Source organism: Eucalyptus grandis, chromosome 3 (genome assembly GCF_016545825.1).
Source record: "Eucalyptus grandis isolate ANBG69807.140 chromosome 3, ASM1654582v1, whole genome shotgun sequence".
In the NCBI taxonomy this organism is placed as follows: domain Eukaryota; kingdom Viridiplantae; phylum Streptophyta; class Magnoliopsida; order Myrtales; family Myrtaceae; genus Eucalyptus; species Eucalyptus grandis.
In genome coordinates this window covers 27,374,244-27,446,332 of record NC_052614.1, presented here as the reverse complement: position 1 = coordinate 27,446,332, position 72,089 = coordinate 27,374,244, and the positions used below count along the sequence as shown (strand labels likewise).

The window sequence follows — 72,089 nt, the reverse complement described above, 5'->3', positions numbered from 1 at the left end:
CTGGTTGTTTAGTATCACCGTCTTCAGAAATTGTGGCCTCATCTGCAATCTCTTACTCTGTTACCTCTAAGGTCTTTGAAGACTCCGTTTGAAACTCCACCTCACTTCTGACACCATGATATGTTTACTCTGCTAGTTGAGTGTCAAGACTCCTCTTTTGAAGCATTGCAGTCTCGTCGAAGATCACATCTCTGCTGATTAGAAAACTGGGTGATCTGAGATTAGTGCACCATAGCTGGTAGCCTTTCACCCCTTGTGCATAACCCATAAATATGCACTTCTTCACCCTCGGCTCAAGCTTACTATTTCTCGCATGAGCATATGCAGAACATCCGAATATTTGTAATTCGAAGTAATCAACAGGTTTCCCCGACCATACTTCTTCAGGAGTCTTCCACTCGATAGCAGAAGATGGAGATCGATTAACCAGGTAGCACGCCATATTTATTGCTTCGGCCCAAAATTCCTTGCCTAATCCTGCATGCGAAAGCATGCACCGAGCTCGCTCGAGTAGAGTTCTGTTCTTCCGTTCTGCTACGCCTGTCTCACAATCACTTCCTTTTGGCAAAACTCGGTAAAGTCCTTACCACAGAACTCTATGCCATTATCAATTCTCAGGCACTTGAATTGTTTACTTGACTGCTTCTTAATCAATGCCTTAAAATTCTTGAACCGATCAAATACCTTAGATTTGTGCTTCAGGAAGTACACCCATACCTTCCTTGAGTAATCGTCGATGAATGTTAGCATATATCTGGCACCTCCTTTCGATGGAACTGGAGACGGTTCCCAAACATCTAAATGAATGTATTCGACTGGTTGCTTGGTCGAATGTAGAGCTGTACCAAATTTAACATGACGCTTCTTCCCGAAAATGCAGTGCTCACACAAGTTTAGCTTTCCTGTCTTCTAACCTTTCAGCAACCCTTTCTCACTCAGCATTGTCATACCTGCCTCACTCATGTGTCCCAATCGCATATGCCATAACTGAGTCAAATTTGAGTCTGACTCACCTGATGAAACTGCAGCAACTCCAGTCACGGTTTCTCCCAGTAAATGATAGAGAGAATTCGCCTTTTTCCCTTTCATCACTGTCAGGGCACCTCGAGAGATCTCCAGCACTCCACCTTCAGCTGTGTATTTGCACCCGAGATCATCGAGTGTACCCAGAGAAATAAGGCTCTTCTTGAGCTTTGGTACGTGTCTTACGTCTGTCAATGTCCGTTCTACGCCATCATGCATTCGGATCCAAACTGTTCCTATCCCCACAACCTCGCAGGCTGCATTATTCCCAAAAAGAACTCTACCACCATCTGCAATCTAGTAGGTAGTTAACCAGTTCTTGTGAGGAGTCATATGATAGGAACATCCAGAATCTAGCACTTATTCGTCTTCTGACGAACTCGTAGATACACATAGGATAGCCTCGGCATCACTGGTACTCTCCTCGGCAACATTCATCACACTGCTTGTGGCATTTTGCCAAACACCTTTATTTTTTAGCTTTGGACAATTTCTCCTTATGTGCCCCTCCTCGTGACATTCGAAGCACTTCACGCAACCGTTTGATTTTCTATGTCGTGACTTCGACCTGCTTTTGCTTTGGCTTCTGTTGCTAGGCCTTCGATGTTGGTCTCTACCTCAAATCACCAGTCCACGCGCTACATCTTGCGCTAGACTGTCATCACGCAACTTTCTCTGCCACTCCTTTGAGAACATGGCAGATTTTACCTCCTCTAAGGTAATTGTAGTACGCCCTTGTAACAAGGAGTCGGTAAAGTGCTCCCATGACTCCGGTAGAGACGCCAACAACATCATGCCTTGTTCTTCATCATCTAAAATCTTGCCAACATTCTTCAAGTCCATCATGAGTTTATTAAACTCATCTAGGTGGGATCTAATGGACGTACCTTCAGTGTATTGAAACTAGAACATTCTCTTTAGCATATATAAGCGATTGTTCAAGCCTTTCTTTACATAGAGGGCCTGGAGTTTGGCCCATAACACTACGGCATCCTCCTCCTCGGCCACCTCTATTAGCACTTCATCCGATAAGTTCAACATGATGATGCTCATGGCCTTCTCCATTAGCTCGTCCTTTTCAGCATCTCGCATTGTTTCAGGCAACTGAGCCTTGCCCTCCAATGCCTTGGCTAATCCTTGAGTTGTTAATAGCGCCTTCATCTTGACGCTCCACAACCCGAAGTTGTTCCTCCCATTAAATTTCTCAATTTCTACTTTTGCTCCAGACATAATTGCAAAGTCTTAGCTCTGATACCAATTGTTGTAAATCAGCATCGCAGCAGAAGCGGATCGTAAATTTTGCAATTATGTCGAGAGCTATAGAAATTGATCGAAATAAAACGAGGAACAAGAAAAGAAGAGGACACCAGAAATTTACGTGGTTCGGTCCGAATGTCGGAACCTACGTCCACGGGGAGAGCCAACAAATCAATTCACTATAAATCGGAGAATTACAGGATTACAATCACACATGCACTCAAGTGTTTCTCAGTCCTACTTTATACCTGATACTCACAGTGTTTAATAACTCAACTCACTGAACTCAACTCTGCACAAATCTCTTTGAGCTCACGTCTCTCGCTCTCGGTCTCTCTAGCTCTTTTCCTTTCACTCTCTTTGCCGAGCTCTATACTTTCGCTCTCTCTTGAGCTTCAGACGTCTTCACCTTTTATCGGTTGAAGGGGAAGAAACAAAACAAAATAAAGTTTACTCCACAATTGTCAGAACGGTGCCGATCTTCAAAGCATGCGCCTCCATGCAATTAATGATAGCATGTGAGCGAATGACCAGCATGCACTGACACACGTAGAATAGCTTCTGCCTTCCCTCTTTCTTTATCAATAAAAAACAAGAGAATCCCACAAAAGAGAAACCGTGAAAGAGGGAATTCGGCGCCTACAAGTGCTGACCAACTTGTTTACTACGAGCATGCATGCACATGGCCATGTGCATGCATTTAATGACGTAGAAGAATTGGACGATCAACCCTTCGGCCTCATTTCATGCTGACAAAGAAGAATCCCATGGATTGTCCCTCTTCATTTCCAACGCGAAGCACAGATCATGGGCAGGATCCCTTTGGCTCCTATCGTGCGCCATTTTTCATCAAATGCTCCGCGCACGTTCTTTCTCGTTTCGGCATGAAAATGTTTTGCACGTATCGGGTATCGTATATGGATTCAAACTTGAGACATAATTTAACAAGATGGTTGGGGCAATCACCCACAGCTTTGTGAATGTAGGTCCATCCTCGGAGAAATGGATGTTGCTCTCTCAATTGTACAAACTATCTTAAGTGTTCTACAATAGTCCAAGACATGGTTTCTCATGGCACAACGTTATAGAATGCCATAAGATTGTATGGATTATTTATACAAAGGCGACTGGGACTATCTAATGCTTGTGGTCGCAACGATGCTGAGATGGATGCGACCGTTGGAAGTCAGAGTTGATGACTTTGAATATCAAGCAACTACATGAGAGTTTTCATGTTTTTACAGCTTAGAATAATCATATGAATTCAAATAAATGTGTGTGGATTGAAGTGTTGTCCAAGCCAAATAGAGAGATTGATAGGGAGATCAGATCAAATGTGATCGTCTTCAAAGATGTGTCGCTTACAAGTTGTGCTGGTCAAATGCACTGTCTTCTTACTAATACTTTGATAAGTACATTGATCAAATTTGCCACTACTATTTTCTCTCCTTTTTGATTTTCCCACCCCTCTTTCTTCTGTTTTGCTATGTTATGTATATGTCGTGTATGCATTCGAAATTATCAAAAGAATAGTTGAGTCTAGATTTCCAAGAAAGGTCGTGGAAACCCAATAATGGATGAGAAAAGTAAGATCATTTGCAGTTTCATGACTAATCTTTAACTTTTTTCTGTTTGACGAGGGCTGGGAAAGAAGTGTTACTCTTTTTCACTTCACACGGTAGCCATCCATGGAGATTATATTTTGAGCGTCCGTCTTGGAAAGCTCCATGTGAACTCTAAGAACTTAGTTATGAACGTCTATGTATTTTTTTGTTTAATATACTAACTTTTCTCATCATTAATTAAAAATATCTTAAGTGTTGGTAAATTTAAGGCGTAATAAAAAAAGATAAGGTAAATGAAAATCGGTAAAAAATAACAGAAGTTTGTAATTAAAAAAATAGACTTGATAAGCAACTCAAATAAGAGTTGGTAACCCAAACTACTTGATAACTTAAATAGAGAAAAGTTACCACGTCACTCTAATTAAATATGGTAGTTTAAAAAAAAAAAGTCAGTAATTCTAAGACGTTGCTAAGAAGTGCAAATAGAAATTTGTAAGCAATAAGAAAAGTTAGAAATAAAGAACTAAATAAATTGTTAGTAAGTTACTTACATGAATGTTGATAATACTAAGTAGTAATATTACGGGAGACAAGTTGGTGAATCACGTTAACTAAGGCTGGTAATTTTTAAATAGAATTGGTAAATGCAATAAAATTAGGGGATAAGTTCTGCAGAAGTCCTAAAACTTGTCACAAAAATGCAATTGAGTCCTAAAACTTGCAAAAAGTACAATTGAATACTAAAACTTGTCAAATTGTTTCAATCGAGTCCTAAAGTTAACATTGTTAGCCCTTTTAACGGAAAATGCTTGACGTGGCCTTTTAAATAATTTTTCTTTTTTTTTTAGATGGCTTTTTAAATTATTTTTTATTCATTTAAAAAAATAGATTTAAAAACTAAAAAGAAAAAAAACTTATTTTTTAAAATTATTAAAAAAAAAAAAAAAGAAGAAGATAAAGCAGCTCCTCCCTTATTGCCGCCGCCACCGTCGCCACTAATCGTCGAAGGGGCCGGCGACCATCGCCAGCCTTAGGCTGAGTGGCCGACCCTCACTAGCCCCAGGCGAGGCCTTGCCAGCCCCAAGCGAGACCTTGCCAAGCTCGGGCGAGGGTGCCCAGATCTTGGCACGCCAGCCCTCGCGGGGGGCCAGCAGCCATCACCTAGCCTAGGCGAGTCGTCGCCGGCCTTGAGCGACGCCTCGTTAACCCTCGCTCGGGGCCGTAAGGCTCGCTAGATCTCGATGAGGCAGGGCCAGCAACCCTCGCCAAGCTTGGGCGAGGGCCAGCCACCCGCGCCTAGGGCCGGCCCCTCCCGAGGCTATCCATTTTTTTTTTTTGAATTGTTTTCTTTTTAAATAAAATTTCACTTTCTTTTTTTTTTAATTTTTAAATCTAATTTAAATAAAAATTTAAAAAGCCACATGGAAAATAAAAATTAATTTTAAATGCCACGTCCGTTAAAAAGTCGATGGCGTTAACTTTAGCCATTTTTTTTTTTTTTTGTTGAACTGTTTTCTTTTAAATAAAATTTCACTTTTCTTTTTTAATTTTTAAATCTAATTTAAATAAAAAAATTAAAAAGCCACATGGAAAATAAAAAAATTAATTTTAAATACCACATCAGCATTTTCTGTTAAAAAAAAAACGAAAAACGAAACGGCGTTAACTTTAGGACTCAATTGAAACAATTTGACAAGTTTTAGGACTCAATTGCACTTTTTGCAAGTTTTATGATTCAATTGTATTTTCGTGACAAGTTTTAGGACTTCTACAATACTTATCCTAAAATCTTAATGCCAATCAAGTACATGTTCTTCTTTTAGATTCTCTTTTTCATCCTATGAAATGTAGATTGAGATCCAAACGAAGATCTAACCATTTTAAATAGCCAAAATCATCTTTACCAACCTATCTATATCAACCTTTATTATATTTCTTTGAAGATTTTATAAGCCATACTTCAAATTTGACATACAGCACCACAATTTTCTTTTTGTTTTGGAATTAGGATTGAGTATTAATTGACAATCTCTTTTTCCAGCATTCAAGGGAAATATTATTACTAGGTCCGATACACAATACATAGAGACCAAACAAAGTCTTCCCTTGATCAATTAATTTCAGGTTATAATTGCACAAGGTGAAACTGGCTGGCTAACAATCCTCAAAGATTGGACCAAAAAAAAAAAAAAAAAAATCCTCAAGGAAGATCGCTGAAAGAATAAAGCTAAAAGTTTAGAGAAATCTAAGCTTATCAAACTATAAGCACCATAGAAACAATATAAAAAGTTGACCATAAATAAAGTCACACTATCATTATTTAGTGTTCAACCTACGAGAGGATATGAGTCTTAAAACTGGCATAAAGAGTTATATCAATTCATAGTCTAATAGAATGTAACATTAACATTTGCATTCTATATATATTTGGCAAATATTACTGAATAAACTAATTCTTAAATGTTTATAAGTATGTATTTCTTTTTCGTTAAATTAATTTTGTCTAACCGCAATGCGTTGCAGATTGTGCTGATGTTGGCATTACAAGAGGGTAAGTCCATTTATAAAGCTTGAATAGTTCAGACGCTTGGATGAAGTTTTGCTATCATCAAAATACTATAGGTTGTTTCCTACAATTGTGATCTAGCTTCTCCGGCCGCTGAGAATGTCCTCGCGCGAAAACACATCTATGCGTGGGCGAATACAACTCCCATCTAAAGATGTGCCAGCGTGCACAGTCCCTAATCGTTGGCACAAATCACCCACCACTAGAAAGACAAACAGTAGCAACCACAGCCTCAATCGATACTCAGCCCACCCACACGCGCAATTTCATAGATGATCTGACTGTGCCAATCCAGTTTCACGCGACAACGACCTCACCTTGATTTGTGTCCCTTTGTGCCACTACTTAGTCTCTAATCTGACCATAGTCAGAGTTACTCCGTATCAATGCCACGTCAGCTCCACATGGTCCCATATCAGTGACTGGTCCAAAATACACTCGGTCAACGAGCTGCGCTAATCAGTGGACTAAACTGGCCAGAGGAATTCATGGACGGGGTTGAATCCACCGTCTCTCTTCCGTTTTAGTCCAATTTCTAATATATTTTGGCCTTTGGGTTTCGAGGTTAGTTTTGCGTATTGTTTCTTGGCTACCTTGTATACGTGTTTACATTGGGGAAAATCAGGGACAGATTCAGAACATTTTTATTAGTGGGAAAACCTAATAGAAAATAAAAAGTAAATGCAATGTATTGATTCAAATAGTAAATATAATAGTTCTGTGCTGGAAATAGAATGATGAATAAAATTTCAATAGATTTTGCTTATAGTTTGCCCTTAAACCTTCATGAGTTATGTATATATATTTACTGCAGTACTCAATCACGGAGGAAAAATAATGAAAAAATGCGGAAAATAAATAATTAAAGTGATTTCTCATTAAACTTGTGAAGGTACTATTGAAAATTATTTTAAGAAGTGACGTTATATAGATAATGTACAAGATAGTGGAGGCAATTTTCCCCCAAATTTGCCGTGGTGATCCGTTCTCGGAGAAAATGGATGTTGCTCAGTCAATGATACGAACCTTCACAAGTGGTCCAACTATAGTCCAAAAAGTGTGGGTACACACACACATATATATACAGATTAAATGCGATCGTCTACGAAGATGCATCGCTTGCAAGTGATACTGGTTAAATGCGTTGTCCTGTTTTCTTGTCTTCCCTTTTACGAAGAACACATGAAACAGAGGAGAAACGCCTAGATTTGTGGTAAATGGTTAATGGTTAATATTGTGTATAAGTAGAGAAAGGATCGGCAAGTATTGGCACAAGGAATAGAAAGATTTATATGAGTATTTTGGGTACACGTGATAATGGAGGAGCTCTCACTTACTGGTTGTGCATCCAAGCCATATATTGTTTACCGACTATGACAAGGCCACCGCCTAAGATTTTCTAATATTTTATACTACTTAACAGTTAAGTTACAAAACTTTCTCCTCATGTCCATAATTTCCAGCATGTTCTATGACTTTGTCTTTTCTTCTGAACCGATTTTATCAGCACCGTTTCAACTTAAACTTCTCTTTGCCAGCTGTAGTTGATGAAGGGTAGTTAGTTATTTTGGCTGCTTGTCGCTCAAGTTCTCTAGAGTATAGCAGCTATAGATTTCTCTGGAAAAATTGGTGAAACTTCAACATATAAAAGTTTTTCTGATATAGGTTAAATTAATTGAGATTGTAATTAATCATTTTATAGGATTAGTCTAATAAGATGAGATATAAAGATTATCAATTAGTTTAATATAGGGCTGATCATTATAGACCATATAAAACTTGACATGTGATAAGTGGGTCTTTGGCTTCAAACTCTATAAATAGTACTCAAATCTCTTTTTTAACTCTGATGCACAAATATCCTCACATAAGGAGTGTTTACCGAATGCTGAGGGTAAGGGGTAGTTTCATTAAGCTAGTGATAGAAAATGCAATAGAGGAGAAAAGCTTGAGTTTTGGATCGTCATTGTTCCACATAAAGAACCATGGATTTCGAATCATGTTTACAAATTTCTTTTCTTGATTATATATGTTCTAGATTCTTGCTATGGAGATCTTGGTACCGTTTTCGCAGTTTACACATCAGTCCGCGATGAGGATCCTCATTCATTTCGCCGGTAACCAATTTTATGTTCTTCTCATCTTGACAAAAAGTCACAAGTAACCCTAGGTGCAAATGCATTGAATCAAACAAAGCAAATAAAAGAATGACAAAAATGCCAAGAGAAGACATATTCAACCAAGAATCTTCCCCTCCTCTCAACGCAACTTAAATAATAATCAACATAAGAAGCCTCGAGCCTTATCACCGTTTTCTTAAAACACGAAACTTCGACACACTCCCAGGGAAAAAATCAGCTTAGCCAATGACCCATGCCGAGCTCATTTTCATCCCATCGCCTGGCATGGGCCATCTCGTATCGATGGTCGAGATGGCCAAGCTTCTTGTTGACCGCGACCCACGCCTCTCTATCACTGTCGTCATCATGAAGCTTCTGTTCGACTCCGATGCCGATTCATACACGACCTCGCTTGCCACCACCGGGGCTGCTGCCAGAATCCGCTTTGTTCATCTCCCACGTGGGAACACCAACACCTTGATCTCTTCGGGCAATTTCCGCACCCACTTCATCGAAAGCAACAAGCCCCACATCAAGCAGGTTGTTGCCGAGCTCGCTGACTCGGCCAGCTCTACCAGACAACTTGCGGGGTTCGTTCTTGACATGTTCTGCACCACCATGATTGACCTGGCAGACGAGTTCGGAGTACCGTCCTATATCTTCTTCACATCGAGTGCCGCTTGCCTCGGCATGATGCTGCACCTCCAATCGCTCCAAGATGAGCACCACATGGACATAACTGAATTCAACGATGCAGCCGGGGAACTGGACTTCCCAAGTTTCACCAACCCTTTGCCGGCCAAGGTCTTACCCTCCGTGGTTCTTATGAAGGAGGCGGTCCGACCGTTCCTGGAGCACACCAGGAGGATGAGAGCGACCAAGGGCATTGTTGTAAACACGTTCGAGGAGCTTGAACCGCATGCAATAAGGTCCTTGGCGGGCCTAGGGGCGCCCGTGGTTTATCCGGTGGGGCCAATACTAAATCTGAAGGGTGAGACCAAAATGAAGGCGAACAGTGGAGCGGATGACATCATGGAGTGGCTCAACGGGCAATTGCCTTCATCGGTAGTTTTCTTATGCTTCGGGAGCATGGGAAGCTTCGGTGAGGACCAGGTGAAGGAGATGGCTTCCGCACTGGAGCGGAGTGGGCACCGCTTCCTGTGGTCCCTACGGCGGCCGCCGCCGAAGGGCAAGGTTGAAATCCCCCATGACTACATGGACCCCGCGGAGGTTTTGCCCAAGGGTTTCCTAGATCGAACGGCTGGCATTGGGAAAGTGATTGGGTGGGCCCCACAAGTTGCGGTCCTAGCCCACCCAGCAATTGGGGGGTTCGTGTCACACTGCGGATGGAACTCCACCTTGGAGAGCATATGGTTCGGGGTGACAATGGCCACATGGCCCCTGTACGCGGAGCAACAGCTCAACGCGTTCGAGCTAGTGGTGGAACTGCGCCTTGCGACAGAGATCAGGATGGACTATAGGAGGGATTTCAAGATGGAGACCAATGTGGTGATGGCGGACGAAATAGAGGGCGCAATAAAGAAGTTAATGGAGGAGGTCAACGGTGAGAGGAAGAGGAAGGTGGAGGAGGTGAGTGAGAAGAGTAGGAACGCGTTAGTTGAGGATGGCTCTTCTTACTTGTCTTTGAGCCGTTTTATTGAGGACATATTGAATAATATGCCTTGACTCGTTTGCTTTCCTGTCATTTTCGCAATTTATGATGTTTCTCGGTCCATTTGTTCAAAAATGGTGATCCTCTCTCAATCACGATTCATAATATGCATTCTTTTTTATTTATTTGTAATCTTGCATATATCTGTGTAGAGACAACATCACAACACAATATCGATTTCTTAATACCAATCCATGTACAGCTAATGCTTCCTCAGACATTTTGTCAAGAAGAGAAGAATATGAAATGGGTTAGGTTTGATGTTCCTTTCTCTGCATTTTTTTCTCGTCTTGTTATCTTGCATATACCTGTGTAGAAACAACGTCACAACACAATATCGATTTCTTAAGACCAATCCATGTTTGGCTAATGCTTCCTCAGACATTTTGTCAAGAAGAGAAGAATATGAAATTGGTTAGGTCTGATGTTCCTTTCTTTGCATTTTTTTTCTCGTCCCATTGACATTTAAATTTTGACTAATCATTTAATAATTAATTACATAAAAAATTATAGATTAATTTTTAACCACCTAAATGAAAATATCATAATTAAATTGCATAACATATAGTTTTAAGAGCATTTATTAGATAATATATTTCATCATATTAGCATTGGATTGGAGATGGATGGTTTTGAGCTTAAAAATTCGATAAATTGAGCCCACGAAAGAAGGCGAAATTCAGTCAGGCTAAGGCCATGCAAGTGGCCGAAAATCATAGGGTAAAAGGGCCTTAATTGGCCTAATTTGGTCTTAATCCAGCTCATTAAGAATCTAATTAGGGACCGGCCTTAGGATATTAGAATCCATAAAAATAAATAAATAAATAAATTGAAAGGCCAAAGCTCCAGCCTGCGTAATCAAGTTTACCTAGGTTTTGCTATATAAACATACTTATGGCTCATAATTCGGAGGTCGGCAAATCACAATTATTAGAACATAGAGAGGCATGTTACCAAATCTCACATCGATTCTAGAAAAATAATGCTCACAAACAATTCACCAGGCAGAATATAATAATAAAAGAACAGAATGAAAAGAACACGCCAGTAAATTTGTTATCAAAGTTCAAAACTTGGGCTCACTTCCATTGTGCGAATTAGATTTCGAAAGAAGTTAGAATACAACGATGATTTTCTCTTAAGATCAGGACACAAAGAGATTGAGAATCCTTGTAAATAAAAAACTCACTTTTTTCTTCTCTCTTTTTCTTGCCTATCTATTGTCTTTTTCAGCGTCTTCACGGTTAGCGTCTTTCCATCACTAATATAAATGTATCACTTTTAAAAAACTCTGATGGAAAAGAAAAAAAGCCCATAATAATATTAGCTTCATTTATAACAAGGTACATGTGAGAAGAGAAGGAAAGAGCCCTCTAGGCCAATCCTGGGCCGAGACACTCATCTTGCCGCCCTGCCCGCCACCCCACCTCAGTCACCACCGTGCCCTCACCATCTGCGACGTCGCTCCCTTCGCCACCCAGCCTTGACGTCGTGAGCTCGCTGCCCGAACTGACTGTGAGTCGCGGAGTCCCGAGCCCCGAAAACTGCGCCGCTGCCTTGACTGCGACGTCCCTACTATTGTCCCGATTGACTAAGCCTCACTCCCGCCTTGCCCAAGTCGCCTGCGACAACTCACTGCTTCGCCGCCACGCCCGCTGCTACCCCTGGACATTGAACTTGCCGCCGCGCCCTACACCGTGCCGAGCTACTGCCCCTGCCCTGACGACAAAGCCGCACGCTCCACCCGCCGTCCGTTGCCGCTGAGCCAACGAAGACCGAGCTACAGTCCCGGTGGCAAGTTGTTGCCCCTGGACGCCGAGTTGCTGCTCGAGCCCCGTGCCATCATCCTCTGCAACATTGCCGTGACCTGCTGTGGCTGTGCCGAGTGTGAGCCCAGGCCAGCCAAGGGTCGCCCACAGCCGTCAACGTCACTGCTGATGATGCGGGAGCATCCGACTTAACTCCATCAGCGCCATCATTGTTGCTAATTCAAGCCAAGATAGACTTTGAGCATAACGTGCTTCAATAGGTCAAGACTGAAATTTTTAACTAAAGCTGTACCGAACCATTCTTGCCAAAGATATTGATACCAATGATTAATGAGTTTTCGAAGTTATTGATATGATATATTAGTCGGTGGTTTCTTGGTATGCTTTAGTAGTTGCCGATTTTGAAGTTTCTCAACAACATAACAATGGGAGGCCATTTTGAACAACTTTCTTGGATATTTGATGAAGTCTTGGAGTATTTATCTTTTGGTCAAGGAGGGAGCACGAATTTGGCAAGGCTCAAGATTGCAAGTTCCCAAGACATAATGCATCTCTATTTTCCTAGGAGTCTTTAATGCTATGTAAATTTTCAAGAGTCAACATTCTGGGTTCCTAGATCTTTAATGTTAGGGTAGTTCTCATTCCTATTCATTAGATTCCCATTTCCTAAGTTGAATTCCTCTTGTAAATAGAGGAAGCCTCTCCATAGTATGGCAGATGAATTGGATCAATGAAAATACTTGAGATTTCCTCTGTGTGAGTGAATATTTTTGAAGAGTGCACAACTCTTATTTTGATTTCTTTATCCTTAGAGAGTGGATTATTCCTCAGTGATGAGTCAAGAAGCCCTTTATTCTTTATTGGTGTATTTTCTATTAGGCCATGGTGGTGAGCTTCTCCTATCCCGAACTCCTTTATCTTTGGCGGATGGTTCGTCCTTTAAGACTTGGTGATCAACTTCTTTAATCCCGATTTTCATATTTTGGTGGTGGCGCATCCTTTATACCTCAGGGTCGATCATTTCTATCCTTGCAATTTGCATTTTCATCCTCCCACACACCATTCCCACACACCATTCCCATATACTTAACGACAAAAACATCCCTACATCCCGGAATCGCTCGCCCATGCACGAATCAGCTGACCAGATGCCAACCCGAGGGCAATTTGTCACTATTTTGCAGCTTCTTGTCGAGAACGGTTGTATCGTAATAAGCACCACCGCTGATCCCTCGCCGTTGAGCCCTATGATTGCGATTGCAGTCCGATTACGTCAGTTTGAATTTGGAAAGTTAATCCTCAAGTTAGATAATTATCTTTTTTCTAATTGATATGAAATAATTAGTTGCCAATTTTGATTTATTGTTATATTCTTATATATTTAAATAAATAATGCATATTTAGAAAAATTCTAAAAAATCACCCGGCTCGTCGTACTGAAGACTCCGAGGTTGCATCTGCGAACGTGGCGGAAGAGAACACCTCAGGCTATAGAAGCTTGCCATGCTGATGAAGACATCCTGCGTTATTGAAGCTCGCCGTGCTAAAGATTCTGAGGAAACACCCCAATCATGAAAATGCACTGGGCATGAATCGCTATAGAAGAGCACTGATTGCGAAAACATGTCAAGCTAAGTTCATTTGGTTTGAAAACATTTACTGTCATGAAATTATCATTCGACTTAGCAGAAATCATCAATCATCAAATTCTCATAAGAGAAAAGTCATCGTCAAGATGATCTTAATTAGTCGAAAGGGTTACTTAAAAATGTCAAATGAGAACTTCTTAGTCAGATGGGCTTTTCACTTAATGTCCATATAAGGCTATTTGATCCCTATCATTAATGTGAGAAATGATCATGAACACCCAATTCACCTCACACTGCCAGTTTCGAAGGTTCCAGAAAAAGTTCGCAGTAGACACATAACGACCAATCAGGGTGGTCCTTTGTAAAGACCATGATGTATGCTTGGTCACGGACTTCGACAATGGATAAGCATTTTGTGGCTAAAAAAGGAAATACTTTTCATTCATTATCTTCACTAGGATTACAGGCCAAGAAACATAAAGATGAAATAAGATAATTTGCCCTCACTTCCTCGAGTGGGAATTTTCAATTGTAGAAGCTCATACGTCAACTTTGATATTCCAATTTGAAGAGACTTTATAAGAGACATAATATAGATTTAGAAAGGGGTTGAGAAACAAAAGAAATTATTAGGCTCAAAATTCATTGATAAAGGGTTCATGAAATTAGTGATTATTTCGGCATTATTATCAATAATTCTTCATTTAAAAATCTTCTTTTCTCTTGATATTTCATTGGCCTTGAGAGTCCATTTTGATATGGTTTAATTGTCAGTTATATTGGCTTGACATGCTAAAGGTTCGCTTCTCGCCATCTGCTGGACTAGACACGTGGGTCTTTTCGCCCCTGCATTATTTTAAGATTTATTTACATTTTTCCTTGTTTTTTTTCCTTCTTCTGGCCATTTGCCTTTACTTATAGGCGGCGCCCGCTTTCATGCCTTCTCGATTTTTTTTCAACACTTTTTGCATTCATCTTTTTCTAGCTTCTTCGTCTACTAATCTTCAGACCTTTGAGCATTTTGGACTCTCGAGACCACTGTCTTCGATCATTACTCTAGTAAATCATTTGCATTTTCCTAGTGTGGGGTAATAATCAACATTTGGATTTAAGAAATGAATTCGAAAGGCCAAAAATTGATACATGAAGATATAAAGTGAACATCGCATATTCTTTTCAAGATTCTTGACAATTCCTTTCGTGATCCAAACCATGTGGGTAATAAAATATTTGTCGAGATTGATAAAGAGATGGTTGTTATAGAAAAGACATGAGATAATTTCCATAAAAAAAACATTTTTTAATCAAAAAACAAGATTGAAATATATGGAATTGGAATATGATCTTGAATTCATTCCCCTTAACTAAATAAAGAGAAGCAAATGGGTGAAAGGACTTGCTCTCACCAATCAAGATAAGTATGATGTCCATTTTTGTTTTGTCACAAAGTTTACGGGTAGCCTCAAGCATTGGTGACAATTGATGACAGAACAAGACCAAGTTCAATTTCTACCTTCACCTGACTTTAGGTATGCCATTACTCTCCTATACTATTTTTTCATTGGAAAACCTTTTGACCTTCATGAGCTCGAAAGAATAGATGTTGTTCTCTCCAGAAAAGACATCTCGATAAACATTATCGGGAAATGCTCAAGTTTTTTTTACAGTATTGGAGCTGATCTAAACCTAAAGCAAGTCTTTTTGACTTCTATTCCCAAAGAATTATCCCAGTGTGACATCCTGGTTTTCAGAATCTGTTTTCGATTAAATAAGTTGGGCTTTTCATCGATGCGCCTATAGTTTTTTCTCTAAGTTGGCTACTCACGAGATAACTAGCCTATCATGTGAAATTGTTAAGGAATATAAACGCAATAAACTTGAGAATTCGACCAGGAATCGATTGCTCGACTATTCTAATCTGCAAGGGTCATTACGGCACAATTAAAAATCAATTAGAGACCGGAGATAGGCCAATTCGACAGAGCCATGTGATTAAGTGTGGGTGATTCTACCTAATTGCAAAATTCTTGTCAATCAGCACTAGACCGATTTTTCTGTCATTTTGGTACTCTGTATTCACATTTGAAATTTTGAGATTTTCACGATAGCAAAAAGTCGTCAATGTGTTGAAGATGTACAATGTTGCTAAAAAATAATCGACCACGGATCAAATGTGCTAAAAATTTCTAAAAGCTACCCGGTAAGTTAGGTCACGCTAAAATGGCGTCAGATTGAGATTAACTGTAAAATTGAACCCGATCACAGCAATTGAAAGTTCTGTCATGTCATGATTAATTTTAAGAATGTCGAATCATCCTCCAAAATTTTTTCGGCAAATCGGGATTTCCGGTGAAAATTCAAAAGTAAGATTATTTTGGACCAAGAAAATGAGAGGGCTGCTTTTTGTCGCATTTTTGCGATTCGAGTTGGACAAATTGACAAGAAAAATTCATGAGATGGACAGGGGAACCTTGGCTAAATTTATGGACACCAAATTGAGCTCATTTGGAGAAGTATTGAAGTGGTATTGGGTGGAATTGGAGGGAATTGATCCAAAATTCATAAGCCTTATGGGGAGCAACTTTTGGACCACTTCGATGGCTTGTTAAGGAAGCCTTGGTGCTGCAAATTGGCTGTGGATGACAACCAAGGTGGTGGGGCATGAACTCAAGGGCTTTGAATAGCATTTGAAGACTTTTGTGGCATTGGTGGCCCCCTTCTTGCAGCAGCCAGCTTCTTCTTCCTTCGGCAGCTAATTTCCCCATTGTTGAAGAGTGGTGAGCTCAAGAAAACCAGAGGAACCAGCCAAGACTAGTAGCAAGCCCGCCGGAGTCCCCCCGCCGTCATCGTGCGCCGTTGCCGCCTGTCATGCACCGTTGCCGCTCGTCCGGGCCCTGCCTGAGCATCGTTCACCTGCGCCTCCAGCTTGTGCCGTCCTTGCTCGAGCTACTGCCCGAGCCCGCCTGACTGTCGTCTTAGGTCGTCGCAGCTTGCTAGGCCGTCCATCTAGCCATCAGAGTTCCCGTTGTTGCTCGCTGCAGCCACCCGGCACACCTCCTCGCTGTTTCCAGCCTAGCTGTCGCTTGGTTCAGCCCCTTCAGCCGCAAGCAGAAGTTGAAGCCAACAAAGGTCTTTGGGCTTTGTGACCTATTTTAATGCCCGTCCGGTCTCCGTTTGGTGTCGTCGTAGGCTCGGTTGTTGCCCGCCTTCGCGTCGCCGTTGTAGTAGACTCACCATATCCCTAAACCAGTGAGTTTACTTGCTAAACTCTACTTAGTGAGTTAATGATACTTAGGGGGTGATTAGTTTATGCTAAGTATGATTTAAGTGGTTAGTTAGAATGGATTAGTGATTTAATTATTCAATTATGCATGTTAGGTGGTTAGAATAGACTAATTAGGGACTAGATAGATCGTGATATTTATCTAGATAGGTTGGGAAATTTTTTGGGCCCGTTTAGATGATCAATTTAACATTTCCGGCTTAAGTTGGTATTTTTGGTAATTAATTGTATTTATTTAATTATTTTTTGGCATTTATTTAATTATTTAATATTTTCTGAAAATTATACTAGGATAGCCCGTAATCGGAATTTCATACCGATTGCAATGGTATGCTTCGTTTATGCAATTGAATGCTAAATTGTGCAAATTGAGTAAAAATTGTGATTTTGGATATTTATACCAAAATATTGTACGTCAGCTTTTGCGAGCAATAATTCATGTCATCTTGTGAGAGCAATATCATATGTCAGCTTATGCAAGCAATGATTCATGTTAGCTTGTGAGAGCAATATCGTACGTCAGCTTGTGCGAGGAATGATTCATGTCGGCTTGTGAGAGCAATATCGTACATCAGCTTGTATGAGCAATATCGTATGTTAGCTTGTGAGAGTAATAATTATTTATATCAGCTTGTGCGAGCATTATTGTACATCAACTCATGCAAGCAGCAATTGAATTGGAACTTGTGATCGATTGAATTTGATTGAATTGATTGAATGGATGGATCGATTGTATTGATGTAATAGATTGAATTGATTGCAGTGATTGTATCAATGATATCGATTGATTGATTGATTGATTGTATTGATCGATTGGGTATATGAATTATACTGACACACATGAGGGAACTGAGGCAAGGTAAGTCATCTGTTTTGTGTGCCTAGACTGCTCTAGATGTATTTCCTTCCTAGTCGGAGTTTAGGGGGTGAATTTGCTGAGACATTGTCTTACCCCGTCGTAGGCTTAAACTTTTTAGGTCATTAGATTGAGGACTCGAAGCCCCGGAGCCTACTGAAGTGGAGACCGCATGATCGGTGAATGTGTTCAACGAGTAGGTCGTAGGACAGCTTCTTTTGGGACCGATCTTTTTGTACCTAAACCCAATTGTTTATAAAAGTATTTTGGTTATGAAATTGTTTCCTGCTCTTCTATCCCGTGTTGGTTGTTGTCAGGGGTAATTATTTCGCTTCCGCATGTGCATTAAAATGAATGGGTCGGCGATGCGTCCTAAGATGTCGCAATTTTACCAACCACCGAGGGATGGGCACGTGCTCGAGGTTCAGGGCATAACACCGAACAAGTTGAGAAATCTTTTCTCAACAGACAGAGAAGAATTATGGATATTCCTTTGGAAGAGATACAACAAGAAATCCATTTGTGCCTTGATGATTTGTGTTTGAAATGCCGAATGGTTTAAACTTACCTCATGGACAATAAAGAACTTGATAGAGCCTATTCACACCAGGAGCTGAAGATCAAATGCTCCAAGCGAGATTGTGATGGTTCTTGTGGGAAGCCTTTTAGAAAGAAGAAACACTTTAAGAAATCCTGGATAAAAGAGATCCATATATGGATCCAAGCACTTCCGGAAAAAGAAGAAATTGCAATTCTTACGCAAATGAAAAGACCGTTCATGCCATAAGAAATCAACTCGATACTTCATCTACAATCAAAAGAGCCATTTCGCCAAAAAATGCCCCCAAGCAAGAAATATCAGAATCATTTGATACATCACATAAAAATTGAAACAGGCATTTCACTTGAAAATGATGATATCGAATCTCTGTTCTTCGTGGATAAAGAACAATATAAACAGACTCTTTGAGTCATCCCTTGTTACCAAAGCCCTAGTGAAACTGATTCAGATTCAGAATTTGAAGATTTTTTTTTACATATCTCTTACTTCTTCAAAACAAAATATTGACATATTTTCCAGCCAAATTCATTGTCTCCATTTTCCTGTCAATATCATCACATCAAAGTTTGTCAAACCCATCACTAGTCATTGCTCTCATAGATACTGGTGCAAGCTCTTCAATTTTAGACACTAAAGTTCTTTCTGAAGAATATCAAACTTTCTGTGTTCGATATTTCAATTCTGCTTCAAGAAATACTTTTTCAATATCATCACATCAAAGTTTGTCAAACCCATCACTGTCATTGCTCTCATAGATACTGGTGCAAGCTCTTCAATTTTAGACACTAAAGTTCTTTCTGAAGAATATCAAACTTTCTGTGTTCGATATTTCAATTCTGCTTCAAGAAATACTTTTTCTACGAATGTAAAAACCACCGCAGTAACTATTCAATTTTTTCCCTAATGCTCCATAACCACAAAATTTTTTGGATCTAGTATTCCCAACAAAGATCCGATCATCAGTTGGGGCATCATAACTCAGATTTCTCAATTTCGTATCATTCCTGGAAATGTCTTAAGTATTAGGATCAATTCTTTGAATTTGTCAATATCCAAAGACTTTTTTCCATCCAAATGAATTTGTTAGATCCGATTATGCAGAAATTGTTAGAATTCTATTCAGAATCCCATTCTAAATTCTCTCAAAAGTGTCCCCATCCTTTATGAAAAAATCTGGAATTCTTTGTTCGACTTCCCTTTAAAAAAAAAATGAAGACATCAATCCAACTAAGGTAAGTTACACGAGAATGAAGCTAGAGCACCTAGTCTCGGCTCGAAGAATGCTTAAAACTATTGCAATAATGCCTTATTGAGATTTCAAATTCTCAATGGGTTTGTGGAACCATTTATGTCAATAAGCGTGCCAAGAAAAACAGAGGAAAGATGCGGCTAGTGACAAATTATCATCTTCTTAACATTTTCCTTCAAGATGACAAGTTCCCTTTACCTTCCAGAAGTTCCCTCTTTACCGGATTATCTAAAGCCCATATTTACTCCAAATTCGATCTTAAAGCCAGATTTTGACAACTGAGTATCCATCTTGAAGATAGACCCAAGACAAGGTTCCGTATTCCGAACCAACATTTCCAATGGAAAGTTCTTCCTTTTTTGGATTAAAATTGGTCCCATCCTCATTCCAAAAGGCCATGTGTCGAATTTTCCAACCAATTTTGTCAAGTGCAATAGTATATATTGATGACATTTTGCTTTATAACCCTAATGAGGAATCCCACAGCTAACTTCTTGGGCAGTTTGTAGAAATTGTAAAGGAGCATGGAATTATGTTTTCTCAAAGAAAGATAAATATTGCCCAAAAGAAAATTGAATTTCTTGATATGCACCTTAACAAAGGTACATACTATCCAAGGCCATACATTGCTCTTGAATTGCTGAAATTTCCAAAAGAAAACTTCACGACAAAGTAAGTTCAGCATTTTTTTGGAATAATTAATTAGGTCAGAGCAATTTTCCACACATTGCTCTTATTCCACTGCAATCAATGTTGAAGAAAAATCCCCTACCTTAAGGAAAACCTTAGACTAAAGCAGTTGCTGAACTTAAAGAAATTATGCAGACTTTTCCTCCATTACAAATCCCATCAACAAGAAAGAGGATCCTCCAAACCGACACGGACGATGAATATTAGGCAACCATCTTATTTGAAGAAATTGATGGTAAGAGAAGCTTCTATGCTTATAAAAGTGGAACGTTTTCCAAGGCTGAAATGCATTATCATTTCACTTTTAAAGAAATATTGGCGGTGAAAAATGAAATAAAAAAGTTTGAATTCCATCTCATCGGCCATCACTTTCTGGTAGAATTGGACATGGCATCTTTTCCATAGATGACCAAATTCAAACAAAAGCATATTCCACATTCTCAACTACTTTGATGGGCTAAATGGTTTTCAAAATACTATTTTGAAACCAAACACATTGCTGGAAAGAAGAATGCGCTTGCTGACTTTTTGTCAAGACCAAAAACACCAGCAAAAATCAACATGTACATCATGAGGCATGCTTTCCATACTTTTCACCACAATGAAAAGTATAAGATCAAAGATACAAGATTGGTCAAGTTGGCAATACCCCCAGGAAATTTTTGAACAAATTCAGAATGATAGCCTCACTAAAAATCTAGAAAGCCTGATGTGCAATGCCACACAGATCTATTTAAACTCCATGGAGGTTCAATTATTTATCATTTTGGATTAAATTCCAGCTATTCGTTCATACACCATTTAATCTGGAATGAAGATGACTTCCTCGATCTACTACAATGGTTTTTATGGTATTTAACCAATAAGTACTTAATAGCTATCGAAATTCCCACCAGAATGTTCCTTGCTAAACTAACCAGGATATTTAGGCTAGAACAAAATACTGAAAAGAAAGTGGTAGAAACCTCTTAGCTTTACTCAATTGGTTTTATCATCCCACTTACTGGAAGCATCTCTTATAGCAAGAACTAAGAACTATCCGACCAGACCTTGAGATCCACAATATTCTGTTCTTCCGATGACCATGGGCTTTTGTATAGAAAAATGGTATCATTACCAATGCTCCACAAAGTATAGGAACCACATCTTATAAACCTTAGGCACACCTTAAGGAAGCTCGGATTTACAAATCTTTCCCAGGTCCCGTTGGTTGTTGTGGACACTAGTACCGAGAACTCCAAAGAGTTTTGTGCCAAGAAAACAAGATCATTCGTGAAGATATATGGAATTATAATGTACCAATTGCATGGAATCATTATAGCCTTACCTCAAAAGCCAAAGAAGCACTCAAAGAATTCATACAAGCCGCAAGGACAACCCCATCATCACATGAGCAAAAAATGACAGATACAGATGACTCTGCACAATCATCTCAAGACCCCTATGCACAATGGGGGGTTCTCTCTCTCAAGACCCCTATGATCAAGGAACCATGTCCTTATCTTTAGGGATGGACACATCTTACTATGCTCAACCATCCAATTGACCTTAGCCAAACATGTCTGCCGACACTATAGGATCCTCTAGGAATCATGAAGAAGCATCTTCCACAAACGAGGCAAACATGTGGAATGCTCCTTCTTATGAACGACTTACAAAACTTTAGAAGAAATACGAGGAACATCTTCCGGCAGAAGAACGTAGCTCTGATGATTCAGATTATGACTACAACGCTCGTGACGGAAGAGACCATTGACTGTAGCGAATCATTGTAGCAGTAGGCTAGGGAAATTACTGTTCATTGTCACTGTTCATATCTTCGAGAGTAATTTCCGATCGGATTTTCTGGAGCCTATGTCTATTTTAGGACCCATGAGCTTGGTCCTTGTTTGTTTGTAACCTGCTAATGTCTATAAAAGGCAATGAGAATGTAATGTGTTGAGCAAAGTCCCTTGAAGTAAAGTGAGTTTTTTAAAACTCTTAGTGCCTTTCTAAACACTTCTTCTTCTCCAGTCTGGTATGATCCTCTAAGAAATGCAGCTCGAATCATTAGAAATATTACAATCTTGGCATTTCTAAGTACTCTAGGCTCTAAGCTAAAATTCGGAGTGGTTTCCTACTAAAAGGCTATCCCTAAAGGGCTTAAATGAGGAGGTTCACCAATAGTGGGAAGGCATACCTGCAAAAAACTGACTTCGACTTCCCTGGTTTTAAGCCTAGGTCCATTCATGGTATCGGAGCCCATGGTTTCGTTTGTAATAATATATGTTCCATACGCTCAGTAGGTGAATCTAGTGCTGAGAAGATCTCTTCACATTATGATTGAACCAAAGATACTAAAAGTCCCTATTTCTCTCACCTCATCCCCATCTTTCCCCATCTTTCTCAATCCTTTCAGATTTTCGTTTGTCAAATGCTTCTAAGATTGACTATCTCTATGAAGTCTCTCTTAGTGATGAAACCAAAATTTCCAAAACTCAACTTCCCCTTATGAACCCTTATTTTGCATTTGCTAAGCCTACTTCGTCATTTTCTCTCATTTGTTCCATTTGACAACTCATTGCCAAACTCCAAATGAAGGAAAAGAGTACGTCTAATCCTCCAAGTTCAACCAACATCCCATTCCAGCCACTGAGAAGGAATATTTAGTCACTCTTCAAATTCCGCCAGAATTTTTTAAGGCAATGGACCCAACAGGGATACCCTCACATCCATTATGGAGCTGTTCATCTTGCTTTTACATTTCATGGTCGAAAAGGCTTGCCAGTCGTGGCCAGAATAATGTTATTGGATACCAAATTCTTAGAATACCAACATGCCTATATTGGCATTGTTCAAACCATTTTGAATGTTGGAATAGTCTTTGTAACCTTATATCTAAACTTTAATATCGCTCTTTCAGACCCCCAACTACTCTAATTTCTAAAAGTCCAAATCCAGCTCATTGGAGCTCCTCAGACCGCTGACTCTATTGTAGCAACACTGCACTACTAAATGGTTTATCGAGTGTAGAACCATGCTCTTGACTTGAACTTCTACAATGGAAATGAAGACGCTCTATTCATCTCCATGCAGAATGATCAGGCGTCTTGTATTCATGCTCCCAGACAAATCCCAAAAGAGAAGTTGGCCAAGTTCCTTCTAGAAACTTGGATTACCAACTATGAAAAGCTACATCAAAATAAAAAGCATTTCCAGTCCTCAAACTACGAGTTCATCAGAAAGAAAGATGGCACTGTTTTCATCAAATTTGGTAAGGAAAATGAAGAAAATCCTTCTATCTTCTAGACCCTCTTCATGATTGAACCTTGTGTTCCTGAGTCAGTGTCCAAGCCAGATCCCAAAAGGCTTGTCCAATATTTTCAGAGTAATGAAACCCTGTCCATTACTACAAGGACCGATATGGTCACCATTTCTAGGATCCTTTTTGTCAATACTCTTATTGTACAAAGTCTCCCGACGAAGTAGACCCAAATGCAAGACCCCGACGGAAACACAAGAAATCAAAGGATACTATATACCAAAGATACTTGGATAGAGATTCCTCCATTGATGCTCTTGGTGAGTGTAATAAATTACAATTTATGGTTTCTTATGCTCCAACTCCACCACTAGAGTTCACTGCTCCACCCTCCATTTCACCAAATCCACCACCATCACCTCCCCCATATAAAAAACTAGCAATTTCCCTTTTTTGTAAGCCAATCCTAAAGTGGGCAAAAAAGCATTCCTACCCACTCAAGCCTCCAGAAGAAACACTACCTAGTTCTTCCATTGCCATGTTTCAAGAAACAGATTTTCCTCCTCTTATTCGAGAAAGTTCTAAACTTTCATTCCCTGCCCCAGAATAATTCATTGACCCACAAGGCGGATATCGACATGCTCCCAAAATACCTACCCCCACTAATATGGACAAACATGGAAGACAAAAAAGAACTCCTGTTACTGAAGCCATCATGAATTGGCAATCGGAGACTCTTTTGGCACACAACAATGTGTTCAAAACAATTGACTCCAAAATTGTAGATGTGCGACGAGATCTTCGAAGGTATGATGAAACCACCAAAAAGATGCTTTCGGACTTCCAAAAAGGCTTCATGCCCTAGAATCCAGAGAACATTTGGGATATCATCATCTCGAAAGCCCCAAGGCGGAGATAGAAAAGCTCAAAAGACAAATCCAACTCCTTGAAGAGTGAAGCTTCAATCCTTTAAACCCATTTCCGACCACATTGCAAATAAAGCATTCACTACCTCCACTATCTCAAAAGTCCATCTTTGCTACTCTCACAGAAGCTTCCACTAGACAAGATAAGATAGATGTGGCAGAAATGCAAAATTGCCTCAAAGAACTGGATCGAATAAGGAAAGAAAAGGGAAGAGAGAAGATGCGTGAAGAATCCTCGATTGTTATAAAGGAAAAGCCAAACCAGATGATGCTGTCAAATCCATTAAAATCATTCTCGAGAGATCTGGGCAATCAAGAAGAACAACATGATCTTGTTACTTTGAAAGACCAAATCTTATTTCCATCGAGAATAGGTTTTCCAAACAACTTTGACATCGAATCGGATTCGGTATGCCTCTCATATTCTGTATCCTTCTCAATCCCTACCATCGATTCCTTTCCTATTGCACCAGTAACTTCATCAATATTCATGGTCAATCCACCTGACCAAGATATGGAATCCAACTCTTCTGAACTAGAGGTTGTTCAACTAAACAATCTTTCTCGTAATGTGACTACTTCTTCCAAATAGTTTTTTTGTTGATGATATTCCCTATTCCAAGTGGCTGAAAAGATTTGAAGAATTTGATACTTCTTTAATTGATACGCACACAAATATTTTATTACCCACATAGTTTGAATGGTCCGAATTGGGCCAATCCAGCATCTAATCCAAGGACTAACCCATACAGTGTTGGTTCTCAATTTTTGAAACCAGAGACCAACCCTCTTAAGCCTAGAACCAATGACTGGATTGACCCTATGGGTTTGGTCTAATTTCAGGATCAATTTGGGAGCAACCAATTTTTCTTTTCCGTTTCATTTTTTGTATTCCTTACAAAAACAAACATATTTTTTCAAATTATAAATCTATCAATAATATGACATTGAGTACCCAAACTATGAACATCGGTACATATTAAACATAAATCTAAGATAAAGTAACAACAGGAATTTGCATTTGCAATTGTTGAGCTGCATTCATGAGGCGGCCAAAGAGAGGTGAGCGATTTCACCAACCGAGTCATGAGGCTAGAGAGGAGAGGCTAAAGGTGAGTGAGGCAAGCTACAAGCAAGGTGAGCAAGGCTGAGGTGAGCAAACAAAGCGAGGCAAGCGAATAGGGTTTCTATATCATATGGAATCAATTAAGAAAATTTCCCAAGGATTTTCTCGACAGCACAATAATCTTAAGCAATCAATTAAGAAAATTTCCAATATCATATGGAATCAATAATTTTTATTATTCCACAATAAGTATGTTTGATAATAACACAATCTTTTACAATGCCACAATAAGTATGTTTAATAAAAACTTTGAGGTGCTTATTAACATGACCATCTCCAGCACATATGTATGAATCTATTATGAAATAGGATAACAATCAGGTTGTAGAATTTGTTAATTCCTTTGGTATTTCTTTTGCTTGCTTTTTTTTTTATCAAGCGTTGTCAAGGAATAATTACACAAGTTATTCTTAATATTTTGCCCAATTTGCAATATCGTCTCTAAACTTTTAATTTATTTAATATAATCCCTAAACTCCAACCTAATACGTAATGTTGTTTCTGAATTTTTAATTTGTTCAATGCAGTCCCTTTACTATATAAAAATATCTCATTTCATTAATTCAAGTCCAGGGCTTGACCTTGATGGACCATGTCTCGAGCACTGGTGACCTAAGCATTGGGATTGAGGACAAGGGCTCAACTACCATGAACCTCAACCTGGGTGCCGGAGACTAGGGGTGAGCATTGGTCCAAGGTCAACCTTGGACCAACTCTAGACCGGCCTAATCCTATCGGTCCTGGTCTAGTTTCTAAGGAGATTAGGTCGGTCCTTGGTCCTAGAATTTCTGGACCAACACTGTGCAAGTTGGTCCTTGGTCCTAAGAGTTCCGGGCCAGTCCAACCTGGACCAACCCTAACTACACACACACACACACACACACACACACACATATAATATTACTTATAATTTTTTTATATAGAGAAAACCTTAAAATAAACGGTGTCAACAATATTAAACAACTCTTTAGTGAAGAGTTCAAGTAATTTTACATTATTCTTTAATAACTTAAATTTTTAATATCTTTTACGGCGTCAATAGTCATAATTTACAAATGAGAAAAATATTTTTAGAGGAATTCTCACGGCATCCAAAAAGGTATAAACGGCTCCTTATGACATCATCTTTTAGTATTCGTTTTCTTCTATCTTATTTGTCTTATTAGTCCTCAATTTGCCAAAATCGAAAGAAACAACTTCTTCGCTCACCACTTGACACTCACCTCGCTCGCTTTGGTCACTCATGCCACTCGCCGCTCGATGCTCACTTGGCTTGTTGCTTCTGCTCGACATTCGATGCTCAAAGACATGGTCACCATCGAGGTCTCGGTCCAAGTGACCAAGGCATCGGAAATTGGGGTCCCAAGCCCAACCTCCAAGGACTCGAGCCTTGCCTTGATGGACTTGGGCACCCAAGTCTTAGGCTTGACCTTGATGGAACCAAGCATGGGCATTGTCACTTGGGTCCCGCGCTCGGGCATCGAGGACCCAATCTCGATGCCTAGCCTTGGTGGATTTGAGCTCAGCCTTGATGGACCTTGGCTCAGGTTATAAGGGATTTAGACATGGGCATAGAGGTCTCAAGCTAGATTGTTGAGGATATGAGCACGAGTACCAAGGTCCTTGGTCAGCCTCTGTGGACCGAGGCACTGACTTGAGGACCTAAACAAGGGTACGCCTAGCTTTTGTAGACCTAGGTCCTACCACAATGGACCTAGTATTGAGTGCTGAAGGATCCAAGCTCAAACACTAGGGTCTTGGGTTAGGCTTTTATGGACTTGAATGGGCATTTCATAGCAAAGCAAGGGCACTAGGGTCCAAGGCCCAACCTATGTGGATTTAGGCCCAAGCGTCAAGGGACCCAACAACAGTAGCTAAGGTTCCAAACATGGGTGCCGATATCCCGAGCTCAAACTCTGTAGACCCGAGCTCGGGCACCGGGGTTTTGGTCTTAAGAAAGAGTGATGGGGTTTCTATGACCTCTAGTCAAAACACCAATTTCTAGTCATATTTTGAAAAATAATTTCTGAATTTTTAAAAAGAAAATCATTTTTTAATTAAAGTATAGATTTTTCATTAATTAGGAAAATATTTTTCATTGATTGAGTTTTCTAAATGATTTCAAACTTTGGAAAACCTGAAAAATATTTTTTCCGAAAAATGTTTTATGTTAAATAAACAAAGCCCAACATTGTCATCGAGATTCGTGGGTGATGCGATTCATGATTCACACTGGACTGGTCAGCGATGGACAGCATGGACTCTCAGAGGATGATAAAGGTGCCAAAAAGGTCAATTCCTGGAGTAGAAATTACAATCTAGGCCCAAAAAGAAATTAAAAGAGAGAGAGAGAGAGAAGAAAACGTAATATACAGCCCGCCGATCCCGACCATTGACTTGGACTGACCCGTGTTATTGGTACCGACGCGGTAGATTGACGAGGACAGGCCAACGACTTCCCCATATTTTTAGTTTACTCGGACCTCTTACTAAATATTGTCCACTTGCCTCTGCTGGGCCCCAGGCATAATACCAGATGGGAACCGGGAACAGAAACTCAATTTGCCAGAACTCAACTAATACCGAATTCCCGATCATCATCCCCAGTCTGTAAAATCTTCGTCGAAATCTTTGAGGGTAGCTGAGGCAGCGGCGATGAAAAGAAAAAGGAGTCGTTCAGAAACAGGATCTACTGGCCACGGCACACCTGGAGCTCAGTTCGAGGTGTTCTTGAGTTTTCGCGGACCTGACACTCGCACTAATTTCACTGATTCCCTCTATCATGCCCTGCTAGACAAAGGTATCCATGTCTTTATGGACAAGAAGGGGATCGACGTTGGTGAAGAGATCAGCCCTGAGATATTCCAGGCCATTAATGACTCAAAAATCTGTATTCCCATCTTCTCCAAAGAATATGCCTCCAGTAGCTGGTGCCTGCGTGAGCTGGAACACATGATGGAGTGTAGGAAAACTGAGGAACTGGAGGTTTTGCCCATATTCTATGATGTGGAACCCTCCGATGTGAAGCTTGAAACTGGAGTATATAGAGATGCATTGACTCAGCATAAAGGAAAACGTGGGGCTGAGATTGTGCTACGCTGGGAGGAGGCGCTCAAGGAAGTTGCTGGAATCAAAGGATGGGACACCAAGAACAAAGGGTATGTTAACTCATTCATCTCCATCTTCCCTTTTCTCTGTATTTCCTTTGCTTGAATACTGATTATCACTTTTCACTTTTACACGTCGTAATATATTAATATCTTCTATGGGAAAACTCAAAAAATACTACGAAAGAAGGAAAGAACGAAGCAAGCAGCTTCTCTGCTTCTAATTGATGAACAGCGGGGAGAGAGAGAGTTGAAGGGTAGTGGTCGTTGGCTTGCTCTAATGGCGCCGGACACCTTCGATCTTCCCAGCAGCATCCATGGCTGCTCTCTCTCTCTCTCTCTCTGCAAGCTCAGTAGTGGAAAATCACGCGACGGTTCTTAATGGCGAGGTGACTTCATATTAGTTAGATATATTTGTTCCTAATGCCTCTATCTGCGGCTCGAGGACGCGCATCGAGGATTGTCAACTTTTATTTTGGTGCCCTAGAACCTCTTTGCTCGTAGATTTACTTCCTCTTCCTTTATCAGACATTACTCTTTCCCCAACTCTGTTTCCTTTTCCACTTTCAGATCTGATTTGATCCATATTTCTGTTTAGAATCCACTTCCCAAAAGTCTAAGCATCCATTTTTATCGTACCATAATTTTGATTCCATTTATTTTGTAGAAAATAAATGATTTATAAAATATTTTTTTAAAAATAATTACTTGGATTACTTTAAAAAAATGGACAAAAAATATGTCATAATTCAGAAAAATATTTTGACATAAATTGTTGTTGATGAAAAAATTTCATTGACAACTAATTATTTTAAACAATATAAGTGATCATTTTGAATTATTCATTTTTCGCAAAATTAACGGAACTAGTGTATTAACATTCTCTCCATCTGAACATTTTTGGGTTACTGAATATCAATCCACAAAATAGTTCACGGTCCAAAATGTTCACCCATTCAAAAGTTTCGGGTGGTTTAAAGAAGTCGCCAAAAGGTTAATGATCTATGTAAGAGAAAAACAATTAGATGGCCTTTTCACCCTCCATCAGTGCCGCGCCATAGAATTTGATGCAAAGGTGCTGGATTCGAGAAAAAAGAACGAGAGATTTGCTTCAAAGCATGTATCAATTAATGTCACGGAAGGTGCAACATAAAATGAGTATTTTTAGTAGGTAGAGTGAATCAATTAGTCATCATCGTGTAGTGAGAACACTTCAAATCTTGATCATTGTCATATGAATCTTGGTAGATTCGGAATAACTGTGCAGATCAGATTTTATATTGTAAAATAGATGGGTTTTGGGAAGGAAAAAGACAAGAAAAAGTTAGAGGTATTTAAAGTTAAATCACGCCTTAAACTTATAAATCTAGGTGGACTCAGAACGACCATGCCCAGCCCACCCTAAACTCAAAAAACGAAAAAGCCCACATGAAAGTTATAAAACTAGCACAAAAACTAAAAGAAATTAAGAAATTTAGCCTCTCCTTTCTCTCATTTTCATTTCTCCTCAATCGGCTCTCACTCAATCTCTTGACCCTCTCTATTTCTCGCCACTCGGCTCACTTATCATGTGAGATTATTGTATAAAAAGGTTGTTTTTCAAGTTATTAATTCCAATACAAAATGTGAATGACAAGTTTATTACATAGGGAATTCAAAAAAAAAAAAATGGGGGCCCATTTCAATTAAAAAGAATACAAAAAAAAAAAAAAAAAAAGGGGGCCGTTTCGATTCCAAGCCAGTTTTGTGGTCCATTATTGTGGTTTCTATTTATAAAAAAAAAAAAAACAAACAAACAAACTGGAATAGCCTCCTGGATCGGTTTCTGGTTCCAGCTCTTGAACTGGACCACCCGAAACACACTCGCTTTGTAATAAACTATATGATGAATAGTGGAAGGGATCCTCTTATTCTTCATGATTTTTATCATCACCTATTAAATATCCATTCTATCGTATTACTATGATTGAATCAATTCGAAATGTCATGCACTAGTTCTTTTTCCTTTCTGTCCGGAATTTTGGGGCTAACTCATCATTGACGGTAACTTCATTGTCCTCTTTCTACCGCAATGCAGCCATGGAAAACTCACACGGCTAGTTGCTCATCAAGTTTTACTTAAGCTTAAGGCATCTCCCATACATCTATCCGATCCTTTGGTCGGGATGCACCAATCAGTGGATGAAGTAATAAATTTGCTAAGGGTAGAATCTAAGGACATAAGGCTCGTTGGAATATGTGGAATAGGTGGTATAGGCAAGACAACTCTTGCCAAGGTCATTTACCACAAACTGTCGGCTGAATTTGAAAGTTGTAGCTTTATCCTAGATATCAGACAAGCATCGGAAAGTTCAGTTCTGGTCTTCTAAATTTGCAAAGGCAACTGGTGCATGATATCCTTGGGGACAAAAGAATTGAGATATCCAACATAGATCGAGGAAAAAATATGATCAAAGCACGATTTTGTAGAAAAAGAGTTCTTATTTTCCTCGATGATGTAAATGAGAAGAGCCAACTAATGGCACTAGCAGAAAAGAGAGAATGGTTTGGTTTAGGAAGTAGAATTGTGGTTACAACGAAAGACAAAAGTGTATTGTCTGTATTTGAGGATAGTTTGACTTATGAAGTTTCAGAGCTGAGTAGTCTAGACTCTTTACAACTTTTTAGCAAGCATGCATTTCGAAGGAACTCTCCTCCAAGTGAATTTCTCTATCTGTCTGAGAATGTTATTGCAAAAGCTGGGGGTCTTCCTTTAACTATTGAATTGATCGGTTCATTTTTATGTGGAAAAGAGAGAGCAGTGTGGGAAGATACAATAAAAAAGATGGAAAAACATCTTCATAAGGATGTAGAGAAGAAGCTAATGCTAAGTTATGAGGCTTTAGATGAGACACAAAAGCAAATATTTCTTGATATTGCTTGCTTTCTAGCCGGAGAAAATAAGAGAGATGCCACCTATATGTGGGATGACTGTGAGTTGTTTCCAAATGAGGGGATTGAAGTCCTACTTTTGATGTCCTTAGTAAAAATTGGAGCAAAGAATGAGTTATGGATGCATGACCAGCTCAAAGACTTAGGTATGTGTATTGTACGTTCCCAAAATCGCAACGATCCAGGAAAGCGTTCGCATGTGTGGAATCATAAGGAAGCATTGGATATGATCACCAGAAATAAGGTAAAGCTAAGTGCAACACCTTGTGACATTCTTGTAACATTTTTATAGCATAAATCTGCCTAGAATTTTCCTTTTTCCAGCTTATTTTGTACTTCACTAAACGCCCTCCTTTGAACTGACTCCATTTTGGCATCCCATCATACGGACCCAAAACTGTTGCAGACATCCGTATGCACTTTGCCTGGGTTAATCAGAGACTCTTTTTCATCATTATAGGGAACTGAGACCATTGAAGCAATTTGTGTGGACCTTGATGGAGCTTTTTTGACACCAGAAGAATTTAAGACAGTGCAAAATATAAGATTTCTTGGAATGATAAGCGGAAACCTCTCCGGGGACTTTGAGGGTCTCTTTCTAGAAGTAAGATGGCTTTCATGGAAGAATTGTCCCTTAAATTTGCAAGCAACCAACTTTCACCTGAAAAATCTACTCATTATTGACCTATCGGCGACTGAAATAACAGAAAGCTGGAACGGTTGGACTCAACTTAAGGTATGGATAGATTTTTAGGTACAATATTTGTATACCTTTTCATCCCCACACAAGCTTGTGCGTTGCACGGGTTGAGGATTGTCATTTTAATGAGTTTTTAGTTAAACTAAAAGAAGAAATGTAGCTCTCGAAGGATGTCACCAAGATACCAATTCCACGTTTCTATAATTCAACTTCTATTAATGTTATAAAACTCAATTACATTGCTAGCTAGAAGTATATCAAATCAAACAATTACTCTACTTTTTGTTTAGTAAATGTTATTTGCTAATTGCCGAATTTGTACTATGCTATGGAATGTCGTAACTTTTATGGTTGGTAATACATATTTTAAATTGTAAAACGTCAAAATTGGGTGTAGCGTCTTTGTAGTAGCCCTAAAGGATCTGCTGCTATAAGGTAATTGCCAAAACATCTTATAATACTTCAATACGGATTTCTACAATTGAAGCTACTACATATATATAATTAAAAAAGTGAGTAGAATGGAGTTTTGTGATTGAGCCACGTCATCCCAGATTTTCATTCCCTGTTTCCCTAAACATTAGCTAGGAAACACTACCCTTTACATAATAAAATTAAAAACTTAACGTACTTAATCTAACAATTGATGTTTATAGAGCAAAATATTAACTTCTTCACATAACTTATTTATCGGAATCTGTTTTTATATAATATCAAAATGAATCTAAATTAACTAATGAAGAAATATTTATGGTTTTATCATGTATATGATTGGTATATAATTTTCCTATTGATTATTAATTAGACTTTTGGAATTTGGATAGTGTATAAAAATATATTAGAAATTCTAAATTCCAATATTTTGTGGTAAAATTATGCAGTAAAGTTAAAATAGGCAAGACATAGCATCCAACAGATTACTTTGTAAAGTAATAAACGATGTTACGGATTTTAGTTTTAGAAGATAAATATGTGTCAATTGTATTAAATTACGCTTAAATTCTGTATATGTTGTATTGTATGACCACGTCACCCAAATATAAAAATTATCAATAAGTCTATTTTCAAACATGTGCAACAACTATCAATACACACACACACACACACATATAGACACACTTTAATATAATTCACGACAAAATGCTATTTGTGTACCGTTTCAATGCTGGAAATGCCCTTCCAGCTCTCTCCTTTCCGAAGGGGCATGGCGCACGGCCCCGTTTTGTCTCTTTGAACCTTCTCTTCAATCTCTTCGTTTTACCTTCAAGCATTATGGTCTTCGTCTACTCATCTTTACTAACGTAGTTTAGTCTAGAATTGACACTTTTCCCGTTCTTATATATTTGTGTTTGCTTAAATAAACGTACTTTTAAAGGTCCACTGTCAATGGAAAGATATTATACAATCATCTTTGGATGAGTAAAGTGTGTACTTGGAGATAGTTATTTGACCACATCCATCGCCATGGCACTTATTCAACAATGAACGTGTACAAAACTCTTTACACTAGTAGTGGATTCAACAAATTATTTACCTTAGATAGAAACCATGTAATCATTATGTATATGATATCCATGTAAATGGTAATTAATGGAATAGTGAGACCACAACCATGTGAGATGAACGGATAAACAGTGAGTATTTGCAAAGTTACTTTGGTAGAATTGCTCGATATATTTGTTTATGTCCTGCAAAAATTCTGTAAATCAAACTTGTTGAATATACATAATTATTTGACAGGTGGCTACAAGATTGAAGGTCCTTAATCTATCAAATTGCCGCAGGTTAAGGATAACTCCTGACCTCTCTACATATCTGTCTTTAGAAATATTAATTCTAGAGGACTGCAGGAATTTGATACGGATTCATCGATCCATTGGTCATCTGAAACATTTAAAGCACTTGAATCTGAGAAGATGTTACCGTCTCCAAATGCTGCCCGTTGAATTAGGTTCTCTAGAAGCCTTGACTGAGCTACTCATGGATCAGAATATTTCGCTGATTGGTTATGATACCATTAGTAAAATCCCAAGCTCAATCGGAGCACTCGTAAATCTTGAGTGTTTGGCCATTCGTGGAGCTCCCAACCTAACGACACTTCCCGACTCAATTGGAATGCTGAAATCTTTAGCTGAGTTGGATGTCTCAAGAACGGGTATCGTAGAGTTGCCTAATAGCATTGTCAATCTAAAGAGCATGAAAGTACTCAAGATGAATGGAAGTCGGATACAGAAGTTACCCAAGGCAATTGGGATGTTAGAAAAACTTGAGGAGATTTATGGAGAATGTTGCACGTGGCTAGAGATGATATCTGGTGATATTGTGAGACTACCTTTCTTGAAGATTTTGAAATTAACGCAAACTCGTGTGCAGAATGTACCAAAACTTCCTCAGAGTTTGGTAAGTTTATGTCTGTCCTCGACAGCCACAAAAGAAGCTCCAGAAATCTCCAACCTTGTGAGTTTAAGAAATCTGGAATTATGTTTTACAAGCTCAACCTCCATCAAATATTTTCCAAAAGTGCAAACTTACAGCCCCTGTTGTATGTTGGAGCTTCCACGTATCACCAGCATAAGGTCATATTTGGGTTGTCTTTGCTATCTGAAAGAACTTGTACTCCACAACTGCAAGAACTTGCGTCAGATCGGACAGCTTCCCTCTAGTTTGAGAAAACTTACGGTTCAAAATTGCATTCTTCTTGAAGTTGTTGACCTTTCCAACTTGGAGAATTTATTGGAACTAAGTCTCCAGGATCGAGTCTCTGATATTCAAGGCCTTGGACATTTAACATTGTTGCAATGCTTGAGAGTGTTCTACTGTAAGTCAACCAAGTTCAGTGGGCTTGAAAGACTGGAGAATCTACAACTCCTGTGGATTAGTCATTGTCCCTTTCTTCAAAGACTGCCCGACTTATCTAACTTTAAAATTCTCAAGGACTTTCTATTATGGTCCTGTCCGAAACTGGTTGACATTCAAGACCTTGACAGTTTGGAATCACTAGAAAGTCTTGAGATTGGAAACTGCAGTTCCTTGCGAAGCTTACCCGATCTATCTAACTTGAAGAAGCTGAAGACGTATTGGTGGTGAGGAATATACCATTAAGCACTCGATCTCTCCAAGTCTAGCTTACATTTTTCAATAAAGTAATGATACATGGAAATAATCATGGATGTAGCAGTATTTCCATTGATACAAGAACAACCTACTTCGGCCTTTTGCTGGTGTGGGCCATGTACTAGTGGAAGTAATTTGTTCGAACATGAATTTGTCAATATTCCTAATAATATGGAGTTGTTAGGAGGTATACGCATGTACGTGTGTATACACACAGGTTAAAGTGTGAATAAAATCAGATTGGATATAGTTTTCCCACGTGTAAGAATCTAATGAATTTTCTTTTTTTCTCATATGTCACATGATCAAGCTATCTGTAATTTCTTCACCACCAAATTAGAATGGTAATCATAAGCATATAATTTGATTTTTGGTACAATAACGGGGGTATAAGTGTTTATCTTTTGTCAGAAGATGCGTAAATGTTTTAAGCATAACTCTTCTCATTGACTTTACATGTTCATTCAACGATTTGTTTATGTACTCAACCATTTAACAATGTTGTGCCTGAGGTGTCTTCTCAATCTTTTTCATGACACTATGTGGAGACAGGCCATTTGGTTTCATAAAGTAATTTTAATTTGAAAACACTTTTCCATTTTTTTGAAAACGTGTTTGGTTCATTTTCCATTTTTTAAAATGAAGGGGTCCCTAATTTAACTTGTCATATTGAGATAGTACTTCAGAGAGTGAACGATCCTCTTAAAGCAAACAAAGGTCTACATCTCAGTTCATATATTCGTTTATTTGGCTTTCGGACAAATTGGACTCGGGTCCCGTCAAGAGAACTGGCAAAGTTCCAAACGATGCATGACAAAGGCGACATCGGGGTCGTCCATTGGATGTCATTGCAATAACTGCTCGATAAAAATGCTTAGTGTTAGCCATCGGACTAGGCATGACAAATTCGTTGTGCACGGAGGCACGATGGGACACTTGAGTGTCAAGTCCTATAAAAGTGACTGGAAATCTTACATGGTAATTTTTTAATAATATAACTCACCTACATGATACGCCGAAGAGCAGAGTCAGCAATGAAAAACCAAAACAATGTCGCTTTGTCTTCTTTTTTTTTAAAAAAAAAATTAATATAAATATTAATTAAATTAGAATTTATATATATATTTTTATTTATTTATTTAAAAAAAAAGGAGGAGGTGGAAGGCGAGGGCCAAGCCCTCACCACCGCCTCTCCACCGTTGCTGGGAAGGGTCGGCGACGGTAGGGGGAGGGTCGGTTGGGATTGCCGGGCCTTAGCCCATTGTCACCGGCCCTTGTCGGCGATGATGGGGGAGGCAACAGCAAGGGCTTAGCCCTCACCTTCCTCCTCCTCCTCATTTTTTAAAAATATAAATATTAATTAAGCTAAATTTAAAACTAAAATTTGAAATTCAAAAAGAAAAAAGATGGAAATTGCAAGCAACGATGGCTTGTTTTGTCTCTTATTTGAATTTTAATATAAATATTAATTAAACTAAATTGAAAACTAAAAAGAAAAAAGATGGAGATTTTAGGCAACAAGGTTGAGCCCTCACCGCCACCTCCCCACTGTCACTGGGGACAAGGGCTCACAGGCCTTGCCGCCTGTTAGCCGAGGTCGCCAGCTCCTAGCTAAGGCTTGGCAACCCCGAACGACCCTTCCCCCACCGTTGCCATTCTTCTCGACGATGGTGGGGAGGCAGCAATGAGGGCTCAGCCTTCGCTGCCTGCAATCTCCATCTTCCTCCTTTTTTTTTCAAAAATAAAAAAAAAATAGTTTTAAATTTAATTTAATTGATATTTATATTAATTATCTACCCACGTCAGCAACAAAAAGACGTCATTTTTGCACTTGTTTAGCCATGTCGGCATGTAAAACAACATTGTTTTGCACTTACCTTACTAGAAAATTGTCACATTAGTATGTTGGCTAGATTTTTTCACTATTGACACTTAACTGATCCATTTTGCTCTGATTTTGATATTTAAATGTCACTTTCCTAACTTTTGGCACTTAAGTGTCCTCTTATGTCAAATTTTGGCACTCCATGAGTCCGGTGTCTCATATAAACTTATTGAGTACTTGGATTATCATCAAAATCTTTTAGGGATAGTTTCCAGCAATCATGACCTAGCTCCACGGCCGCCGGGAACGTGCTCGCGCCTGTACGCACCTCCCTGCGCCAGTTCATATAACTCGATATGTTTCCCTTCGCACCGGTCGTCATTCTCAAATGTGTGCATGGTCAAAGCCGCCTCCCGCCAGTGCCACATTAGCTCCATGGTTGCGCCATGTCAGTGACTGGTCCAGAAATCCACATTAGCTCCATCAATGAGCCGTGTTGAAACCGGTTCAGCCCGATTTCGAATAAACTTTGGCCTTTAGTATTGTAGGCTAGTTTTGTGATTTTTTCCTTCGACAATCAAGATTTTCTTGGAGTTATCTTGGCTGCCTTGTATTCGTGAGGATGGAGAAAATGAGGAATCGACTGAGAAATTTTTATTAGTTGGAAAACCTAATAGAAAATAAAAGGCCAATGCAATGTGTTGATTCAAATAGTAAATATAATGATCCTTGCTTGACAACAAATCGAATTATGAGTAAAATTTCAATAGATTTTGCTTATATCTTGCACTTAAGCCTTCGTTAGTTATATACCTACTCACTGCAGTTCTCAATTATGGATTGAAAATGAAAACGAAAGAGTGAGAAAACTACTATTAAAGTCTTATTTGGGGGCATTATGGAAAATTATTTTGAAAAAAACTGACATAAATTATATTCTTTACAAGATAATGCGGACATCTGCCCCCAATCTTTGCCGCGATGGTCCGTCCGTAGAGAAAGTGGATGTTGCTCCGTCGATAATACAAATCATCTTAAATGGTCCAACTATAGTCCACGGCATGGGTGGTTTTTAGGTGGTATAGCACGATAGTATAACATGATATGGCAAAGTTATCAATACAATTTTTTTTAGCTAAGCGATTAGGACTAGCTGATGCTTGTGATGGCATCGATGCTTGAGTTGGATGTGACCAATGGAAGCTAGAGTTGATGGCTCTGAATATCAAGCAATTACATGAGAGTTTCATGTTTCTACAATTCAAAAAAATCATACCCACTTGAATAGATATGTGCTCATTGAAGTGCTGTTCAATCCAGAAAGAGAGATTGATTGAGAAGATCGGATTAAATGCAATTGTCTACAACCGGTGCTGGTTAAATGTGTTGTCTTGTTTTCTCGTTTTCCGTTTTACAAAAGAACACATGGAACAGATAATCAGCCAGAACAAAAAGTGCGCCAACTCACGACTTTACACAATCTTAATGAAGTTTCATATTACACGACAAATCATCTCACAATTATTCCTCTTGATTAGTACATTGATCAAACTTACTAATACTATTTCCCTTTCTCTTCAATTTTCCCAGCCCTCAAGGTTTCCTTTCCTCTGTTTTGCTATGTTATGTATATGTCACGTATGTATTCCAAATTTTTAAAGAAAAGTTGATTCTAGATTTTCAAGAAAGGTCATGGAAACACGATAATGGATGAGAAAAAGTAAGATCCTTTGTAATTACTTTCATGACGGAATTTTAACTTTTCCTTTTTGTTGGGGGCTAGGAAAGAGGGGTTAGTTTTTCCACTTCACACAATAGCCAACCATGGAGATTATATTTTGAGCATCCTTCCTGGAAAGCTCCACGTGGGTTCTAGGAAATTAGTTACAAAACATCTAAATTTTAGCGACCCATTTAATCATCCATTAATTACATAGAAAATTAGAGATTAATTTTTAACTTAGCAAAAATAATTTTCATTATAATTGTATGGCATATAGACATTGGGAGCATTTGCATTAATAGTAATTAATTTTTTTTAAGAAAAACAGAGAAAAAAATTAATTAATTAAAATTATCATTTGAAAAAAAGAAAAAAAAAAATGCGAGATCGGGCCAAAGTTAGCCCAGCCCACCCTTGTTTCTTCTTCCTTTCCTCCTTTTCTTTGCGCCTAAACCCAGCCCGGTCCACTTTTCTTTTTCTTTTCCCCAAGCCCAGCCTCTTCCTCCATCTTCTCTCTCAGGCGCTCCCTCTCCCTCACGCTCTAACGCGTTCTGCGGAAAAGGGAGAGAGGATGGCACGGGAACAGAGAGAACAGGGCGAGCGTCGCGCGAGACGCTCAGTCGGGGCAGGCTGGCAGTGGTAGCTGACACGGTAGGAGGCCATGCACGCCGGTCCTTAAAAGCCAGAGAGGGGCGTGAGTTTTGGGGGGTTCGTTCGGAGAGAGAGAGAGAGAGAGAGAGCAAACGAAGAGGGAGAGATCCGGCATGGAGAGTGAGAGCCGAGATAGAACGGAAAGCGAGAGAGAGCCCCAGCCAAAGCCTCGGCCACGCATGAGCTCCGTCCGACGACCCGATAGACGTCCTCAAGCCAAGATAAGCCTTTATTTTTACCTCCTTGCTGTGTTTTTTCTTTTTCTTTTTTGGGAAGCCGGGCCGGGGTTCACGGCCGTCCGACTCACGCTGAACTCCGGCCCCCGTAGGTCTTTAGTTAGGTCGCTGTGTGTTGTCGGTCGTATGCTAAGGATTCTAGCCCAGGTTTGAGTCCCGGTCGAGCCGGAAAACCCTCATTCAGTGTCGCACACCACCGACTCGATGAAATGCTTCACCGACATCTAGTTTTGCTTTTGCCGTTTTGGCCAGAACCGAGTATCCACGTGTTGATTCGTTCTATTGGGGTGTTGTTTTTGTGATTAGCATTCCCGGACGTTGGTCATTCGGTCGTTTCGCTGCCCCCACCACTGCCATCGTTTACGTTGTTTTGTGTTTCATGCTTTGTGGCCGACGATGACCATCCGATGAAGAGAGGAAATCGGCGGGGAGGTCGGCCGGCGAGTGGTGGTCTGAGTGGATGATCGCTGAAGGTGGTAGCTTGGCAGCGGTTGAGATTTGGATGATGTTTGTCTAAAAACGAAGGAGCTTCGGTGAGGGCGTGAGCTCGTTGAGGAAGGCCGCCCAAGGGAGAAGACGACCTGCAAAAGGGAAGAGAAAAGAAATAAACAAAAATGGTTAAAGAAAAAAAAAAAAAGAACCTGGAGAGTCTGCCATGTACAGACATTTGGGAGAAGGGGATTTGAAGTTGGGCTTAAGTTGAAGTTTAGTGGGTTCGAGCTCAGCTAGGCTTGATTAGGTCCAAGTTTGGAGTGGGCTTAGTTCAAGTTTTGAGGTTGCTGAGTGGTCGGGTTGGGCTTTAGCATATAAGCCCACTCTCTTTTTAGATCTTTTGTGTTTTACGTAGCCTAGGTCCAAGGCCCATCAAACCAGAATTTGGCCCATTTTCAGACCAGCACCTAGGGGTGTCAATTTCGGGTCAGTCGGAGTCCATTTTTACTCAGAACCCGAAACACAATGGTCACACATGTGACCCGACCAACCGACCCAAAACACAATAGGTCACACACACTGACTGACCGACTGACCCGAAACACATTAGACCATCTAATGCGTTTCGGGTGGTTGGAGATCGGGTTAAAAACTCGATCGGGGCCCTTTTTCGAATTAACAAATATATTTTTATAAAAAAATTAATTTTTATTAAAAATAAAAAAATCCCATAAAAAAAATCAAAAAAAACTTAAAAGATAGTTTTTTGAGTAATTTTTTTCTTAAAGTGTGGGAAACCATTTTTTTTTAAAGTTATTAAAAGGCTTAAAAATTAGTTGTGAAGCAGTTTTCTCTTAAGAATGTGCGAAAATCTTTGAAGAAAAATTGTGTTCAAAATTGAACAAACTCTTAGCGTTTTGCAATAGGGTTTTAATGTTTTCTTTTTTGAGCTGAATTATTAATTGATTGCACACTTTCAATATATTGATTGTCATTTATCTTTAGCCTAGTTAGGAATGGTATTTTTCTTATTTATTAGTATTAGATGCTTGCTGCCTTGCAATTTATTTAATCTTTCCTTGATTACCGATTATTATTTTAATGATTGTGCACCCGCATAATCGTTTCACATGTTAGTGGATAGGTTTAAAATCAATCTAGACCGCATGACAAAAAATGAACAAGATTAAATATCGAAAGGACACTAATTGATTAGTTAGTGTAATTAAGTCATTGTCTCTAGATTCTTTGATTGTATAAAAAGTGAGGTATACTCCCACATCTCACTTGGTTTTTAGTCAACCTAATAGGCTAATGACGACTTCTCATTAGAAAATCCTTATAACGTTAGATTAAATACCATAATATTGTGCGAGGTATGAGTTTAGGAGAGCCCGTGCCTAATAGAGGACCATAAACCCACCTTTGAGGCAATATCCCTAAACTTAGTGTCTTTTCTAGGTTGCGACATAAATGTCTATTTATTTTTTGTTTAAAATACTAACTTCTCTTATCATTGATTGAAAATCTCTTAAAAGCTAATATATTCAAGGCATAATAAAGAAAGATAAATGAAAATTAATAAATAAAATAAGAAAAGTTGGTAATTAAAAAATAAGCTTGATAAGTAATTCAAATAAGTGTTAATAACAATAAACTATTTGATAACTTAAAGAGAAAAGTTAGCAAGTCCGTCTTATAACAGATGGTAATTTATAAAAAAAAAATAGTGGTAATTCTTGGGCATTGCTAAGAATTGCAGATAGAAGTTTGTTGACGATAAAAAAAAAAAGTTAGAAATGCAAAGAACTAAATAAATTGTCAATAAGTAATTCAATGAGAGTTTGTAACTCAATACTAAGTAGAAATTTCATGGGAGACAAGTCGGTGAAGGTTGGTAATATTTAAATAGCATTGGTAATTAGAAGGGCTTCTAATTGATACAAAGAAAAAGTAGTAATCCAAACAAGAGTTGGTAAGCAAAATTAATTGGTAATTTAATATGACAAAATTTATTGCAAGAATTACTACGTTAGAGATACCTAGGTGGTGAGATATATTTCTGGTAAGATTGAAATCTTAAGAAATTAATCATTTTAGTCGTCCACTGGACGTTCGGTGGGATAATATTTAACTTGCAAAAGACAAAAGCATGTGGTCGGAAGTTCAAGACCCAAACCATGTGCCGAGCGAGTCGCTTTCCTACCATTGCTCGTACGGGGTTCTTGCAACTTCCTTGAAATGCATCATACTGCGTTTTCCATCATCCAAGTCTCGTAGTCACTATAAAATGTAGTGTAATTTTATATGTTGTAATTCGCTTTCAGAATTTTAATAGAAGATGGAAAGAAAAAGGAGTTGTTTATACTTTTTCCTCAAACTAGGACTTTATATGACCACTGTACAAGTGATTTTTTTTTTTTTGTGAGATTTCTATTTTCCTAACACTTATGTTCCAACAAAAATACTTGTATGCATAAAAAAAAAAATCCCAAGTTCTACGGGCTTAATGCATTAAAAATGGACAAATTTCAGCTGATGATGCTGCTATAGTTGGTGGTGAACGCACTTTGGATAAAGATTTATTGGTAGCTTATTTATTGTCGAAACACAAATTTTGGCAATCCAATTAATTATTAATTACATAAAAAATTTATAAATCGATCCCAATCCCTAACAAAAATCAATAATTGCATTTTGCATATTAGGCTTTGTTTGTTTTACACAAAATGAATAATTTGCAAAACATTTTAAAAAATGATTGCTTGTGTTGTTTTGAAATAATTAGTCAATAAAAAATGCTTTCGTTGTTGATGACAGTTTAATTCTATACATAGATGATGAAAATATTTTCATTTATTCATTTTGGTAAGTGATTCAGACAATCATTTTTTCGAAAATGTGTTCTAAATCATTCATTTTTTTTGCGAAACAAATGCACCTTTAAATACATATTCTTCATGCATTAATTAGATTTGGCCAAGCTCATAGTAAGTGGCCAAAATTTATAAATGGAAGAAGTGCCAAGGTGGAAAACTTAAATTTGTTAGAGTAAATTCAGGGGGAATGAAGACAATATCTTAATAAAAAAATTTCGAAGGACATTGCAGGAATGTCTTTCACAACAACATCGTGGCAAGATTGGAGAAAAGAAGAAGAAGTGTCGTGGTCTTGCACATTGTAGGAAACCACAAAAGAAAAAAAAATAATATAGTTTTCATTTGTTTAATGAAAAATGAATAATTTAAAAATATTTATCTAAAAATAATTATTTATATTATTTATAAAAATGAATTAATAAATTCTTTTTATCATTCACATAAATGTTAAGTCATAAATATTTATTGATAATAAAAATGTTTTTTTATTAATTAATTAATTTAAATGAAATGAATGATATTTTTTTAGAAAATATTTTTCAAATCATTCATATTTCATAAAATCAACAAGTTCTTAAAATAAAAAAAAAAAAAAAAAAAGGAAAGATCAGACCCAATGTAGTTGCTCGGTCAACGACGAAGAATATCTGAAGCAAATTCTGGGAACTTTCCGCGGTGGTTTGAGAAGGAAAGGAATATCGATAGTAATATATATTTGTATTAAAACAAGAAAAGTGAGATTGATGGCTCCCAGGAAAAAAAAATGTAGAAAGAAACACTATAGAAAGAGATGGGAGCATTAGGACGGCAGCTTCTTCACAGCCCTCAAACACGCAACACCTAGAGAGGACGGCTCACGATTTGAGAGAAAAGGAGAAAGAAAGGTGACTGCTCATCGTCCATAGGGGTTCTTGTTCAGCCGATTTGGTTTAATTTCTCGGAGTCTGCTGCTTTCGTCTGGCGGTCTGGTTTGCTTTCTCGTCTAATTTCTCGAGACCTTGTTTGCCGGTGTTGATCTCCTGCTCCTGTCCTTCTGCGAACGCTGCCTTCGCCGCCCCTCACCAGTCACCGCGCTCGCCGCCGGCTTGCCCATCGCCCCGCCTCTACCTCGCTTGCTGGCTCGCTCCGTCGCTCTCGGCACGTCCTGCTGCAGCCGCGACAGCAGCTTTGCCGACTTATTCTAACGCCACAGCAACAGTCCCTGGCGGTTTCCGGTGATTCCAGGCGGCATCCCGGCCTGACTTGACGCCACCGCTTGCTGTTTTGTTTCCTCTGCTACGTTTGATTTCTTTTCGCAGGTTGCCCAGACCAGACTAGCGTTGATCGAACTTACACCGTCGCCGCCGAGCAGTGTCCGACCAACAAACCTTCACCGTTGCATCTTTTGTTCTAGCGAACCTGTCTGCAATTTGCTGCGTCCTTGCTGAATCGCCGTCGTTGCTGCTTTGGTCCTGACGTTCCTCCTAGCTGGTCGCCCTAAAGCTCCCTGTTGCCGGTCCCGACTCTTGGAAACAAATACTTCAAACTAGGTAATTTTCTCGAACCAATTCGATTTGATTATTTGCTGCCTAGAGGCTAGTTTGCAACCATTGATTATCTAATTTGATATTATTCGATACCAATCTTGAATTGTTTGAGATTTTTAGGCTTCTCCATGTTAGGAAATTCCCTATTTCGACAATTCAATCCGGGTTATGGATTGCATTAACAAATTTTACAATTTGATAATAATTTTAATTTTCCTTGTATGTAAATTTTAATTCAATAAATGATTACATAAATAAATCATCGAGCCTAAATGAATATGGGTTAACAAAGTTTCATAAACTTCTATTTTCCCAATCTTCTTTTAGAAATGCATATCTAATTAAATTTAAAGAGTACCTGAAATAGTCAACAATCCAGTTTTTTTTTTTTTAGATTTATTTTCTTGTTGCTTTTGACTTATAATAGTACTATAACGTAACTGAAAAAAAAAAAAAAAAAAAAAGCAGCACTTGGTTCATGACTATGACCATACAGATCAGGCCACTCAAAGCATCCTATCATAGAATAGTAGGTTTGCTTCTGAAGGCTGACGCTATTCGCTAGGAGCAATTTTCTCTCTCTCTCTTTTTTTGGTAATTATCTAATTTTTCCCTTTTTTTTATATCAGAAATCTTAATGTCAATTATCTTTTCTTTTCCTCTTTTAGATACAGGTGTTTTATATTTTTAGTTTACTTAGACTTCGACTTCCACTAAATTATGTTGACTTGGCTTCGGTGGGACCCTGGCTAGCAATCACTACATGGTGATTCTGATTCGTCAGCCACAGCCAACAAAAGTAAAAATTTTTTCCTTTGCTTCAATAACATGTCACCTTACACTTTTTTTTATAACCTTTCCGAAAAATAAAATTAAGAGAAAAAAAGGAAAAGGGGAAAAGATGAAACATTCCAATTAAAAGACAATGATATTCTGACAAAAAAAAAATGAGAATGATATAGTTCACCACCGGTAGTGGATTTCAAGCTTTATGCTATTACTAGCAAAATTAAAAATAATGAAAACTAATTTCCAGCTTGCATTGGTAAATTTTTATGTTTTATGCTTTGTTTATCTTTATTTCCGACATAATTATACATTTTCCCTTGAAATATATAAAATTTTCACAGCACATAAAAATTGATAAGTAATTTACATAGTATTAAATTTTAACAAGTCAGTAAAAAAGTTTTGCTTTCTAAAAAACACAAACAAACAAGTCCTAAAAACACTCAGCTGACTCTGATCAGTGATCATGAGGACTACCTCTTTTTAGTCTAGTTTATTATGCATCATTTGCTAAACCAAACTATGTATACACTTACATCTATCAATAATAAGAAAGTAAGGTAAAATGGAGCTTATTAATTGAACTGCATAATCACAAAAGTTCCTTCTCCTCCCTTTCCCTTAACATTAATTAGAAATATTACTTTACCATAAATTAGGAAAAAAAGATAAAACTTAATCATCACATTTGATTTAATATACCGTTTCTAGAGCAATACAATAACGTCAACTTGCCGTCCTTATTTTCGGTTTACTTAGACTTTGACTCTGACTCTGGTGAGCCATGGAAATCGGAAAATAGAAACCCAATTTCGCAAGTCACAAACTTATATAAACTTGCAGGAGTTGCATTTCCCAGCATCCCGAGACGTGCGACTCCACGTGTAGAGTTACATATCTCAAGACATTTCATTTTATTCTCGTCCCATCTCACCAGTCATTTGTGGGGGCTTAGGCCACCTTCAATCATATATATGCATATTCTCTCGATCAAATGCCGCGACAGGACGGAAATGGAAACTGAGTCTCGCTTACCTGCCTGACCATTGCTCGTTGGCGCCTGTTGAAGCATGTAATCTTTTGTGATTTGCTTTCAGAATTTTAGCAAACACGGCTAAGATGAAAAGAAAAAGGAGCTCTTCTCCGGAGATTGGATCCACTAGCAACGGCACATCAGGAGCTTTGTTCGATGTGTTCTTGAGCTTTCGAGGACCGGATACTCATACTAACTTCACGGATACCCTCTATTATGCCCTATTAGATAAGGGTATCCGTGTTTTCATAGATAAAAAGGGGATCGACGTTGGTGAAGAGATCGGACATGAGATTTTCCAAGCCATCGATAATTCGAAAATCTGCATTCCCATCTTCTCCAAAGGCTATGCCTCTAGTTGGTGGTGCCTACGCGAGCTGGAACACATGATGAAGTGTAAGAAAGACCATGGACTGGAGGTCAAGCCCATATTCTATGACGTGGAACCTTCTGTTGTGAAGCTTGAACCTGGAGTATATAGAGATGCATTGATTCAGCATGAAGAAGAACGTGGAGCTGAGACTGTGCAGGGCTGGAAGGAGGCCCTCAAGGAAGTTACTGAAATTGCAGGATGGGAAACCAAAAACACAGGGTATGTTAACTCACTCAATTCCAACTTCCATTTTCTCTCCGTTTCTTATGCTTGAATCCTCATTATAATTTGAATAGCCAAAATTTTTATTTGGACTTTTCACTTTTACACACTGTAACTCCTATGAAAAAACTTTAAAAAAAAAATGCGAAAGAAGGATAGAACGAAGCAAGCAGCTTATCTGCTTCTAAGGTACTGCATGTTTGTGTTCCTTTTTTTTTTTTTTTTTTTTATGAACACAATTTCTGTTTTTTTTTGTTCCAGGGGAAAAAAAAAAGAATAGAAATGCGTTTCTTGCGTTTTTGTTCGAAATCTATTTTTTGTTCTCGAACAAATTTGGAACAAAACAAGAAACGAGAAAACTTATTTCTTGTTTCGGAACACTTCCAATAAACAAATTTTCTTTTTCTTATTTTTTTCCTCTTTCTTTTCTTCTTCTTTTTCTTTGGCTAGTCGCCGACCTTGGCCATGGCTAGCAACCGGCTGTCGAGGGCCGGCGACCTCGCCGGAGTGTTGCCGGCCCCCAGCGAGCTGAGAGCCTCGCCGGTGGCTGGGTGAGGTTGGCCTCACCAGATCCGGGCGAGCTAAGCTCGCCTAGTTAAGGCGAGGCCGTCGGCCCTCATTGGCCGGCCGCTAGCCATGGCCAAGGCCGGCGACTTGCCAAAAGGAAGAAAAAAGAAAAAGGAAAAAAAAAAAAGAAAAAAAGAAAAAAATAAAAATATTTAAAAAGTAAAAGAAAAAAAATTATACAAGTTTATCAAACGCGTTTCTGTTCTTTTTCTATTCCAAAAACATAAATTATACAAGTTTACCAAACGTGTTCTTCTGTTAAAAAATTATTCCACAGGACAGAAATAGTTTCTAGTTCTGCTCCCCGAAACAATTTTTGAACAGAAACGTTACCAAACATACCCTAATTGACAAAAAGGGAGAGAGAGAGTCGAAGAATAGCTGTCTTTGGCTTGCTCTAATGGTGTTGGACTCCGCTGATCTTCCCGAGACAGTCCATGCTCAATTGTGGAAAACTTCGAGACAGATCATCATGGCGAGGTGACCTCATACTAGTAGATCTATTTGTTCCTAATGTCTCTCTGCGGCTGGTGGACGCCCATTGATGGCTCCACTTGCAGATTGTAAACTTTTTCATCTATTTTGGTGCTCTACTTCCTCACCCTCTTTCAGATATTGCTGTTTCCCCAAGTCTGTTTCCTTTTCCACTTTCAGATCTGGTTTAATTTCGTAGTCTTTTTTTTTTCAATTAGAAAGTGGTCGGTTTGTGTTTTTCAGATTTGAAGCGAGGACCCGTTGAATAATGTTTTTCGAGCTTCATAACACGAACCAATCCGTCTAGATTGGATATGGGCTGGGTCGGGACAGGTCTTGTAATTTCTTTCCACCGGTAGCTAGTTTTGATTGAGCTATCCTTTGACTAACTTGATTCGAAGAGTACTAATGGACCATATTGGTTCTTGGATAGAATCAACTTTGAACCAGTCTATAGAAAATTTATTTTTGAAAAAATTGTGGTGTGTGACCGAAACAATTTGTATACGAGACCCTCAAACAATTCCCCAAAATTCTAAACGCCCATATATATCATACCATGTAATTCAGTATATTAACAATTTCTACATCAGAATTTTTTTGGGTGAATTATGTATCTTTTTTTTTAAAATACTTAACATGAATTTACTAAGAAAGTTCGCTGTCCAACAAGTTCTCCCATCCAAAATCTTCAGGGTGGTTTGAGGAAGTCGCCAAAAGGTTCTCGGATGTGTCTGTAAGAGAAAGAATTGTTTGGCCTTTTCACCGTCCTTGAGTTCGCAACTTTTAGGGCAATGGAATAATGCCACGCCGTAGAATATAGGGAAAATCAAGAGATTTGCTTCTAAGCATGAATTAATTAATTTCAAGGAGGGTCCCTGATAAGATTAGTTTTTATAGTAGGTAGATTTAAGATTCAATCAGTTAGCATCGTGTAGTGTAAACACATCAAATCTTGATTATTGTCATGTGATACGATTCTAGGTTAGACTCAAAACGACTATGCAGATTAGCTTTTATATTGCAACTATAAATCTAGGTGGGACTTAGAACGACCATGCCCAGCCCACCTTAAACTCAAGCATAAGAGAGCCCACACCCACACTAAAACTCAACTCATTCCCAGCCCCCACAATGAATCAAAACAATGCTTAATCTCTCGACTCTCTCTATCTCTCGCCTCACAGCTCAATTGTTATGTGAGATTATAATATGAAAAGGTTGGTTCTTAAAGTTACCAGTTACAATAGAAAATGTGAATTAAAAGTTTACTTATATAGGGAATTGAAAAAAAAAAAAAACAGCAAAACAAAGAAGAAAACATAAGGGGCTGGTTCAGTTCCGAACCGGTTACTTGGTGGACTAGTTCAATTTCCAATTCCAGAAAACCTGGAACGGCCCCCTGTTTCGGTTCCCAATAAAAAAAAAATATGTGATGAATATTGGAAGGGATTATTTTTCATTTCGTGGTCTTGGTCATCACCTATATAATATCCATTTTATCTTATCACAATGAGTGAATCGATTTGGAAAGTCATGTATTATTTCTTTCTCTTTATATCCCACATTTTGTGGCTAACTCATATCTGATATAGCTAGTATGAGTACCTAGAGAGGGGGTGAATAGGTATATAAAAGATTTTTTCTTGATAATTGCACAATACTAGACAGTTGATAGATTTGCGACAAATAACAATCAAAGTAAGACTGAGTGAAAGAAAGAGAGAATTGAACATGCGGTTTATAGTTGTTCGGCTTAATTCAAGCCTACGTCCACTCTTCTGCACTGACAGCCTATTGGCTGGATTCCACTATGAACAAAGAGATGTTACAGCATTAATCTTCCTTGATTTCTCGGTGTAGATGATCTATCACACTTGCTCAAGGTATCACCAAGTATAGACACTCTTTGTGTGTACAATTTCGCTCAAAATGTATCGACTAATAATCAAGGTGCTTCAGACTCTGGAATTTCTCTATCGATCACGCACTAAAGCAACTAGAACGTCTTCCTTTTATACTCCTTTATGCCATCATACCCGTTGGCACTTACCAAAGGAATTCCTCCAATCTACCCGTTGGACGGAATCAATTAAGAAGATCATTCGAGCTATTAAAGGAACCTGACGATAGCTCATCAATCATGTTCGCCCATACAATCAGGATCTTGGTTTCCAAGAATAGAACCTTCCAAGAATATTTCGTCGACCATCAGATCTTCAAACGATCTAGATTACGAATAAAAGAATTCGTTATATTTATCCAGCCAAGAGATCTTCTCCAGAGGATAGGACTAAATCCTCAACCAAATACTTCGGCTCGAATTGCCTTCGACACCGGATTAGAAAAACTCAATGAGAATAGTCTTGAGTCTTGAGTCTTGAGTGCCGAGTCCGGTGATCGAAAGTCTTCGACTCTAAACAGAAGGTCTGCAAATATCCGTACTAGACGATAGAAACGTTTTGTCGGCTTCAAAATATTCTCGAAAGATTTCTCTAACAATCTCCCCATTTTTGATGGTGACAAAACTTTCCCGTAGATTTGAACAACTTTGACCCGCAAAACATTTCTCAAGTAATATGGCTATCTCATAAAGATTAATAAATCTACCGTACTCGCATCCACGAAAATTGGTTAGTCTTTCATGAGTATACCATACAACAACACTTGATATAAATGCAAACAGTCAAGCATCAAAATCTACACCCAAGTCACCAAATTCAAGTTCACACCCAAGTTCACTCAAGTTATACTAAAAACAAACATATTCAATCACAAAAAAAGTCAAAGTTTAAAGTTCAAATTGCAATTCTCCCCTTTTTGTCATCATTAAAAATGTGAGAAAAGAGTCGTCCGTTTGGGATGCGCACGATCCGGAAATCTCCCATCGACCGGACTATGCCTTCCAACCTCTTCAAGTCTTCCCTTAGATGAGCTACCTCTTCTCCTTTAGCATTGGCTTGAATTTGTAGAGCGAGGTCTTTCATTTTATCCTCCAGGGTAATCGAAGATGCTTGTCCAGCATTCTTCATGACTTGAATTTCACAGTCCAGAGCATAGATTTGACCCCGCATTTCCATAAGAACATCAAGGATACGACGAAAATCTGTTGAATTGTCCGTCTGTGTACTCGCATGTGCTCTCTCGGATGGAGTGAATGCAGACGATGGAGCTTCTGTATAATCTTGTAGATTTGGTGTTGACGTATCATGTCCTTCTTCAGGCATTTGAGAAGCCTGAAAATCTTCTGGATCTGCTGGTGAGCGTCTTAGACCTTCACTGTTGGCAGCATGTGGTGTAGATCTTCCTTGCTCGCCATCTCCCCCTGTCTCTAGGACCTCAAATGGGGAAGAGTGATCATCACGCTCTTCTGCATCTTGATTCCCCTTCTTTCCAGCTTCAGCTGCAGACTTTTCTTTCTCTTCTTCTCCTTCTTCTTCAGCTACTTTCTCCTTCTCTCGCTGCTCTTCTTCTTCTCTGTTCTTGGCTTGCTCCTCTTCTTCTCTCTGTTCTTCTGCTTCTTTCCCTTTCTTCTGATGTTCCGTCGATTCAGGTACAGAACGTCTGGTACTTATCAAGGCAGAGATAGTGAGATCTTCCTCTTCATCTTCATCCTCCAAGATGAGAGTTCTTTTCTTTTTGGATGGGGCACCAATGGGCTCCTTCCCTTTTCTCTTTGAAGCAGAAGGTACTGGAGTCTTCACTCTGAACTTCTCCATTACCTTGGAAAGCTCTTTCAGACGCATCTTTGTCAGCATTTTCAAACCTACCATTATTTTGTCGCATGGTCGAACACAAAGAGTATGTGGAGGTTCAATATTCAAGTGTCTGAAGATCTTGGTCACAAGACCTTGGTAAGGCAATTGGCCTTTGTCCTTCGCCATTGCTCTGAAGATCCTGAGTTAATCGCGTACATCAATTTTGCCTCGGAATTAGACACGTCAGTCTTGGATGTAGACTTGGGCCTAATACAGTTGATCACAATTTTGTGAAGCAAGATGTTGATGGCTCGCATCCTTGAATAGATAATTCTTCCCTCTGTATCCCTATCTTTGACAAGCTCCAATGAGGCATGAGCAATTGAAACTTTGATCGGTTGATAGCGTCCTCGTTCAACTCCAATTATGTCAGCCAACATGTCCACATCTACCACATAGTCTTGGTCTCGAACACTGAATGATATTCTATTCGCATCTAAAAAACTAAGATTTGAATATAAGTATGCTGTCAATTGCGCATAACCGTCTGTGGTATCGGTGCAAAATTGCTTAAGTTGAAGCAGATTGAACTTCTCCCTTAAGTTCACATTAATGGCATCCAAGAAATCGAAATCAACACTCCTAGGGTTTATCACCCCTCATTTCAACAATCTGAAGAACATATTCTCCTGTTCCTTCAATTTAAACAACTCCATTCTTTTTCCTTTCACCTTAGCAGCAACACCCATTCTAGGTTGAAAATCACTGAACATTTTATCATTATCATTCCCGTCAGTCGGAATCGGTCCCGATATACGAGGGTCACTTGGAATGTTCGCAAGTGCTTCCTCAGCCTTTCCTTTGGGAGCAATTCCCAAATCCTCCATCCGTCGCAAAAAGATATACTCATTCCCATAATTCTTATCTTTAAGAAAATCATCCACGTAGTTCAACGGAGTCCTAATGCTCTTCATCGCACAATAAAGTTTGTAAATAAAAGAGGGTCTTTGGACTCTTACAGGGTCTGCTTCCTCGATTATTTCTTCCTCTGGTTGATGACCCGCACCTTGTGGGGTAGATGGTGATGAGTGACGTGGTGGAGAGTGAATCGGGCTCTGTTGCTGACTCGATAGATCTTCTTCTTCGGTGAGATCGAAATGGGTAGGCCCCTCCCTCATTCTCTGTGGTCCCCTATTCGCGATTCTTGAAGACTTCCTCAAAGAAGACATCCTTCCTTGTCGTTGAAAGATTCTTTTACTCGCTTTCCCAAGAAAAGATTACAACTTTCTCGAAGATGAACACGAAGTAGAGACAGGGATTGGAAGGAGAATGCCTTTTTAGGGTTTTGAAGATTAGGCGAAAAAGAAAACTATTTATATATAAGTCAGTTTAAAAAAGGAAAGATCAATCGGCACAAGGAAAGTGAATAGACACCTCCTTTTTAAAATCATTAACTGCCAAATAGAAGTTAATCCTTTTGAAAAGACAAGATTCCGTTTTTCACGGAAACTATAAATTAATTGAACTAAAGATTGTACCTTTTCGAGTTTGAATATAATAACAACTTACGGTCTATAGCCATGAATGTCTGAGTCTGAGGGTTGGAGAGTCTCTAGACTTTAACTTCTTCAAGCTTCAAAATGTTGAGTCTGGAACGGATAAAATCGAATTGATTTTTCTCCAAAGGCTTTGTGAATATATCCGCTAATTGACTTTTTGAATCAACAAATTGAATCAAGATTTCTCCATTTTGAACATGATCTCTAATGAAGTGATGTCGAATCTCTATATGCTTTGCTCTTGAATGAAGGATTGGATTTTTAGTGAGATTGATTGCGTTGGTGTTATCACATCTGATCTCTGTGCATGAGTCTTCAATCCCAAAGTCTTGTAGCTGTTGTTTTATCCATAGAATTTGCAAACAGCAGCTTCCAAGAGCTACATACTCTGCTTCTGTTGTTGAGAGAGCCACAGTTCTTTGTTTCCTTGAAAACCAAGACACTCGTCCCGTTCCAAGCAACCGACAAGTTCCCGAAGTACTCTTTCTATCGACTCGCAACCAGCCGATCTCGTGTCTCGAATATCCTTAAGATTAAAGTCTCCTTTCTTAGGATACCAATGACCGATGCTTGAAGATGAAGCAACGTATTTAATAATACGTTTCGCAGCATTGAGAGGGGATTCTCTAGGATCCGATTGAAACCTAGCACGTATGCAAACACTCAACAAAATGTCGTCTAGAAGCAAGATAAAAAGAAGTGAACCAATGATGCTCCCTGTACAGCTTTTGATCAACTTTCTTCCCTTCTTCATCTTTGTCTATCTTCAAAGAACATGACATTGGTATGTCGGTCTTTTTGCACTTTTCCAGTCCAAACCTTTTGACAAGATCATTTGCATACTTTTCTTGATGAATGAAAGTTCCTTCCTCCAGTTGTTTCACTTGAAGCCCGAGAAAGAATGTTAACTCTCCCATCATACTCATTTCAAACTCATCCTGCATAGACTTTGAAAATTTCTTGCATAGACTTTCATTAAGGGATCCAAAAATAATATCATCCACATATATTTGAACAAGTAAAAAGCTTTTGTTTTCCTTTTTTGATAAATAAAGTAGTATCTACTTTACCTTTGACAAAACCATTATGTATTAAGAACTTACTTAGTCTGTTATACCAAGCTCGAGGTGCTTGCTTTAAACCATACAAGGCATTTTTCAGTCTGAAGACTGAGTCTGGCCTATTTGGGTCTTCAAACCCTGGTGGTTGTTCCACGTAAACTTCCTCATGGATAAATCCATTTAGGAAGGCACTTTTGACGTCCATTTGGAATAACCTGAAATTTTTATAACAAGCAAACGCAAGTAATAGTCGAATAGCTTCTAACCTTTCTACTAGTGCGTAAGTCTCATCATAGTCTATTCCTTCTTCTTGCGTGTATCCTTTAGCCACGAGTCTTGCTTTGTTTCGTATGACTTTTCCTTTCTCATTTATCTTGTTTCTGAACACCCATTTAGCTCCAATAACAGTTTTACCTTTTGGTTTGGATGTCAATTCCCATACATCATTAATGTTGAACTGTCTGAGCTCTTCTTGCATAGCTTCAATCCAGCTTTCATCAGATAAAGCTTCTTCTACGCTCTTTGGCTCAATTTCAGAAATAAGAGCTACAGCACTAGACTCTTCACGCCTTTTAGATCTGGTGCGGATTCCTTCATTTATTTCGCCGATAATGAGATCTTTGGGATGACTGGACTTGTGTTTCCAGTTACTGGTTGATTTGTCTGGTTGATGATCTCTTTCTTTATTTGAATCTTCATGAACAGCTTGGTGCTGATCTTCCAGAGTCTGAGATGCTTCTTGAGTTATAAGCTTTGGAGGGTCCTGGAGTAGGTTGACTCTTCATGATGAGTCAGACTGGATTCATCTTGCATAGAGTCTTGAAATTTGACATTCATTGACTCCTCCACAGACCGGCTTTTCTTGTTATAGACTCGTAGGCTTTGCTTGATGTAGAATATCCAAGGAAGATGCCTTCATCTCGATCTTTCTTCAAACTTACCAACTCGATCTTTTGCATTTTTCAAAATAAAGCATTTGCAACCGAACACATGAAAGTATGAAACAATAGGCTTCTTACCTTTGAATAACTCATAAGGGGTTTTCTCTAGAATAGGTCTTAAGAAGACTCTATTGATGATATAGCACGCTGTTGAAACAAACTTGAGCCCAAAATCGTGAAGAAATCTTACTTTCAATTAAAAGAGTTCTAGCCATTTCTTGAAGAGATCTATTCTTCCTTTCCACAACTCCATTTTGCTCTGGAGTATATGGAGAAAGAACATATGCTTAAAGCCAGATTCATCACAAAATTTTGTAAAATCTTGATTTTCAAATTCACCTCCATGATATGTTCTTATACTTGAGATAACACATCCTTTTTCATTTTGAACCTTTTTAGCAAATTTTTCAAAATACGAGAAGGTTTCGTCAACTTACTTGCAAGGAAATATACCCAAGTAAAGCGGGAGTAATTGTCCACAATTACTAGGCAATATTTCTTACCTCCAATGCTTTAGGTTCTGGTTGGTCCAAAGAGATCCATATGCAGCAACTGTAGTACATGATTAGTAGAGACATGCTTTATTGGCTTAAATGAATTTCTTACCCGCTTTCCCAATACATGGTGTGCATGGATCGGACTTTTGGTATGGTAATTTGGGTAGACCTCGAACAAGCTGCTTTGATGAGATTTTGGCTAATTGCTTCATGTTGACATGACCAAGCTTTCTGTGCCATAAGCTTGCTTCATCTTGAATTGAGATTAGGCATTGCGATTCATTTGGTTTCACGTCTAAGAGGTAGATATTTCCATGTCTTCGACCCATGAAAGACTGATTAGAGTCTTTACTGATTCCAGAACATATTCCTTCTTGAAAGGAGATTTTGAAACCAAAATATCACACAATTGGCTAATCCGAGAAGATTATAATTGAGTCCTTCCACTAGAGAAACATTGCTTATTGTGAGATTTCCAATTTTCACATTCCAAATCCCACAATACTTCCTTTGCTGTTTCCTCCAAATGAAACTTTTCCACCATTTACTTGAATAAGCTTTATGAAGCAATTTGAGTCTCCTGTCATGTGTCTTGAACATCCACTGTCAAGATACCACTTTACATTTTTCTTGACGGAGACCTGCATTTAAAAGAGAGTCTCAAGCTTTCTTTGGTACCCAAATTTTCTTGGGTCCTTTGGTGTTAGTAAGATAAACATTATTAGCCCATACTTTCTTAACAGTTTCCAAACCATAGGACACTCTTTTCAAAGTGATCATGACTGTTACACTTTGAACACCCGAGGGCATTTCGCCTACGAGACTTTACAAAAACTTTCTTGAAATGATTTTTGTAAGCCTCTCTCGACGGTCTTTTCTTAATTCTTTCTTTTACTTTAGGAAAATCAATCAAGGGAATTGTTTCGCTGTCATACCTAGACCGGACTTATTGAAATAAGGTTTTTGAGCTGAAAGAATTTTTTCAAGTTTTTCGGACCCTATTGAAAATTTCTTTGAAGTATTTGATAAGTCCATTTTTAAAAGAGCATTTTCTTTCAAAAGATTATCTTCATTTTCTTTAAGAGTGGAAACATTCAAATCTAAACTTTTAATTCTTTCTTCTAAAACATTTTCCTTTTGTTTTAGAGCTGAGTTTTCCTTTTTAAGTTCGAAATTCTTTTGAGAGAAGTCTTAAGACTAAAACACAGCTTCATCAATGTATTTAGAAACTTTGACAGGAATTTTAAAATTACTTGCCTCAAATTCGCTGTCTCGAGTCTAATTCGGGGATCCGAGTCTGAGTCTGATTGTGCCATCAGACACATGTTGGCATATTCTTCATCACTTTCTTCACACTCTATATCACTCCATGTTTCAGCTTTGAGAGCTTTACGAAACTTTTCAGCTTTTCCTCTCTTCTTCTTTAGAAGAGGACAGTTGGGTCTGATGTGTCCATTTTTCTTACATTCGAAGCAAACTACATCTTTGCTTGGTTCCTCATCATCACCGAGACTTGGTCTGTCTTTGGAAACTTTGTTTCTTTGAGTTGAACCTTCTTCCTTTTCTATTCAGCTTTCTGAATCTTCTTATCATAAGAGCAAGCTCCTCATCGTCCCATCATCTTCAGAATCTGTATCATCGAATCATCATTTGATTTTAATGCAATGGATTTCTTATCTTTTGGATCTTCGTCTTCATTAATTCGTTCCACTTCATAAGATCAAGAGTTCCAATCAGCTCGTCGACGATAGTGGCATAATTCTTTACGTCTCTCTTATTGAAGTCTTTATATGATTCCAATCCTTGGAGAGTTCACGTAGTAGCTTGTTTACCTTTATGGGATCAGAAATTTTTTGTCCTTGATTCTCAAGACCATTGACAATATCTGTAAAACGACTAAACATGTCAGTTATAGATTCTCCTGGTTTCATTTTGAAGGCTTCATATTGACCGAGGAGAATGTTAATTCTGGTCTCCTTCACTGACTGCTCCTTCATAGGTGATATGTAATCTGTCCCATACTTCTTTGCCGTAACACAAGAAGATATTCTGTTATATTCAGTTGGTGACAAAGCACAATATAAAGAGTAAATTGCTTTTGCATCGAGTGCTTATCTCTTGATTATCTCTTCCCGAGTCATTCCGCTGGTCTCAACAATTTCTTTCCCTCTTTCGAGACTCGATGCAGCCGGGAGTAATTCCTCTTTCTACAACGTCCCATTCCAGAGGATCCTTTGATCGTAGGAAAGCTTTTATCTTGTTCTTCCAGATGTTGTAATCCTTTCCATCAAAGTAGGGTGGTCTGGTATTGCTTTGCCCTTCCACCAGCCCTGGTGCCAGCATACTAGCCATGGATCTTTTACTCTGAAGTAAAACACTTCAAATAAAGTAAGTACACTAGCTCTGATACCAATTGATATAGCTAGTATGAGTACCTAGAGGGGGGGTGAATAGGTATATAAAAGATTTTTTCTTGATAATTGCACAATACTAGACAGTTGATAGATTTGTGACAAATAACAATCAAAGTAAGACTGAGTGAAAGAAAGAGAGAATTGAACACGCGGTTTATAGTGGTTCGGCTTAATTCAAGCCTACGTCCACTCTTCTGCACTGACAGCCTATTGGCTAGATTCCACTATGAACAAAGAGATGTTACAGCGTTGATCTTCCTTGATTTCTCGGTGTAGATGATCTATCACACTCGCTCAAGGTATCACCAAGTATAGACACTCTTTGTGTATACAATTTCGCTCAAAATGTATCGACTAATAATCAAGGTGCTTCGACTGGAATTTCTCTATCGATCACGCACTAAAGCAACTAGAACGTCTTCCTTTTATACTCCTTTATGCCATCATACCCGTTGGCACTTACCAAAGGAATTCCTCCAATCTACCCGTTGGACGAAATCAATTAAGAAGATCATTTAAGCTATTAAAGGAACCTGACAATAGCCCATCAATCATGTTCGCCCAAACAATCAGGATCTTGGTTTCCAAGAATAGAACCTTCCAAGAATATTTCGTTGACCATCGGATCTTCAAACGATCTAGATTACGAATAAAAGAATCCGTTATATTTATCCAGCCAAGAGATCTTCTCCAGAGGATAGGACTAAATCCTCAACCAAATACTTCGGCTCTGAATTGCCTTCGACACTGGATTAGAAAACTGTCAATGAGAATAGTCTTGAGTCTTGAGTCTTGAGTGCTGAGTCTGGTGATCAAAAAGTCTTCAGACTCTAAACAGAAGGTCTGCAAATATCCAGACTAGACCGATAGAAACGTTTTGTCAGCTTCAAAATATTCTGGAAAGATTTCTCCAACAATATCATTGACAGTAACTTCATAATACTCTCTCTAATGATATGCAGCCATGGAGAACTCACACGACAAATAGCTCTTGAAGTTTTTGGTAAGCTTGACGTGTCTCCAGTACATCTCCTTGATTCTTTAGTTGGGATCGACAAATCAGTGGATAAAGTTATAGATTTGTTGAGTGTTGAATCTAAGGAGATAAGACTCATTGGAATATGTGGTATGGGTGGGATAGGCAAGACCACTCTTGCGAAGATCATTTACAAGAATTTGTCAGCTCGTTTTCAAAGTAGTAGCTTTATCCACGATATTCGACAAGCATCAGAAAGTTCGAGTTTTGGTCTTCTAGGTGTGCAAAGGAAACTAGTGTGTGATATCCTTGGGGAACAGAAAATTGAGATTCCCAGCATTGATGAAGGGAAAAATGTGATCAAAAAATACTTTAGTGAAAAGAAAGTTCTTATTATCCTTGATGATGTAAATGATGGGGAACAACTAAGAGCATTAGCAGCAGAGAGGAAATGGTTTGGTTCAGGAAGTAGAATTCTGATTACAACGAGAAATAAAGATGTTTTGTCTAAATTTTAGAATAGTTTGATTCATGAAGTGGAAGGGCTGAATAGCCAAGAATCTTTAGAACTGTTCATCAAGCATGCATTTGGAAGCATCTTTCCTCCAAGTGACTTTCTCAAACTATCTAGAAAAGCTATTGCAAGAGCCGAGGGCCTTCCTTTAACTATTGAAGTGATCGGTTCATTGTTACGTGGAAAAGAAGAGGCAGCGTGGCAAGATATTTTAAGAAAGATGGAAATATATCCTTGTGAGGATGTGCTGAAACATTTAAGGTTAAGTTATGAGGCTTTAGATGTCACGGAAAAGGACATCTTTCTTGATGTTGCCTGCTTCCTAGCTGGAAAAAATAAGAGAGATGCAACTTATATGTGGGATGACTGTCGATTGTTTCCAGAACAGGGAATCCAAGTCCTACTTTCAAGGTCCTTAGTAAAAATTAGAGAGGAGAATGAGTTATGGATGCATGACCAGCTTAAAGACCTAGTTAGGAGTATTGTACTTGCTGAAAATTACAAAAATTCAGGAAAGCGTTCGCGAGTGTGGAATCCTAAAGATGCGTTGGACATGATCACCAGAGAGAAGGTAAAGCTCAGTGCAACCGCTTGTAACTTTTTCATAGCATAAATCTGCCTAATATAATTTTTTTCCTGCTTATTTTGTACTTCACATGGGTTGATGGAAGACTCTTTTTCATCGTTATAGGGAACTGAAACTGTTGAGGCGATTTGTGTGGATTTTGATGGGATTTCTTTGACGTCGAAAGAGTTTAAGAAATTGCCAAATATAAGATATCTTGAAATGAGGAGCGGAAATCTCTCCGGAGACTTTAAGGACGTTTTTCCAGAACTAAGATGGCTTTCTTGGAAGAATTGTCCCTCAATTTCGCAAGTAACCCACTTTTTTCCTAAAGAACTACTCATCTTGAACCTATCACAGAGTAAAATAACACAGCGCGGGGATGGTTGGACTCAACTCAAGGTATGGGCAACTTTTTAGGTACAACGTTTGCTTACCTTTTTATTTCCACACAAGCTCATGCGTTACACCGGTTGAGGGTTATCTTATTATTAAAGTGAAAGAAGATTTTAGCTGTTGAAGGATGTCCCTAAGATACCTTTTCCGACCTCCATATTCAACTTCTTTTAATGTTTTCAAACTCAATTGCTTCTTGATAGCTAGAAGTATATCAAAACAAAATTAGTTTAGCATATGTTAAATATGTCTCTTTTGGTAGCTGAATTGTAATTGCACTAATGTTGTAATTTTGTATTGTAAACTATTCTAACCATTAGGTGTGGCAATGTAAAATTTAAAGCTGTAGCACATCAAAGCTGGATGCATCAGCTTTCTAAAAGCTTCTATAAGGTTCCATAGCTTTGACTTAGTTGCAACTGAGAGGCATATTCCAATTACTTTGTAAAACCGCAACACCAACTTTTTACAACTGAAGCAATTGCTGCGAAGTTTTACCAAACAGTCTCAACAAGTTTCTATGGTAACTTCACGTAACTAGTACATTTACACACATTTATAATTAAAGAAGTGCGTAGAGTGGAGTTTTGTGATTGAGTCACACCATGGCAACTTTTCGTTACCTGCTTCCCTAAACATTAAATAGGGAATGCTGCCCTTTACATTGATAAGATAAAAGAACTTCATTAACGCACTTAAACTAATAATTGATGTTCATTGGACAGCACATTAACATCTTTATATAGCATAGTAACATGGTTGTAATTTGAGATAGTGAATAAATCTAAATACTCTGATTACCAAATATATTGGGTTTATCATGTATATGATTGGTTTATAATGCGTCTATTAATTAGTAAATAAGAATTATCAAAAATGTTGGTGCATGAAAATAAATTTAAGAATAACTTTAAATGCAAATATTCTAAGTATAAAGTTATGTCGTAAAAATATACAAATGAAAAAGACATAGTATACAACGGATTACTTAGTAAAGTAATGAACAATGTTGATAAATATGAATCATTTGTACTAAGTTGTGAATAACTTTAGAGTATATTTTGTATTATATGACCACATCACCCAAATAAAGAACTTTCAATAAGTCTAGTTTAAAACTTGTGCAACGACTACTATCACTAAAATAATTCACGACAAAATTCTCTTCGTGTTTTGTTCCAATGCTTTGATGGTCTCTTTTCAGAATTGAGATGGCTTTCTTGGGATTGTTTTCCAAACGAACTTTTGCCCAAAAAATCTGTTAATCCTTGAATTATCATGGAACTCAATAGATGAACATTGGGTTGGTTGGACACAACTCAAGGTACGCATGTGCAAATAATTTAGTATAAAATGTTATATTTTCTTCCAGTCACACAAGCTCTTGTGTCACACCAGGTTGTAGATCGTCATTTTATTCAAATCTCTATTTGATTGAAGTTTATTGGCTTTCCGACCAAAAAAAAGTTTATTGGCTTAATTCATACGACAAATCTTGGCTTGAAGAAGGCTTGTGACTCCAATCCCTCATTCCATAAGGGTGAAACTTACTGTTGTGTTTTCACTAGAAGTACATCCAATCAAACAATTACTTTACATTTATGTGATAGATTTGATTGAAGAGATAATGCTACTTGTAAATCCCCGTTGAAGACACATTGGTCAACGGAAAGAATGTTACCCTTGACCACTTTTATTCGTTTCGTTCAATATTGTGTTCATAGATATTATGTTATGTTAATGGAGAGAATGTGACACGTGTAGATGTTTCAAGATTGCATTTTTCATTTTTACCCAGTCAAACAATTCTTTTTGGTCCTAATCTAATCAAACAGTTAACTTCTCAAAAAAATAAAAATAAAAAAGATATCATGATTTGGTTGTCGATCATTGATCTGCATTGCATTTTATAGTTTTACATTGATACTAGGTTATTGCTATTATATCATTTATGGCAATTCTTCTCCTGATGACCTTCTTCAATTCAAATTGATTGTAGCTGCATGATTAGAGGGCATTGTAATTTGTACATTATATGTTAACAGTAACTAAATTTTTGTGTTGCACTATGAATAAAGGAAGTGACTTGATTAGATATTCATACATGTTTCGTGAATTCTGTAGTTTGTCCTGATGACTTTCTTCGATTCAAATTGATTGTAGCTGCATGATTAAAGGGCATTGTAATATGTACATTCTATGTTAATAGTAACTAAATTTTTGTATTGCAATATGAACGAAGAAAATGACTTGATTAGATATTCATACATGTTTTGTGAATTCTGTAGTTTGTAGGATTATTAGATCATCTAATGGAAGTAATGTCATAGCTTAATATCTATTGACTTCATTACTTTTTAAAGAACAATTTATAAACATTAATGTTATTTTGAGTTCCCTAATCACGCCAACTAGTTGTCACGATAGATGTTTAAATCTAAGTGAAATATAAGTAGCTACTATCTATACTATACAAGTATGCGATGCCAAAGAAAAACCGAACAATAGAGAGAAATTAGCAAAATAATAAAAATTGGCGAGTAAAACTGAACATGCAATTTGATTTATTAGAGCATCAATACTATTAAATGAATATTATTCTCTTCAAAAGGTTCAATATATGAAGCAAAAAGAAAAAAAAAAGGAAAGTAAAGTGCAAATATAAATTAGTTGATAGTCAGAAGATATGTAAGATTATTTTCTATATAGAAATTTAGAAGATACATTTACATAGGAAAAGACGCAAAGTTTAGAGTGATGAGTGCTAGTGTGGCGACAAAATCGGTAATTGGATGATGAAGTTAGAAAGAGATGTTATAATTTATAGGAGAAGTGTTGGCTATATTCTGTCTTTTTATTATTTGATACGGGGGTAATAGAGAATAGATCTTCTTCTTCTTTTTTCAATTTATTGGTGGGGACAATATTGGAAGAAATGAAAAAAGTGCAACAAAGATTGGTTTTGGCTTAAGTTAGGAATGCATATATAGAGTGATTATAAGGTTACTTTAGTGGAATGCTTCTTTAATCGATATATTTGCTTATGTCCCGCAAAACTTCTATAAGTTAAACTCGTTGGATATATATAATCATATGATAGGTATTTACAAGATTGAAGGTCCTGGATTTGTCAAGTTGTCTGTTGTTGGAGGAAACTCCTGACCTCTCTACATTTTTATCCTTAGAAATATTAATTCTACGGTGGTGTTGGTACGATAAGAAATTTTCCAATGCAATTGGAATGTTGAAATGTTTAGTTGAGCTGGACATCTCAAACTCAAAAAATCTAGAGTTGCCAAATACCATCGTCAATTTAGAGAGCTTGAAAGTGTTGAAGATGAACGGAACTTATGTGTGAAAGTTACCCGAGGCTATTGGTATGATGGAGAAACTTGAGGAAATTCATGGAAACAATTGCGTGGATCTAAAGATGATTCCTAGTGATATCGGGAGACTACCACTCTTGAAGATTTTGGCATTAACAGCAACTTTTGTGGAGAATGTACCAGAGCTTCCACAAAGTTTGATAAGTCTATGTTTGTCCTCAAGAGCCGTAGGAAAAGTTCCAGAGATCTACAATCGGGTGAACCTTCCGAGCTTAAGAAATCTGGAATTATGTTTCGGCAAAGACAATGATGAAACCTTTGTCTACTATGAATCAAAGCGACAACCCCACGCTTTCAGCTCATTGCGTATGAAACTTTTGAATATTACTAGCGTAACCTCATTTGGGGCTTGGTTTCATTGTGCAAGAGAACTTGAACTTATCCAGTGCGAGACCCTATGCCAGATTCAACATCTTCCCTCCAGTTTGAGGAAACTGAAAATTAGGGATTGCAGTCTTCTTGAAGTTGTCGACCTTTCCAACTTGGAGAATTTGTTGGAGCTAAGTCTATTAAATAATCAGAATTGTCATATTCAAGGGCTTGAAGGTTTAGCATCGTTGCAATGCTTAAAAGTGTACAACTGCAGGTCAAGCAAGTTCAACGGGCTTGAAAGACTGAAGAATCTACGGCTCTTGCTGCTTAAGATGTGTCCCTCTCTTCAAACATTGTCCAACTTATCTAACTTGAAAAATCTCAAGGAGTTCAAACTATGGGATTGTCCGAAACTGGTTGACATTGAAGGTCTTGACAAATTGGAATCACTAGAAAGGCTTGATATCCAATGCTGCAGTTCCTTGCGCTTACATGATGTATCCCACTTGAGAAAGCAGAAGAACCTGCGCCAAATTTAGCAGCTTCCCTCTGGTTTAAGGGAACTCAAAATTAGTGAGTGCCATCTTCTTGAAGTTGTCGACCTTTCCAACTTGGAGAATTTGTTGGAGCTAAGTCTAATCAACAATGAGATTTGTGATATTCAAGGGCTTAAAGGTTTAGCATTGTTGCAGTGCTTGAGAGTGGACAATTGCAAGTCAAGCAAGTTCAGCGGGCTTGAAAGACTGAAGAATCTAGAACTCTTGCAGCTTAGGATGTGTTGGTTCCTTCATACATTGCCCAACTTATCTAACTTAGAAAATCTCGAGGACTTCGAACTATGGTATTGTCCAGAACTGATTCAGATTGAAGGTCTTGACAGATTGGAATCACTAGAAAGGCTTGATATCCAATGTTGCAGTTCCTTGCGAAGCTTACATGATGTATCCCACTTGAGAAAGCAGAAGAAACTGCGCCAGATTCAGCAGCTTCCCTCTGGTTTGAGGGAACTCAAAATTAGTGAGTGCCATCTTCTTGAAGTTGTCGACCTTTCCAACTTGGAGAATTTGTTGGAGCTAAGTCTAATCAACAATGAGATTTGTGATATTCAAGGGCTTGAAGGTTTAGCATTGTTGCAGTGCTTGAGAGTGGACAATTGCAAGTCAAGCAAGTTCAGCGGGCTTGAAAGACTGAAGAATCTAGAACTCTTGCAGCTTAGGATGTGTTGGTTCCTTCAGACATTGCCCAACTTTTCTAACTTAGAAAATCTCGAGGACTTTGAACTATGGTATTGTCCGGAACTGGTTCAGATTGAAGGTCTTGACAGATTGGAATTACTAGAAAGGCTTGATATCCTATGCTGCAGTTCCTTGCGAAGCTTACCTGATCTATCCCACTTGAAGAAGCTGGAGATGAATTGGCAGTGAGAAAAGCCAATAGCTCGATGAGATGATCTCCCATCTAGCACTTGAAAAAGCTTGAAGATCAGTAAATCCTGAAATTTGAGGCTTGGAGGAATTTGTCATCAAAATGTTGCGAGATCAATTTACGGTGATTGTCCACACCTGATTTTTAATCGAAATTTCCAGCAAAATCGGCCATTTATGTGGTTTTTCTAGAAGTCCGGCTCTGACGAATGGGTTCTGATCGCAAAAGGGAGAGATTTCCTTCTCCGTCGCCTTGAATTCACCATGGTCTAGCTCCATAGCCGGCCACTTCGAGCTCAACGACAACCATACCAGGAAACAGAGCATCATACATGCACACTGGATGCATAACAATCCACATGGGATGAGAGATTCGTGGATTCGAATCACAATTTTTGACGTCTCTTAGCTTATTCCAGTGGCCGTCGCTAATGCCGTTGGCCATTTCACCATCGCACTGAGTTTGTCCCGTTCAACTCTGTCTTCAGATCCAAGAGTTCGAGAGGAATCTAATTCGTGTTCGATTCTCCACTACCAGCTCCGATCTTCACCGGCAAAGCTTCCAGAAGTTCCTTTTCAGATTTGGTCCCTAATGGTTGCTTTGAGGAGGTAAAGTGCACACTCTGTTTCTTTCGAAATAGAGACATTGAACTTGCGAATTTGATTATATAAGAACTGAACTTTGTTCGAGGCAACTACAATGATTGCGTACGCGTTTCAAGTTTTACACGATGCTTTGGGTGTAGTTTTACTTAATAAGTTTTACATGCGGACTGCTTGCTAGTTGTTTGAGTAATTGTCTGAGTGAAGTCTATACTTGTGTATGCGATTTTTGTTCCTGTTATACGTTCGCTAGCTTCTTTTTTGTTGCATATTAGTTCATATGAATCAGTTCTCCGAGTAAATCAGAAGTGCGTGAGCTTGAAACCTTCGTGCGACCGATTGAGTAGAACTTGTTCTTGTTGGATTGAAATCATTGTTCGCTGGCTTCATGCGGATTGTTCTTGTTTATGGTCCAAGATCCGTCATCGATATTGGAATGGCCTTTGCATTTTTTCTTTGATCAGAAATCTTAATGCCAATCAAGTGCGCATTCTTCTTTTATATTTTCCTTTTTCATCCTATCAAACGCAGATTTGAGATCCAAAATTAATAGAGCAAAAAAATTGAGGGGTTACTTTACTTGGATTAAGACCAAACGAAGGACCAACCGTTTTAATCAGCCAAAATCATCTACCAACCTATCTATATCGACCTCTATTATATTTCTTTGAAGATTTCATAAGCCATACATCAAATTTGACATACGGCACGACACTTTTTTTTTCTTGGGAATTAGGATTGAGTATTAATTGGCAATCTTTTTTTTCGGGAGTTAAAGAGAAATATTGTTATTAGGTTCGATAAATGATATATAGAGGCCTAATAGAAGCCTTCCCCTGATCAATTAATTTTGCATTATAATTGAATAAGGGGAAACTCGCTATGTAACAATCCTCAAAGATTGGACCCAAAAAAAAAAAAAAAAATCCTTAAAGAAGATAGATGAAAGAATAAAACTAAAAACACATAGATATTATATAACTCTAATAGTTTAGAGAAGTCTAAGCTTATTGAACTACGAATGCCATGATTTAAATAGATGACTATAAATAAAGATGCATTATTGTTACTAAGTGTTAAACTTATAAGAGTATGAGTTTTGAAACGAGAATAAAGAGTTATCCAGTTCGCAGTCTAATAGAAACATAACTTTTACATTTGCATGCTATCTATATTTGGTCAATATTAATGAATAAACTAATTCATAAATATTTAAAAATATGCATTTCTTTTTTGTTAAATAAATTGTGTAATCGTAATATGTGCCGCAGAATGTGCTGATGTTGGCATTACAAGAGGGCAAGTCAATTTATAAAGCTTGAATAGTTCAGATACTTCAGATACTCTGATTAAGTTTTGCTATCATAAAAATACTTTATGAATTTTCCTACAATTATGATCTAGCTTCACCAACCGCTGAGAATGTCCTCGCGCTAGAGCACACACCTGTGTGCGGGCGAATACAACTCCCCTCCGAATACATGCCAGCTTACACGATCCTCTTTGTTTGGCACAAATCACCCGTCACTAGAAAGTCAAACGCTAATAACCATGGCCCTATCCAATACTCGACGCACCCACACATGAAATGTCAATGTCAGATGATCTGACTGTCTCGATCTAATTTCACGCGACAACGACCTGCCTCACCCCCATTTGTGTCCCCTTATGCCCCTAGTCAATCTCTCATTTTTCCATGGTCAGAGCTGCTTTGTGTTAGTGCCACGTCATGCCAGTGACTATGGGAATCCGTGTTTGTGTAGACAGGAAAGGGAATCAACGTTGGGGAAGAGATCGGCCCAGATATTTTCCAGGCCATTGATGACCTGAAAATCTGCATTCCATCTTCTCCAGAGGCTATGCCTCCACTAGCTGGTGCTTACGTGAGCTGGAACACATGATGGAGTGTAGGAAAATCAATGAGCTAGACGTTATACTCATATTTTGTGATGTTGATCCTTCCGACGTGAAGCTTGAAAGTGAAGTACATGGGGATGCATTAACTCTGCATGAAGAAAAATGTGGGGTGGATATTGTGCAGCGCTTGGCAGAGGCGCTCAAGGAAGTTACTGCAATCAAGGGATGGGACACCAAGAACACGGGTATGTTAAATCATTCAACTCCATTTTCCCTTTTCTCTCTGTTTCTTTTGCTTCCATACGGATTATAATTCGAAGAGCACAGCTTTTTCTGTGTTCTGGACCAAAAATTGTGATGGAATATCGCATGGAATTCTCACCTTATCTACATAAGCATTATAGTCCATTGTCTAGATTGAAAAGAAACCAGATAACCATGCATTCATTCTTTTGTTCACTCAGCATCTATTTTGTAACCTCATGTTATTGTTTGATCTTGCATGTATACAAGTTTGCCACCAATCTTATAATTAACTTGATTATGTTGTGTGTGTTGACACAGCCATGGAGAACTCGTACGGTTGATTGCTTGGAAAGTGTTGGTTAAGCTTAAAGTGTCTTAGGTTCATATATCTGATCATGTAGTTGGAGTGAACGAGCCAGTGGATGAAGTGGTAGATTCGCTAAATGCCGAATCTGAGGACATAAGGCTTATGGGAATTTGCGGAATAGGTGGAATAAGCAATACAACTCTCGCCAAGTTTGTTTACCACAAACTTTTTACTTATTTTATAAGTTGCGGTTTCATTTCAAATATTCGAGAAGCATCAAAAGGTTCTGTTCTGTCCAATTTGCAAAGGCAACTAGTCTCTCATATACTTGGCAACATAGGAGTTGAACTTTCTAGCATCGATCATGGGATAAATATGATTAACGATAGATTCAAAATAAAAAAATAGTTCTTATTGTCCTCGATGATGTATATCATAGGAGCCAACTTATGGCATTAGCAGCAAAGACAAAATGGTTTGCTTTGGGAAGTAGAATTGTCGTTATAACAAGAGATAGAAGTGTTTTAAGTGGATTCCAAGATCAATTTGACCACCGTTTGATTTTTGAAGCTAAGGGGCTCAAGGATCTCGAAGCTCTTGAACTCTTTAGGAAGCATGCCTTTATACTCTTCTCCAAATGCATTTTTAAGTCTATCTAAGAAAGTTACTCCAAAAACCATAGGGCTTCCTTTGGCTATTGAAGTGATGGACTCATTATTATATAGGAAAAAGAAAGCAGTGTGGCAAGATACATTGAAAAAAATGGAACAGTACCCTCATAAGGATATGGAGGAAAAATTGATTTTGAGTTATGAGGCATTAGATCATTAGCAACGACAAACATTTCTTGATATTGCTTGCTTTCTAGCTGGAGAAAATAAGAGTTATGCAAATTACGTGTGGGATGACTGCTGATTTTTTCCGGATGAGGGGATTGAAGTTCTACTTTTGATGCCTTAGTGAAAATTGTAGAAAACAACCAACTATGGATGCATGATCAACTCAAAGACTTGGGCAAGAGCATTGTTTACTAGACCTGTTAAACGGGTGGGTCAGGTCGAGTCATAAATGGTCCAACCAAAATCGACCCATTTAACCCGTTTATAACCCATTTATTACAGTGCAAAATTTTTGACCAATACTCGACCCAAGCGATACTCGACCCATACCGGACCCATACCCAGCCCATATCCGACCTATTTAACTAAACTTAAGAATTTTTTTTTAAAAAAATGATATTGCTAAAATAGTTTTATATAACACAAACTTAATAGACATTTTTTTTATAATTTTTAAAATAATTATTTTTAAAAATCAAATTTTAATTATTTTTATTTTTTAAGAATATAATTCTTAATTTTCTTTTTCTTTTTCTTTTCTCTTTCTTTTTCTTTTTTTCTTTTTTTCTTTTTTGTTGTTCTTCTTCTTTGGCAGGGTTGCCCGCCATGACAATAGCCGACGATCGGCCATAGGCGAGCCTCAAGCTTACTTGGCTTGCCAACACCGACAAGCTCAAGGCTTGCTAGATTGGCGAGGCTTGAGCCTTGCCGAATGTTGGTGAGGCAATTCTCGGACGTTGGTGAGGCCTCTGCCTCACCACAGAGCTCGCCCGACGCTAGCAAACTCAAGATTTGCCGTGATCAGCGAGGCTTGAGCTCACCCCTCACTGAATCTAGCGAGGCTTGAGCCTTGCCCAACGCCGACGAGTTTGAGTCTCGCCGGACGTCCACGAGGCCTCCGTCTCGCCAAATCCGACGAGCTCGAGCTCACCCCTCGTTGGATTTGGTGAGACTCGAACTCGCTGGAGCCTCGTCCGATGCCGACGAGTTCGAGTCTTGCTAGATCGGGGAGGCTCGAGCCTCGTCGGACGTTGCCGAGGCTTCGCCGCTAGATTTGGCAAGCTCGAGGCTCGCCGGCTGGTCGCCATGCCGGCCACCGAAAGGAGGAAGAAGAAAGAAAAAATGAAAGAAAATTAAAATAAAAAATAATTATAATTTCAATTTTTATAATTTTTTTTTTTTTTGTAAAGTTAAAAAGGGAAGAGAGGGATTGTGAGGTTTTGGTTGAAAATGGATTCTAAATCCAACCCATTTAAGACCTACTTAAGTCTTTAATTGTTAAATCCATTTAACTAGTTTTTTCAAAAAATAAGTGACCCATATATGACATATTTATGATTTAAATGGGTCATATATGGGTCTAAGACCCATTTTGTCACCTCTAATGAGCTCGTAACCTTTGTGCAACCGATTGAGTTAGAGAGCTTGTTCTCGTTGGATTGAAACCATTGTTTTCTGGCTTCACACTGATTGTTCTTGTTTATGGTACAAGATCCATCGTCGACACTGAATGGCCTTTGCATTTTTTCTTTTATAAAAAATCTTAATGCCAATCAAGTACACGTTCTTCTTTTAGATTCTCCTTTTTCATCCTATGAAATGCAGATTGAGATCCAAACGAAGGTCCAACCATTTTAAATAGCCAAAATCATCTTTACCAACCTATCTATATCAACCTTTATTATATTTCTTTGAAGATTTTATAAGCCATACTTCAAATTTGACATACGGCACCACACATTTTCTTTTTGTTTTGGAATTAGGATTGAGTATTAATTGACAATCTCTTTTTCTGGCACTCAAGGGAAATATTATTACAAGGTCCGATACACGATACATAGAGACCAAACAGAAGTCTTCCCTTGATCAATTAATTTCAGGTTATAATTGCATAAGGTGAAACTGGCTGCCTAACAATCCTCAAAGATTGGACCAAAAAAAAAAATCCTCAAGGAAGATCACCGAAAGAATAAAGCTAAAAGTTTAGAGAAATCTAAGCTTATCAAACTATAAGCACCATAGAAACAATATAAAAAGTTGACCATAAATAAAGTCACACTATCATTATTTAGTGTTCAACCTACGAGAGGATATGAGTCTTAAAACTGGCATGAAGAGTTATATCTCATAGTCTAATAGAATGTAACATTAACATTTGCATGCTATATATATTTGGCAAATATTACTGAATAAACTAATTCTTAAATGTTTATAAGTATGTATTTCTTTTTCGTTAAATTAATTTTGTCTAACCGCAATGCGTTGCAGATTGTGCTGATGTTGGCATTACAAGAGGGCAAGTCAATTTTCGTGTATGGAATGAACCTGTTCTTCTATTTCCACTGTCATCATCTCGGATAGGGGACTCTCGGCGTTTTGGGTGTCGTATCTCCGTTAAGTCGCTGCCCGCATCTCGTG

The 72,089-nt window shown here is 38.4% G+C and overlaps 4 protein-coding genes across 6 annotated transcripts; all 4 read left to right on the top strand.

Moving 5' to 3' along the window:
• The first annotated feature begins 8,663 nt into the window (after positions 1-8,663).
• Positions 8,664-10,315, top strand: LOC104436972 (anthocyanidin 3-O-glucosyltransferase 2). The gene has a single exon (XM_010049834.3). It carries the CDS (start codon positions 8,778-8,780, stop codon positions 10,215-10,217), a length of 1,440 nt encoding a protein of 479 aa, XP_010048136.2. The 5' UTR covers positions 8,664-8,777; the 3' UTR covers positions 10,218-10,315.
• A 17,731-nt stretch (positions 10,316-28,046) lies between these two features.
• On the top strand, positions 28,047-35,554 carry LOC104439329 (toll/interleukin-1 receptor-like protein). 3 transcript variants are annotated; one of them, XM_018870705.2, is made up of 4 exons: positions 28,047-28,652; positions 30,679-31,776; positions 31,993-32,268; positions 33,973-35,554. In XM_018870705.2, exons 2-4 carry the CDS (start codon positions 31,048-31,050, stop codon positions 35,317-35,319), a joined length of 2,352 nt encoding a protein of 783 aa, XP_018726250.2. In that variant the 5' UTR covers positions 28,047-28,652; positions 30,679-31,047; the 3' UTR covers positions 35,320-35,554. The 3 variants fall into 3 exon arrangements, with proteins under 3 accessions (XP_018726250.2, XP_039165099.1, XP_039165098.1); XM_039309164.1 differs by lacking the exon at positions 28,047-28,652 and having other exon boundaries at positions 31,682-31,776; positions 31,939-32,268; XM_039309165.1 differs by lacking the exons at positions 31,993-32,268; positions 33,973-35,554 and having other exon boundaries at positions 30,679-31,207.
• Positions 35,555-43,948: 8,394 nt separating this feature from the next.
• Positions 43,949-60,643, top strand: LOC104437140 (disease resistance protein RUN1). Its single transcript, XM_039308527.1, has 4 exons — positions 43,949-44,621; positions 46,505-47,032; positions 59,209-60,307; positions 60,428-60,643. Exons 2-3 carry the CDS (start codon positions 46,527-46,529, stop codon positions 59,738-59,740), a joined length of 1,038 nt encoding a protein of 345 aa, XP_039164461.1. The 5' UTR covers positions 43,949-44,621; positions 46,505-46,526; the 3' UTR covers positions 59,741-60,307; positions 60,428-60,643.
• Positions 60,644-64,079: 3,436 nt separating this feature from the next.
• LOC120291774 (putative adenylate cyclase regulatory protein) lies at positions 64,080-65,819 on the top strand. Its single transcript, XM_039309505.1, has 2 exons — positions 64,080-64,824; positions 64,990-65,819. The coding sequence occupies exons 1-2, from the start codon at positions 64,080-64,082 to the stop codon at positions 65,817-65,819; spliced, it is 1,575 nt and encodes a 524-aa protein (XP_039165439.1).
• The last annotated feature ends 6,270 nt before the right edge of the window (positions 65,820-72,089 follow it).

Coding starts and splice junctions, on each gene's coding strand:
- LOC104439329 (XM_018870705.2), top strand. CDS start 31,048: ATGATCAAAGCACGATTTTGTAGAAAAAGAGTTCTTATTTTCCTCGAT. Junction 31,777..31,992: donor ATATGATCACCAGAAATAAG/GTAAAGCTAAGT, acceptor TCATCATTATAG/GGAACTGAGACCATTGAAGC. Junction 32,269..33,972: donor ACGGTTGGACTCAACTTAAG/GTATGGATAGAT, acceptor ATTATTTGACAG/GTGGCTACAAGATTGAAGGT.
- LOC104436972 (XM_010049834.3), top strand. CDS start 8,778: ATGACCCATGCCGAGCTCATTTTCATCCCATCGCCTGGCATGGGCCAT.
- LOC120291774 (XM_039309505.1), top strand. CDS start 64,080: ATGGAGAAACTTGAGGAAATTCATGGAAACAATTGCGTGGATCTAAAG. Junction 64,825..64,989: donor GAAACTGGTTGACATTGAAG/GTCTTGACAAAT, acceptor ATCTTCTTGAAG/TTGTCGACCTTTCCAACTTG.
- LOC104437140 (XM_039308527.1), top strand. CDS start 46,527: ATGAAAAGAAAAAGGAGCTCTTCTCCGGAGATTGGATCCACTAGCAAC. Junction 47,033..59,208: donor TGGGAAACCAAAAACACAGG/GTATGTTAACTC, acceptor AATGATATGCAG/CCATGGAGAACTCACACGAC.